Below are 71,364 nucleotides of genomic sequence, written 5' to 3'. Positions count from 1 at the left end.
CCTGAGTGGGTGTACAGCGTGTGGAATAAATTACGCAGTCGGGGGGCGGGGGACAATTGCAAGTCCCCTCCTCCTTCCTTCTCCCCTTAAAACGCATTGTTGGGTGTACTTTATTAAAGTAATCAAAATGTATTCAGATCCATTAGCTGATTGCTCTCAAAATGTCATTGACCAACTCCCCAGTTAAAGCTATTACTGCTGACCAAGCCAGGGCCCGGCGCAGCCACCAAGACCCCTCTGGGCACTTGAGCAGAAGCCACCAGGCCTTTGACCTCTGTGGCCCTGCTGCAGTCTCGGCCTGGCCTCCTCTCTGCCGCCTTGTCTCTGGGAGGAGGCCCGGGCAGTGGCCCCCCTGGCGGCAGCAGCGGTCTCCACCACCCCTGGGCCTGGCCGCCAGGCAGGGAGGCGTGCTTCCCGGTGCTTGACTTCAGGGTCGCATGGCCCAGCATTTGCCGGCACGCTGCCCGGCTCATAGGAAGGTCCCCAAAATGTCTTTGCGCTTTGTTCATGCTTCACAGGGCTCAACCCGACTCCCTTGGAAAGACTAGAACACAGCTGCTGTTCAGCAGCAGAAACAAAGCAGTGAGAATGGCCGTGTGGTAAGACCTCGTCAAGCCAGAGATGTGCGAACATCACCGTGTGCGCCCTCAGGACGTACCTGCATTCCACACCCACGGTGACCTGCAAGCCGGGAGACACTCGCGCTGCCGGGCAGGACAGCTCTGCCACTCACTGCTCTTGCTGAGCTTGGGCCTAACTTACTATGCCTCAGTTACCTCACCTGGGAAATGGGCATGACAAAAGTCTATCACGACACAGTGGTTTGGAGCAATAGATGGGTTCGTGTGTCAGGCACACAGTAAGTGGTCAACACGATGAAAATGATAATGATGATGGCAACAGGGTAATTAACATTCATGGTGACGATGGGGTGATGGTGATGGGGTGGTGATGACGGTGATGGTGAAGACGATGGCGATGATGGTGGTGACGATAGTTCCTATCATCTGTACTTTGTAGAATCCAGAGACATTAAGAAAGTTCCCTAATTTCTGATAACTGGTAAAATGGTAAGAGTTTGCCTGACTCCAAAGTCTTTTCTAAAAGCCCCACTGCCTTTTCCTGATTTTCACTTCAGTTCCCAAGTCACTTCTCATTCTTATTCCTTCAGCAGCTTGACACGAGTCCTCCCCGCCCACCGCAATCCATTCCTTCTTCCCTTTCCGCATCTTTGACCTGACCTTCCCGCTGGCCCCAGCATAACGAGCTGCTGCGGGGAGGGGGGCACGGGGTGAGCAGCAGGCCCTGCCCACACCCTGCACGCCCCGGCCCAGGCGCTCCAAGGAGTTAATGAAGTACAGAGGCCGGTGCTACAAATTGCGATCCAGAGGTCTCACCCTCCCTTTCCTTTCAATTTCCTTTTTGAGAATTTAGTTCTCCAACATCAATTTCTGTGTGAGATAAATATTTAAGCACTTTGCCTTCCAGGCTTGCAGCATGAGAAGCTCCAAGCTGGCAGGCCCCAGAGCCTGCAGCCACCCGACTCGGCCACCCTGGGCCCCACGTGGGGAGGACTCACCCAGGACGGCCCAGCTGGGTGGCTCCTGGGGTCCTCTATTCCAGTAGCTGCAGGAAAGGCTGCCTCCCTTGGTCCTCACCCCTGCCGTTCGTGCTCCCAGACGGTGCTCCACACACCCCATTCCCTGCCCACCGCTGGCCGCCATCCCTCTGGGTGAGCCCCCTTGCTCTGCCTCCTCCTGGGCTTCCACACCTCCAGTCAACCTCCCTCCAACCCAAGGTCCCTCCATGACGTCAGACCCAAACCTGACCATACCCCTCCCCAGCTTGAAGCCCTGCAGTGGCCCTTCTCTCTGCACGATACAGTCCAAACCCAGGCCCCTGAGTAACATCCCCTCCCAACTCCACACCGCCTTCCCTCGTCAGCCAGTGCTGCTGACACAGTGCCGCTGTCCGCGCCTCTGGGAGGCTCCCTGTCTGGCCTCCACCAGAGCTCCCTGAGGCTGGCCCGGGCACCCGCCACTGCCTCTCCATCACAGCCTCCATCACCTGCCATCTCTCTCTGTCCCCTCACCGACCGCAGGCTCAGTCAGGGACGTCTGCAAGTGGTTGTCAACTGAATGGAGCAGGCCTGCCACAGTGGTCAGTCAGCTACAGGGCTGGGAGAGGCATCGGGAGCCCAGCCCTAGCGAGGCTGGTCTGGAGCCCACTTCCCGCCCCGCCCCGCCCCATGCTTTCCCCCCCCCCGCCCCCGCCCCGCCTGCCCCTCGGCTCCCCAGCGCTGCCCAGAGCGCCCCAGCCCACCCAACCTGGCTCTGCCCCTTCCAACTCTTCTCCACCCCTTCGGAAACGGGTCTGGGCTGCTTTGAATCCCTGGAACACTCTAGGAGCAGAGCCCACAGCCCAGGGCGCTGCCAGTGGAAGATCAGGAAGGGTCTGCGTGCCTGCGTCACCGTGGACCTGTGGTCCCAGCAGGATTCCAGACCGGAACCTCTCCTTCTGCACAACACAGCCAAGAGGCCCCTCTTGTCACAGCGCACGAGCCCAGTGCGGCCTGTATGAGACTCAGACCAGAGAGCTCAGAGAACAGGGACGTATTTGTCCCTAGAACAAAACAGGGGTCTCCTCCAATGTAGGCTAAAGAGGCATCAGCCCCATTCGAGAAGGCGGTCCCAGCCACACGCGCTCATCTGGGTGCGGGGCATCCCACCTCCCCACCCCCCACCGTGCCCAGCTGCGTGGGGTCCCTTTGTGGGCCCACCCATAAGCTGACAGAGGACGCGGCACCTGGGGAGGTGACGATTCTGCAAACCCTCCAGCCCCACCCTGCCAGGCTAGGCCCGCAGAAGCTCAGGCCTTGGAAGCCCCATCATCTCCGTCTCTCAGACACAGCAGACTGGAAACGTGGCTGAGGGACGGGAAGGAAGGAGCGGCTCGAAAGGTCAGTTTCCTACACGCCCCACGGGAACCCCTGAGAGAGGAGCTGAGGCTCTGCCAGCCGTGAGCAGAAGGCAGCCCACCTCCCAGGAGAGCGGTGGGGCTGGACCCCGGCTCCCCGCAGGCCAAGGGTAAGGGAGGAGGCCCCCCGGCACTGGCTTTTCCCTGTTCCTCTGCGGGTGGGAAGTGGAAGAGGCCAGCTGGCCCCACAGGGCATGTGACAGAGATGTCCACTCTCAGCTCCCTGCCAGCCATGAGCTGGGCGGCCCATAAGGTCAGCAGTGGCCCTGCAGGAAATCGACTCTGCACATCCCACTGTGCCTCCGCTGCATCCAGGATCGGGTGTGTCAGGACACTTACAAACCACAGTGCCCAATGCGCCAGGGTGCAGGGAAACACGAGTCCAGAATCCCAAAGAGCACGCCCAGGGGCAGTGGCACTGGGGGCAGGGTGTGCTGGTCCTGCTGCCCATCCACTTTGGAGATCTGTCCAGCACCAGTCCTGTTACTGAGCGAGGTATGTCATCATCCCCACTTTATAGATGAGAACATAGAGGCTCAGGGAGTTTAGGTAACTTGGCCAAGGAACCTGAGCCCAAGCCTGAATCTGCAAGGTGTGTGGCAGGTGGTGGGGAGCCGGGGCTGCCGTTACTGGAGCTCCCGCTGGCCGGACTGCCAGCTGCCAGCTGTGGGTGACCTCACAGGAGCTGCCCGGTGCACACTGCAGCCCAGGGAGAGGGCTCAGCTGGGCAGCCAGCCACCTGGCAGCAACCGCTCTGTGCTGGGGATGCTGGACGAGCCGAGGATATAGCCGTTGACAAAACAAATGAAGCGCCCTTCACCTTCCAGTGGGGGAGATGCAAAATGCAAGTGAACAAGTGAACAGAAGCTGGGCAGCTACAAAACGGTGCAGTAGAGAAAAACAAAAGGGGAAAGGCAACAGCAAGCCTGGGGTGGGGGGTTGAGTCCTCGGATGGGGAGGGCAGAGGAGGCCCTTGCTGCCATCTAAGACCTGCAGGGAGGAGGGAGCAAACCCCGTGGTGTCCCCGGCAGAGGGACACTGGGACAGAGGTGGGGCAGGGTGAGCTGGCCCCCACAGGAAGAGGGTGGGGGTGGAACTGCAGAGGAGGCCAGGCAGAGCCACAAGCTCGTGTTTAAGGACTTTGATTTTCACTCTGAAAGTGGTGGCAGCCAGTGGGGGTTTGAGCGGAGGACGTGCCATGACTCAGGTGTGGCGTCACTCAGCAGGTAGGAGGTCCCGGGTCACCCAGCTGAGAGATGCTGGACGCTTGGACCAGCGGTGGGCAGGGGAGGCGGGAGGGAGCAGAGGCCGGATTTGGACGTATTTGTTGGTGTCGGCGTGAGAGAAGAGGGGGCTAGGAGGACCCGACTTTGGACCTATGCCCCTGGACAGACGACATGGCTTCAGGGTAGGAGATGCCCGCAGTCCACTGCCGACACCCAGGCGATCTCATTTCCTCTCTCTGGAAACCCGCAGGCGCTGTCAGGCCCTAATGCCATCATCTGTGGGTCCATACGGGTGTGCAGGGAGCCAGGGCTAGGGGCTGCTTGTCAGCCTGGAGCCCACCGAAGCTTCCCTGTGGACTCGGCCAAGGCGGCTGCTCTGCAGTGTGCGGCTTTCTGAGCCCCCTGGGGCCTTGGAGTCACTGACACCAGGTTTGCGTGCTGGTGGGGCACTGTGGGGGCTGTTTCACCTCTCCGAGCCTTCCAGGACAAGCAGTGGCCGGGCGAGTGCCGAAGGCACTCAGGGCAGCCATTCCATGCCAGGTGTTCCTGCTTCTGCCAGCCCACATTCCCACCTGTCTCACCTGAGATACGCCTAGGGAAGATGGGTGCCAGCCACAGCTGCCGGGGTGGCATTGAGCACATGCAGATCAATCCCCTGCCTGGCAGGGGCCACTGAGGGCAGGGCCCACCCAGGGGCAGAGTCACCCGGGGACAGGGCCCACCCAGGGGCAGGGTCACCCGGGGACAGGGCCCACCCAGGGGCAGGGTCTTCGGACACTGGCCCAGGTAAGGCTGAGAGTGCTGAGTCCACATCACACTCAGTGTCAGCAAATGCTTATCTCTGCTGAAAACTCCATGAGAGCATTCACGTTCTGCTCTTTTCCATAACCAGCTTAGCGCTTTGCAGCCACGGCTGGGGCGGACGCTCTGGCCATCAGCGCCTGCCGGGGGAGAGGGCGAATGGCCCTGCTGTATCTCGCACATCTCGATAGAGCCATCTGCAGTCCGGGAGAAGCACCGGCCGGAGCCAGCAGCGGCGAGGGCGCCCACGGACACCCCAAAGGCAGGTGGCTGGGGTGGGAGGGAAGGGAGGCAGCCACTGTGACCACAGACGGCATGGTCCCCAAGCCACGCACTGACCGAGGGACGTGGCCAGGCCTGACGACAGCCATCTGGCTCCTGCAGCGTGCGTGTCTCCTTGTCAGGGTTCCCTTGTCTAATGTTGTGTCTTCCCTGCTCTCTTTGTCCTTGTGAGTTTATGCCCCTCTACTCCTTCACTGTCACTTGAACGACATCTTGACAGGAGATGGGACATGCCCGTGTTCAGTTGTCCATGTTTGAAGAGACTCCCCTTCTTGCCTTTTGTAAAGGCCTCCCGGGCCCGGCGGGGCTCCACCGTCGTGCGGTCCGTTCCCACGCCCACACACCCCGGTGTGCGCTGCACCACGTTCGAGGGGGCTCGGGGACACCAGATGCACAGAGAACAGGCTCAGGAGGACAGCGCGGTCAGGCGCAGGTAGCCTAACTCGAGGTAGAGCAGCAAAGGGTGCCGTGCAGCGCAGGGACCGCCCCCTCTTCCAAGTGGGGAAACTGAGGACGGCGGTAACCAAGCCAGGCCTGGGCCCTGCTCTCTGGCATGCTGCTGCCCTCCTGCTATCCCTGAGCTCCCGCCAAGCCCCTGTGTCTCCTCTCACGCCCCTTCTTCCCCGGGGTTCCACAGAGTCCTTCTTGTCTCCATGGCAGATGCCTGTTCCCACTGAGAACCAGAAGCCTGGGCCAGACTGTCTTGTCCGCCAGGAGCCTTTGCTGTGGGACTGATCCCGGGTCCCAGGGTCCACAAGCCCCAGCCACCTCCCTCGCCTGCGGTGGGCACAGGGTCCCGGCCAGCCCACCAGCAGTGTGGGCTCTGCCTTTCTCGCTGGGAATGAGCTGGCTCGGGCCACCCTTTGCTTTAATTCCGGCTTCCTCTGCCCCACCCTTGCCAACGCCCAGCTTGCCCCTCTCCCCTCCCCTGCTTTCTTTTAAACCAGCAGAATGCTCCTTCCCTCTTCCTTTGGAAAGGAAAAAATTATCTGTAGGCGAGGAAGCCAGTTCCTCCAGACAGCTCAGGCAAAGTGCCCGGGCTGCCTGTCAAATGCGATTTTGAAAAGATAATTCTATTTTGAGCAAAAGAATAATGAAAAGACATCCCCGGCTGTCCTGGAAAGAACTCTCTTCTTTTCCTCCCACCAGCCCACATGCCCTGGCCCACTGACGTCTCTGCAGCCAGGATCCAGGCACCCCCATGCCGGGCACATGCACAGGATCCAGTCCCTGGGCCCTGCTGGCAGCCCTGAGGGGCAGGGAGGACACGGCGTGACTGTGCCCTGGTGGGGGCTGGGAGTGGCTGTTGAGCCCCAGCCCCAGCTCACACCCCTGAGAAAGAGGATTCCTTCCATGCACAACCCAGGCAGGAGGACCCTTCCTAAGGCTGACGGCCTGCGAGTGACAGCCTCCAGGACACCTTGCCCCCAAAACTCCTCCTTCCCTGTCGCTACCACTGTCTGCTCACCCTGCCCCAGGACACCACCTGAGCAGGAGGCTCAGATGCAGGGGGGAGGGGCCACTGGGCAGCCGGGGAGGCCCAAGCCCAGCCTGCCCACCAGGCCAGGCAGGGGCAGGTCCAGGCGGAGCAGCAGGGTCCGGCCTGCGGTCCCAGCCCTCCTGCTGCACGACACTCCGCTGCACTTACCACCTTCCAGCACCCAACACGGCTGAGCATGCTGAGTTTGCTCAGCGTCCCATCTCCCTCCAGTGGCTCTCAGCTCCCTGAGGGCAGGGATTTTGTCCGGTTTGTTCAATGCTATATCTCCAGGGCCTGAAACAGTGATGGCAGCTTGGAGAAACAGGCCTTCAGTAAGGAGGCGTCGACGCCGGGTGGCCCGGTGGGAGCCCGGGCTGGTGAAGGCAAGGGCTCAGCTCACTGCATTCCGCCCCAGCTCTTTGCCAGGTGTGCTAGTCAGCTCAGGTGCCATGGCAGAATACTGTGGGCAGGGCCGCTTAGACAGCAGACATTGGCTTCTCACAGCGCTGAAGGCTGCAAGCCCAAGATCAAGGTGTGGCAGAGCCAGCTCCTGGTGAGGCCTCTCTTCCTGGCTGGCAGACAGCGGCCTTCCCAGTGTGCTCCCATGTGGAAGGGAGGGAGGGACAGAGAATCGTACTCATGTCTCTCTTATAATGGCACTAATCTCATTCATGAAGTCTCTACCTCATGACCAAATAACCTTCCCAAAGACTCCACCCGCAAATGCCCTCATGTTGAGGATTAGGGCTTCCAAACATGAATTTTAGGGGGACATACACATGCAATCCAGAAAGTTAGGCTTCACCAGGGGCACGTCCCAAACACGTCCCCTCGAGTGAGCTCTGAAAGGGAGGCATTATTCCACCAGTTTCCAGACCAGAGTACTGAGGGTCCATGTCACTGCACTGACCCCTCCCCCAGGGACACCCAGACCGCACAGGTCGTCAGCGGGTGGACTCCAGCTCCCTGCCTGTCGCCTTCCCCAGGAGCAGCACCCAGAGCCCCCGTCTGCAGCTCCTCTCCCAGAAGGAGGAGGAGTCCATGCTTTCCAGCACGGGCGGGCAGGAAACAGCCCCTGCAAATGTCTCCCCTAGCCCAGTGCCCTCCAAGGACAGTGTGAGACGTCCAAATGACAGGCAGCACAGAAACAAGGCAAATGTCCCTATGACTTGTCCCCTCTTATTATTGGGCTCATTCCGTTGGGCAAGAACCACTCATGGGACTGGATCTTGAAGATCCTGAAGCAGGATCGGGTTGCTTCTGCCACCTTCCTGTAAACGTGTTGCACTGAGCCCGTCCTTCCCTGCCAGTCACAGATGCTCCAAAACAAGCTGAGGCAGGTAGCAACCCTCACCAAACGCTTCACAAAACACAAATGTCATGAACGTCACCTATGTGAAGGCGTGGTCTATTTCAAGAAGTTGGGAGAGAAACACGGGAAAAGGCACATGGGCATGGGGGTACACTGAGATCGCCAGAGAGAGGCTCAGAATGTTTGACGATACTTATTTCCAGTTGAAGAGGTTATTTCCAGAAAAACAAAAATTATACATGCTTCAAAGAGAGTGACAGGGCTCAGAGATGAGTGCCAAGAGTGGCTGGTGGAGAAGTTTGCTTTTTATTTTCTATTCTCTTGGACTCTTGGTTATTTTTCTTTGTACACATTTCACCATATTCATGTATTATTTTCATATTGAAAACAATATGTTATCAAGCATCCTGCACCTTTTTCTAGTCGTTTCAGCTCTGGATTTCAGTGGCAGCAAGAGCTATGCATCCAGCTGGTCAAGCCACCTAGTACACTGCCTGGATAGGCTATTCTGCAATCACTAAAAATTATTTTTATAAAGAATTTGTAATAAATATGGGGGGAAACTTCTGTTACAACATAGGATGAAACTGCAGAATATGAAATTGTATACAGAGTATGGTCACACATCTGTAAAAAAAAAATAAGAAGCAAAAAACTGTACCCAGATGGAAACTGGAAAAAAAGTATACCAAATGTTAACAGTAAGTTGCCTTTGTTAGGATGAACTATGGGAATTTAAAAATTTTTCTTTCTAGTTCTCTGGCTTTCAAATTTGTATTAATAGAGAAATGTGGGGGGGGGTTGTTTTGTTTTAATGCGGGGCGCAGCACCTTGGGGAGAAGGAGGTGTTGGACCGTGAACTCGCAGCAGCAGGACGGAGGACCTGATTGAACTTGGCAACCTTGGTCTTGCACATGGGAACAGACACAACCAGGTGGTTCTGTTTTTCATCTTTGCCGCCAACAGAATGGAGATGACTCGGAAGCACTCCACCCCTGCAGTCCGCCACCACCTGAGTCACCATCGATGAGCCCCAGGTGCTTCTAATAATCCCTTGTCGGTTGTGCATAACACATCCCCGGGGCAGGAGCCTTCGCAGCATGGAACAAGCACGGGAGAGGGAAAGCCAGCCCTGCCCAACCAGCCTGCGACCCCACCCAGTGGCTCTCCCTCCCTCTGGAGCTAGACCAGCTGGTCTCTTGATTCCCTCAAGACCTTTGCTGCCCGAGGGGCTGTGACACTGTGAGTGTGCTGGGGATTGGGCCCTGCCGCTGGGGAAGGGCACTCCCGGAAGCAGGACAGCGCCATATGGCAAGACGCTGTCCATCTACCCAGCACTCACCCCGCAAAGGGATCTCAGTGTATCTCAGAAGAAAAACATCCTGATCTTCCCATTGTCTGTGGCTTATTTCAGCCAAAAGGAATTATACAAAGTGGGGGAAAGCAGGATGCAGGGGGAAGGCTGTCAACACCTACTTACTAAGTGTTCCAGGACTTCACCTGGTGCATTAGTGCTTACAAAACAGGGACTGAGAGGGAAGAAAGCTTGGCTTATGTGGCTGGATTCACAAAAGCCAAGTCTGTCTTATTCAAAATTCAATGCACTTTCATTCTATTCTTTAACTCCCTCAACATGATACACTGCGTGTGAGCGTGTGTGTGCGTACTAGAAGTGAGTAGTTAAATATATTTACAGTGTGTAAATAAAACACTTACAAAAGTGATCATTTTTATTCATGTGTCGTGAAACCACTAGTTAGAATCTGGTAATGACTCATTGACAAGTTATTTGTACTAAAGGTAAAATAAAATTTGAAATCTCAATGGAAGAATTATGTTCTGACTTGCAGGTAACAAGATAAGAGTTTAAAGGGTTTTTGAGGATGAGAGCACATTTCTGATGGGACAAACTGAAAAGAATGTGAGTGTGAGCTTCTCCAGGCAGCTCCTGCAAGCAGTGTGTGTGCTTAAAACCAGGCTTTAAAACAGGCAGAACAGGGACTTCTACTACGTCCGCTCAAGACCAGGTAATAAGGATTGCATTTACCCTTTCATCTGCAACAAAGCAACAATGAAAACTGACAAAATAAATGAAATATAGATTTGCAAGACACTATGCTTAAGGCAACAAAGGATAATGATCCCTGAAAGATGGGGGGTAATGAGGTGAGCCCTAAAATTTCCCCAGTGTTTTCCCTGCCAGAGTTTCCAGGCCAGAGCAGAGGGAGAGTGATCCAGCAGGAGCCTGGCAGACCCCCAAGTTGAGGATGTGAAGCTGAGAGCCCAGGAAGCCCCAGGCCTCTGGAGTACACAGAGCAGAGTGCTGAGCAGGAAAGAGCTGCTCAGAAAGAAAACTTGATAAGCACGGGGATCTGCCTCAAGCCTTCGGGAAACAACTACTCCAAGGAATCAGAGGTAATAGCTCCTGCTACCAAGGTAACAGGCTGGGAATAGTGCCTGTTCTCACCAACCAACCACACTGAAAACCACAAGATTCATGGGCCCTTCGTAATGGTGAATAGTAAGTAGATTGAAAATGAGCAAAGCTTCTAACAAATCCCAAAAGCAAGACCCTAAAGGATCAAACTATTTCCAAGTATTTAATTGTGTCCCAAAAAATATCCAGCACCCAACAACGTAAGACTCACAGTGTCAAGCATCAATCAAAAACCAGCAGCGTACAAAGAAGCGAGACAATGAAACTGACAATGGAAAATGAATCAAACGCACAAGACTGCCCATGGCTGACCCAGATGTGAGAATTAGCAGCTAAGGGACAAATCAGAGTCAGGGCTAGGCTGAGGCACGAGAGGCCCTGAGGGCACAACACTGTAGGAGGCACAGCCTCTCCGGCTTGTGCAAACACAGTTAGGCCAAGATCCATTACGGATGTGCAGCCATGAGCAGGATAAGATGTTTCCATCAGCAACAGCCTGCCTCTGTGACAGTGATCCCGTTAGATTAAGACAGAGCTGAAACTTCCTGTCCCTAGGATGTCGTGATGATCCTGACCCTGTGCAGAACTAGGCTAATGTGTGTGTTTGTGTCTTGGTTTTTTTAAAAAAAGTTTAAAAATTAAAAAATAAAAATTTTTGAAAATAGTAAAAAGCTTATAGAATGAGGATATAAAAAAGAAAATATTTTTGTATAGCCATAGAATGTGTTTGTGTTTTGTTATTATAAAAGAGCCAAAAATTAAGAAAATTAAAAGTTTCTAAAGTAAAGAAGTTACAGTGAACTCAGGTTAATTTATTATTGACGAAAAAAATTATTTTTTGTACATTTAGTGTAGCCTAAATACACAGTGTTTATAAAGCCTACAGTAGTGTACAGTAATGTCTGAGGCCCTCAGATTTACTCACTATTCACTAACTCACCCAGAACAATCCAGTACTGCAAGCTCCATTCATGGTAAGTGCCCTATAGAGGTTTAGCATTTTTATCTTTGATATTGTATTTTTACTACATCCTTCCTGTGTTTAGATATGTTTAGATGCTCACATACCATTATGTTACAATTGCCCACAGTATTCAGTACAGTAACACGCTACACAAGTTTGTGATCTAGGAGCAATAGGCTATACCATATAACCTAGGTATATAATAGGCTATCCCATCTAGGTTTGTGTAAGTACATGCTATAATGGTTGCACAATGATGAAATTGCCTGATGAAGCATTTCTCAGAACACATTCCTATCATTGCCATATGACTGTGTACTATAAACCTTAAAGCAACTATTAATACAAAAATAACAAAACAAAGCCAAAAAGCAGATAACAAAATTACTTTTTAAAATATTTAATTAATCCCAAAGAAGGCAGAGCAAGAAGAAAAAAGAGCAAAGAATGGATGGGACTACCATGAAACAAATTGCAAGATGATACATTTAAACCTAACAATATCAATAATCACATTAAATGTAAATGGACTAAATACCTCCAATTAAATGGCAGATATTGTCAGATTGTATAAAAAAATGAATATCCAACTATATGCTGCTCGCAAGAAATACACTTTAAGTAGAGACATAGGTAAGTTAAAAGTGAAAGGATGGAAAAAAAGATATGCCACGCTAAAGACACTAAGAAAGCTGAAGAGGCTATATTAATAACAGATAAAGTAGGTCTCAGGACAAGGAAAAAACATTACCATGAGCCAGAAGGTTTATTTTTATTTTATAATAATATAGCAGTCATTTCATCTCAGACATAAAAATCTTATCCATTTTTGCCCCCATAGCAAAGCTTCACATTACATCAATGAAAACCTGAAAGAACTACATGGAGCAATAAATAAATCTATAATTATAGTTCAAGGTTTCAATACCCGTTTCTCAATAATTAATGGAAAAAGTAGGCAGAAAATGAGTAAATATAGCTTATTTTGAACTATACTATCAACCAACCTGACCCAAAAGATATTACTAGAACAAAGCAGAATACACATTCTTTTCTAGTATACTCTGAAAATTCACTGAGATAAACCATGTTCTATACCAGAAAACAAATCTGTATAAATTTAAGAAGATTCAAGGAATACAAAGTCTGTCCTCAGACCACAAAGCAATTATGTTAGAAATCAGTAACAGGCCAGGTACAGTGGCTCATGCCTATAATCGCAGCTTTTTGGGAGGCCAAGCAGTGAGGATTGTTCAAGGCCAGGAGTTCAAGAACAGCCTAGACAACACAAAAAATATAAAAAATATCATCCAGGCATGATGGCACATACCTGTAGTCTCAGCTACTCAGGAGGCTGAGGCTGGAGGATCACTTGAGCCCAGGAGCTCAAAGCCACAGTGAGCAATGATCATGCCACTGCACTCTAGCCTGGGTGACAGAGTGAGACCCTGTCTGAAAAAAAAAAAAAAGGAAATCAATAAAAGAAAAATACCCGAAAAAAATTAAATATCTGGAAACTAAGCAACACACTTCTAAATAACACAGGAAACAAAGAATAATTTGAAAATAAATTAGACATTATTTTGAACTGATGAAAATGAAAGCACAGGCACCGTATATCAAAATCTGTGGGATGCCACTAAGGGAGTGCTAAGAGAAAATTTGTAGTACTAAACACCAACATTTGAAAGGAAGAAAGGTCTCAAATTAATAAAATCAGCTTCCACCTTCAAAAATTAGAAAATATGAGAAAATTAAACTCAAAGTAGAATTTAGGAAATAGTAGAAATACAGAAACTGAAACAATAATATAAATAAATCAATGAAACCAAAAATCAGTTCCTTAGAAAGATTAGTAATACTATTAAACCTGTAGCCTGGGAGAGATGACAAATTGCCACAATCATGAATGAAAGAAGTGATGTTACTGTATACATTAAAAGGATAATAAGGGAATGTTATTGTACTGGGTTAAACAGCATTCCAAAAGCAATCGTGTCTATCTGGAACCTGAGAATATGACATTATTTGGATCTTCGCAGATGTAAGCAAGTTAAGATGAGGTCATATTGGATTGGGGTGGACCCTAAATCCAATGACTGGTGTCCTTATCAGAGAGGAAAATTTGGACACAGAGAGATACGCAGGGAAAATATCGTGTTGCAGAGATTGGAGTGAAGCACTAGAAGCCAAGGGATGCCAAGGATTTCCGTCAACCACCAGAAGCTCGGAGAGAGGCACAAGTCTCAGAGCCTCAGAAGAAATCACCCTTGCTCACACCTTGGCTTGGGACTTCCAGCCTCCAAAAATGTAAGACAATAAATTTCTGTTGCTTTAAGCCACGAGTTTATGGTAATTTTCTGTGGAAACCCTAGGAAAGAGATATAATTATAAAAAAATTTATGCCAATAAATTTGAAAACTTTGATGAAATGGACAAATTTACTACAAGAAACAAACTATGAAAGGTCATGCAAAAAGAAAATAAGTAACCTACTTATCTGTATATCTATTCAGAAAGAATTGTATTTAAAACTTTTCCATAGAGAAAACTCCAGGCCCAGACAAATTTGTTAATTCTACCAAACATTTAAGGAAGAAATAATGCCAGTTCTACAAAAGACTTCTGCCAGAAAACAAAAGAGGAAGGAACACTTCCCAACTGATTACGTAAGGCCAGCATTATAATGATACTCCAATCAGAAAAAGGCACTACAAAAAAAATAAAATTATAGATTAATACCCCTTGTGAGCATAGATGTAAAAATTCTTAACAAAATTTTAGTAAGTCAAATCCAACAATATAGAAAAAGAACATTACATCATGGCCAAGTAGGGTTTATCCCAGGAATGCAAGACAGGTATAGCATTCCAAAAGCAACCAATGTAATCTCCAAGTTAACAAACTGAAACAGAAAAACCATTATTTTCTTCTCAATAGATGCAGAAAAAGCACTTGAAAAAATCCAACGTTCACTCTTCACAAAAACGCTCAGCAAAGTATGAATAAAAGGGAGCTGCGTCAACTCAATTTGATAAAGGATATCTACAAAAAAAAAAAAACAAAAAAAACCCCAAAACAAACAACCTAGGAAAACAGCACACTTAAGGTAAGAGACTGAAATACATCCCCATAAGATCAGGAACAAGACAAGGATGTCCCCTTGTCACTTCTACTCTATTCAATGTTGGACTGGGGCATCAGGTCAGTACAAGACAAGAAAAAGAAATTAAAGGCATCCAGATTGGAAAGAAAGAAGCAAAACTACCTCTATTTACAAATGCCAGGACCATCTATGTTAGAATATTCAGTGGAAATTGTTTTAATATGACTCAAACTAATGTGATGGTAGTAAGTTTGCAGGTCACAGAGTGATATACTAAAAAAATGTATTTCTATATACTAGTAATAAAAGATGATAAATTAAAATCTTTTAAATATCATAAAAGTAACATCAGAAAATATGAAACACTTGGGGGTAAATCTGACAAAATATTTGGAAACTACAGAACACTGTTGAGAGAAATTGAAGGAGACATATATTCTATTCATGTGTCAGAAGACTCAATATTGTTAAGATGTCCGTTCTCTCCAGATTCATCTACACATTCAACATCATCCCAATCAAGCAGAACTTTTTGTACATATTGACAAAATGATTCTAAAGTGTATATGTAAATGCAAAGGACCTAGAATATCTAAAACAACTTTGAAAAGAAGGACAAAGTCAGAGGACCAACATTCCCTGATTTCAAGACTTGATATGAAACTAGAGTGATTGCGAGACAGCATGGGATGGCCACAGAGACAGACAGACAAACCCCTGGGACAGAGCCGAGGTAGAGCCGCTCTTGAGCAGCCCCGGACAGCTCCTTGGCCATGGGGCACAGCACAGCCTCTGGCCTAGGTTCAGCTCAAGCACCTCCCTGTCCTCTACCCAAGGCGTCCCCAGAGGCCAAGGGCAGCAATTGAACTCCCCCTCCCTTCTGTATGTAAGAGTCACCTCCCCAGGGTACTTGACCAGGCGGGAGTCCTAAAGTCCTCTCTATTCAGGGGCGGAGAGCCCCGCCCGGGTAGGCGAGGCTCCAGGCAGGCTGGCCTGGCCTGCCACAGGTCCCTCCGCAAGCACGAAGGTGAGCAGCTGGCCGGTCCCACAGAACCCAGTCCCGGTAGAAACGCACAGAGCAGGAGGCCCCGCCCACAGGCATGCAGCTCAAAGCAGGTCCCCAGCCTCACGCAGCCCGTGGTTTGGGGGCATTCAAAGGAGCCAACACGGGCTGACACCGCTGCCAGGTCACGCCTCACGGACGGTGGGCGGCAGCCAGCGCGCCTCACCTGGCCACGGTGGCTCACAAAGGTGGCCCAGGGGAGGGCATCAAGCTGAGTCCTGAAGGACAGGTAGGCGTCAGCTCACACTGCACTGAAGCCCTCCGAGCCGAGTGTCGCTGTGCGGGGTTAAGAACCAGGTGGAGACGAGGCCGAGGCGGTGGGCGTTGAGGGTGGGGCAGGGTGGTCTGACACCACAGTGAACAGCACCCCCGTCCCTGCGCCACAGATGTGGCCACAGAAGCAGAGAACTGCCCTAAGAAAGCAGCACAGTGGCCTGCGGTGCTGCCCGGAAGGCCCTCCGTGGCCGCTGTCACATGCCCCACATCTGACTGCTGCCCCCACCTGGGCAGCCGCGCCCCCGCTGCCGCCCTGTGCCTCGCGCAGTTGCAGCTGAGACCGGGCTGGCGTCAGGGCCTGAGTTAGGGGCACGTGGCCTCAGGTGGGGCCCCTAATCCTGCCAAACCAAGGGCTTTGCGGCTGACCTGGTAACCCTCTGGAAGTCCCCAGCTCCTCAACTCCTTGCTTGGCCTCTGGGGACACCTGGCTGCGTAAGGAGAGGGCCCTGCAGTAAGCCGGCCCTTTGCATTCTGGGTGCCGTGAGCTCCGGGGGACACAGATGTTCCGGGGGTGGGAAAGAGAGTGTCCCCGCCACGATGCCGCCCGTCCTCACTGTCTCGCTGTCCCCGCCAGGATGCCGCCCGTCCTCGCTGTCTTGCTGTCCCCCCTACGATGCCGCCCGTCGTCACTGTCTCGTCCCCGCCACGATGCCGCCCGTCCTCACTGTCTTGCTCTCCCCCCTACGATGCCGCCCGTCGTCACTGTCTCGTCCCCGCCACGATGCCGCCCGTCCTCGCTGTCTTGCTGTCCCCCCTACGATGCCACCAGTCCTCGCTGTCTCGTTGGCTCAGACACAAGACAGGCTCTGGCAGGAGCCTGCGGCCGGGAGCGACAATGAGGGACGCTTAAAAACAGGAGCAAGTGCCCCCGCCTGGGCAGCGCCATCTCCCCGACTCATCCGCGGCGCGTCCCGCAGCACAGGGAGTCCGGCTGTCGCCGTCGCCCAGGGAGTTTCGCGGCAGAAACTCTGAAGGGCTTCCCAAGTCCGTCTATTTCCCTGGACTTGATTAAACAGATTAATGGTGCTATAGTGGCTTTATCTGATCTTCATTAAATTTGGGAATAGCGCTTACCAAGTCAGGCAGAAATAAAATACTGTTTTTCGTATTGCTAAAGTTCTTATAATAACGGTGAAGGGCTGGACTCTGGGACTTCCTCTCAGCTGCTCCCGATATGGGGCTTAAATTTTGGGAGGGCGAGTTATTTACTCGTCTGCCCGGGAGCACTGGGCACTAATAGTATTAAGGATGAGTGAGGAGGCTTCTCTTCCCAAAGACCATGTTGTTTGTGGCTACCACTTTGATATTTTATTATTTGAACATGGTAGGGCCTTTTGTAGACAGCCTGCGTGTAATATTTTACACAAAGTTCCATTCCACCCCTGGGGAGCAGCTCACGGTTGCACCAGGAGACACACGCAGGCATGTTCCTCACACGCAAGGTTACAATAGCAAACATTAGAGACAGCTCAGATGCCCACTACGCAGGGGCGGATACATAAAGTGTGGAAATGTATTCAATGAAGCACTATTCAGCACGTCGATGAAAACTAGATTTCTATGAATCAACATTGATATTTCTCAAAAAATAATGTTTAATCAAAAAAGAGGGCTGCAAAATAGAACCTTTAGTACAATATCATTTATAGATTATACATTCTTAGAAGCACAAAAAGCAGTATTGTAAGTCACTCATGGATACCTGCATGTAATATACAAGCCAAAAAAATGACTGAAGGATACACATCAAACCACTGGGGTTGCTGGAGTGGGCTGGGGTGGGGTGGTATGCTGCATGCATGATTTAATTCTTCAGAAAGTAGAAAAGGCTTGCAAGAAATGTAAGCTATATTCACAGTTTTTAATTCTATATGGCAGATACATGGGTACTTGCTATATTTGAAGTTTTCTACAATTTTAAGATTTCTGTATTTGAATTCATATATCCCATGTAAAAGTTTGGAAGAACCTACATACAATGTTAATGATGCTGTCTTCTGGGTGGTAACGTTATAGCTGATTTTTGTTTCTTCTTCATTCTTTTCTGTGTTTTCCAAATTTTTCCTATTAGAATATCTAACTTTTATAATCAGTAGATAAATAGGCCCACCTCCCTACTTTCCAAAGGCAAATCCATTTCTTGCTTCTGGGCTTTTGCTACAAAGCGTGGAGTATATATATTTCTGGAGCCAGAAAAAGTGGAAATCAAGATGTGGATGGCGTTCGTATTTGATACCAAATTTTCTTTAAAGAAAATAGAAATTCAGAAGGTGCAAACTTTCGAGATTAAAGGATTTCAGCATCACTTCTCTCTCCGTGTTCTACCCTATGCTGTGTGTTCCGCAGCAACACGCAGGCAGGGCCCACTCCTCCACTCCGGGTGCTTCTCGCACGTGGCGCACGTCATCTCTGAACGTGAGAACCGGGCCACACCTTAGAGCTTATCCAGCGCAGCCCCACCATTCTACCAACAGGGAAACTGAGGCTGAGAGCGCTGAGCGGGCTTGCCTGAGGTCAGGCAGCAGGACTGGAGGCTGAGCCTGAGTCTTGCTACATGTCCGCTGCTCCTCGCGCTGTGGACGGACGACAGTGGTGAAGTCACACTGCCTGCCCAAATGCAGAAAATAAGATAAAAATAGCAATCAACCAATAGATTGACCCTTATCTTAAAAAGTAAACTTGAATAGTGTTAGAGATAAAAGCTAACATAGTTATCTTCATTTAGGTCCAGACTTATATTTCTTTCATCAAAATCTAATTACTGATTTGAGCAGGAGTATCCTCTGTGACTGAATGCACTCTGTCCTGGGGTGACGTGTTTGGATTTCGACAAGCACTGACTTACCCCGCATGGCACTTTCAAAGACGGACCCTCCTCAAAGCAAAGGGTCTCACTAAAGCTAAACAGTGGGAGCCCTCACAGTGGCTGTCGCACAAGGGGCCTGGTCCGTGTGCTTGCGATTGCTCTTCCCTGCGGGCACCCTGTCCCCTACAACAGACACTCGATTAGCACGTGGTCAGTGCATGAGCCCGTTTTCAAACGACAGCCAGGGGAACGGGTCCCCGTCGGTGGCTCCGAGGCAGTCCACTCTTCACTGCACCTCACACCCCTGCCCTGTCCCACTCCCAGAGTCACCAGCAGGAGCTAATTCCCTGGTCATCAGAGCGAGGCCTGAGCTGCCAGGTACAGTGGTGAGTAGCGAGTCAGTCTCAGCCTCCCAGCCACCCCTGCCCACTGCACCCTGCCTGTCTGAAGGTCGAACACAGGCCCTGACTCCAGGGTCCGTGCCCTCCTGATTGGCACCCTCCCCAAGGCCACGCTGCAGTCAGCCTCACCCTCCCAGGTCCTCACCCACTGGCCCCCAACGGAAGGCCACTCGGCCTCCTGGCCAGGGTCACCAAAGTCCTTCAAGCTCTGCTCCCTGCTTACCTCTCCACCCTCATCTTCTTGCACCCCTCCCAAACAGGCACACTCGCATGCGCACACACATGAACATGCACATGCACACAGGTACACACACAGGTGCACACACTCACACTCACAGGCACACGCTCGTATGCATGTTCTCACACATACTGAGCTTGCAAGCCTCTGAGTGCGTCACACTCTCCAGGCCCCTGCCGTGGCACACGGGCTGCGCCCTCTGACCTCCCCCTCCGAGCTCCACTCGCCTCTTTCTGTTCAGTAACTTGCCTCCGCTCCCAGCGCGGACACAGCAGCACCAGCAGGAGTCACACACTCAGAGGTGGGGGCTGGGGCGGCCCTGCTGGGCCCCCTCCAACCCTCCCAGCCCCCGCACAGGGCCTGGCACAAAGCAGACACTACTTCACAAATTAATGAGCGAGTAAGACTCGTGACTGTTTATTTTAAAAAACAGAACCCCAAAACACACTCGGAGCCCAGAGAAGTGGCTTCCCTCCCATCTCCCCAGCTGCCAGCGCTGACCTGCCCAAATCCCTGCAAGCACCTCCCCAGCGGCTCTGGGGTGACGGTGCCCATGGCTTTATCCAGACTTTCTGCAGAGGCACCATCCTTATCTAACCTCGTGGCGAGTTGATGAAATCAGCTCCCTCGATGCCCGAGGAGATGCCAGGTACCTTACAGCTGCGGACATCTTGCATCCAAAATTACACGGTGATGTTGTTGTTGCAGATGTTGTTGTGGATGTTTCTGCTATTATTTTTCCTTCAAAAATCTGCACCCAGGGCAGACAACTGAAGCATTTTAAAGCTGGTGCCCATGTCCCTAAGGCAAGCTGGGAGGTGGGGATTTGCTGTCCCCAGACTGACTCCCTCCAAGGTGTCTCCAGGGGCATGGGCCCTAGGCAGCAGACCGGCCATCAGCACACCTCTCCCCAGCCACTCCCTCTTGGCTGGGGAACTCCCCTTCCCAGGCCAAGCCCTGAGGGCTGGGCAGTGGGGAGAGGCTGGGCCCCAGAGGAGGGGCGTGGCCTTCTGGCCCTCCCCCATCCATTCCACAGGCAAGCATGAAGGTCCCTCTGAGCCAGGTCCCAAGGTGGCACGAGCACACAGGAGTGAACAGGACACTGTTCCTGCCCTGGGGGCAGGCAGGGAAAGAGGACATTTCACCATTTTTGCTCATTCTACACAAGATGACCCAGGCAACTGCTGTTAATATTTCCATAAGTGCCTGAGAGATTTTTAAAGGCATAAAAGCTACAGCTGGAGTCTGCTCTGTCCCTCCCAGTCCCTTCCCCTCCCCAGTCTCAACAGACAAACCTATCCTGAAGTTGGTACGTGTTTTCCCACCCTGAGAGTAATACTTTACTCTGTGGACATGCATCAAAAGAGGGCTTAGCAATGCTTTGTTTATTTTTACTATTTACACAAAGTCACTCCAAATTTATAATTCTGAAACATGCTTTCTTCACTCACCATTGTAGCTTTAAGCTCTCTTGGAGTAGATTCATATAAATCTAGTTCATTTATTTTAACTGCTGTTGGCACGTGTGCACAGGAATATACCATAGTTTATTTATCCAATCCTGGTCTTTCACTGCTATAAGCAGTGCTCCAGCAAGTCACCTGTTCACATCCTCTGCATGCGGAGAAGATCCCCTAGGGAGAACCTGGGCACTAGACTCTCTGTGGTACCAGTGTGTGCTTATTCAGCTTCATCAGGGCTCACCCCACCAACCTCCAAAGGCGGAGCTGCAGCCCCCTTCCCAGCGGTGAGGACCCACATTACCCCACACTCCTGTCATTACCACACCCTGTCTAGTGGCACCGTGGCTGTATGAACCAGCAGTCAGGACAGCTGAGCATATGTACCTGTGCCTGTCAGCCACAGGCCACATGGAGCACATTTTCCACTTGAGGGTGCCGAAACCATCTCACCTAGGTCAGCTGCAGACAAGAGCAGAGTTTTCAGTGGAAACTTTAAACAAGTGGGATCAAGATCCTGAAGTGTTTCATTAAAGAATTGTAACAGGAGATGAGACGTGGCTTCACCAGTACAATCCTGAGGATAAAGCACAACCAAAGCCATGGCTACCAAGAGGTGGGCGTGGTCCAGCCACAGCCAAAATGGACCAGTCAAGAGCAAAGGTCATGGCAACAATTTGTTGGGATGCTCAAGGCATTTTGCTTGTTGAATTTCTGGAGGACTAAGGAATGATAACATCTGCTTATTATGAGAATGTTTTGAGAAAGTTAGTCAGAGCTTTAGCTTAGCCCAGCAGAGCTTCACCAGAGAGGCTGTCTCCACCACAACAATGCGCCTGCCCATTCTTCTCATCTAACAAGGGCAATTTTGTGAGAGTTTTAATGATACATCATTAGGCATCCACCTTACAGTCCTGACTTGGCTCTTTCTGACCTCTTTTTGTTTCCTAATCTTAAAAAACAATCTATAAAAGACACTCTTTTTTTTTCAGTTAATAATATAAAAAAGACTGCATGGCTAAATTCCCAGGACCCTCAATTCTGTAGGGATGGAAGAAATGGTTGGTATCATTGCTTGCAAAAGTGTCTTGACCTTGATGGAGACTATGTTGAGAAATAAAGTTTACATTTTTTATTTTTATCTTTTAATTCCATTTTCCATGAACTTTTTGAAGTCCCCTCATATAAGATCACAAAAATAAATAGATAAAATTTAAAAACACACTAGGCAAAAAGAGAGAGAGAGAGAGAGAGAGAGAAATAATGCACTTTTGGGTGCAGAGGAGGAAGCGACAGAAAACAGCAGAAAGTTCTCCAAGAGTGCTTCATGTTAAAGACAATCTTAGAACAGAAAGACAATTGAGAAAGAACTCAGAAATAGATGATTCTGCTAAGGTGTTTGCAGCGGGGTGGGGAGGTATACTGACATCTGCAACTTTAGAATGCATCAGAAATAAGAGGGATGGAGGGAAGGAAAGAAAGAGAGATGGTGAGACAGTGAGAAAGTACGTGTAATAAAATACCAGAAGTAGAATTTAGGTGGTGGGAAGATAATTCTATTATCTTTTCTGCATGTGAAAATTTTTATAATAAAATATTGAGGATAAAATATAATACCTATCCTTCAAAATTATAAGGATTAGACGAGATAACAAATGTATAAGGGCATTGTACACTACAGAGGATTTACAGATTTTAAAGATGATTTAAATAGTAGAACAGCATAACAAGGGGAGATTAAAGAGACAAGGAAACAAATAGAGAGTCTTTACAGAACTAAGAAATAAATTAGAAATAGTAAAGACAGGGATGCTAACCAAACTTCTGGCACAGAGGGAATACTGAATGTAATCAAAATGAATGCAACATGAAAAGATTAACTAAAGTAATCAAAAAGAAATCAATGGACAATAACAGCAAATAGTAAGTATCCAACTTATGGATAATTGGTATACCTAAAGCAGGGGAACTACCAAATGAAAATTAAAATATATTAAAAGTAAATCAGAAGAAAATATTTCTGAAAAAAGGAAGAATTATATTGAAATATTGAATGGGCACACCATATTTCAAAAGAAATGATTCAGGAAAACCAGCACCAAATCTTATACTAGTCAGCTTTATCAATGATAAAGATGAAATTTTTTAAGACCCAGACCAAAAACAAAAGCACGTTCCTTACAAAGAAAGAAACCAGACTAACTTCAGATTTTCCCAGCACCACTAGACTCTGGAAAACCACCCAGGTATGTGTTCAAAATTCATGGGAAACAAAATCCTACCCCTCAAATTTGTAGTAAGCCAAGTTCAGTAATGGGCAATCGTAAACATGCAAATACTCAAAATGCTGGCTATTAGCAAAAAGACAAAAGTAACAAGTGCTGGTGAGGATTTGGAGAAACAGGAACCCTTATACACTGTCAGTGGGAATGGAAACTGGTACAGCCATTATGGAAAACAGTGTGGAGAGTCCTCAAAGAACTAAAAGTAGACTTACCGTTTGATCCAGCAATTCCTCTTCTGGGCATTTATCCAAAGGAAATAATAAAGTCAGTATCTCAAAGAGTTATGTGTATCCTCCATGCTCATTGTAGCATTATTCACAATATCCAAGATATGGAATCAACCTAAACGTTTGTCAGTAGATACATGGATAAAGAAAAGTGATAAAGAAATTACTCTCATTTGTGATAACATGGAAGAAACTACAGAACATTAGGCTAAGAGGAGTAATCCAGACTCTGAAAGACGAAGAAGGCACAGTGATCTCACTTACATGTGGAGTCAAACAGCCAAACTCACCGAAGCAGAGAGTAGAGTGATCGTCGCCAGGGGCTCAGGGAGGCGGAGGGGACTGGAAGATGTGGGTTGGAGGCTACAAACTTGCAGCTACCAGACAAGTAAGTTCTGGAGATCTAATGCACAACAATGTAACTATAGGTAACAATATTGTATACTTGAAATTTCCTAAGAGGGTAGATCTTAAGTGTTATCACACACACACACACACACACACACACAGCGGTAACCATGTGAAGTGATGGATGTTAATTAGCTTAATTGTGGAAATGTTTCACAATGTATATATACCTATATATCAAATCAAGTTGTATACTTTAAATATATGCAACTAATAAACATCCACTATACCTCAATAAAGTTAGGGGGAAAATAACCCAGTAACGTAACATAAAAAAGATAGAAGTAAAACCAAACTTTTCTAATATATCCATAAGTATACCTGGATAAACTCACATTTTAAAGATTACATTACTCTGAAACTACATCATGAAGAACCTACGCCCCAGCCAAGGCAGAGGAAGCAAAGCCAGGCCGGTGGCAGGGACACCAGTTGGGGAGCCGAGGGGCCACTGCAGGGGAAGGAGAGCCCTACCTAACGACACAGAGAACACTGCGCAATAGATTCTAACTGGCTGGAAAGTTTATGTGCCAAATACGAGGCACCAGGCTGTAAAAGGAAAAACTCCATTCAATGCAAAGATAAATAGAAATGGAACAGTAGCAAGAGATCTGGCTCCCCTCTCCCTGCCTGTGACTGATCAATCACATAAACAAGGACAAGACATTCAGGGTGAGCGTCCAGGTAACAAAATCAATGAGTATATCTCAAACTATGCCTTGGCAACCAGAATGTCACCTCCTTTTCAACACTCATGGGACATTTACAAACACTAGCCCTTATGGGGACCCCAGACCTCGATGGCTAATGTACTTGCCGAGCAGTGGGCAGGGCTGAGACAAGCAGGGAGGGAAGCTGGGGCACCCAGAGACCAGCATCAGCCAGAAGCCATCCGCACCCTAGGACGGAAGCGGCAAGGAGAGGACCCTCGGCCTGCAGGGCCTGCAGCGAGGCGGGCTGGGAGAAGCCCGGCCTTTCTCTCCTGCCCTCTGCGCCCCCCCTTCCTGCCCCACCCACAGGAAGCCGGTCAGCTGCAGCAAGGTCTCAGGTGACACAGCCACAAAGGTCAGCCTTCCGGGGCCCAGAACAAGGCAGAAAAGGGTGAAAATTAGATTGAAGAGGGGAAAAGGGAGAATTGGCAGCACATTAATCCAATCAAATCTGAAAAAAAAATTATAAAACATACTAAAAGCATATCTTGCTCAAAGCCATGCAAATGCATAAAAAACCTGGAAGAAATGTATGGCTTTCTAGGAAAATGTAAGTTATAAAAGCTGAATATAAGAAAAACTATGTAGACTATAGAAAAACATTAGATTAATTACCTTAAGAAAATATTTGGTGCAATCACTTCCATTATTTTTACTGAACTTCCTTATTTTTCCAGTAAGATTTCACTAGATTCTCCTAGTTCTTTCAGGTATACAATTCAGGCACCAAAAAATAGTGATGATTTTGCTTCCTCCTTCCCAATTTTTATATCTTATTCCTTTTTATTTTCTAGCTCTATGTTTATCCTTCCTACACAGTGTCAACTAACAATGGTGAAGTGGTCCTTGTCCCACTGCCTCCCTCAAGGCACGCTCAGCACGCCCTCGCCCCTCGTCAGCGGGAAGCTGCTTTCTTGTTTGACTTTGTCTCTCCAGGTGCGTTAAGGAAATACTCAGCTGTTCCTGTTTTAGATGTGACTGTACGCTTTTATCAAGTACCCTCTTTGCCTTAATGGAGATAATCACAGATTCTTCTTTTCTCTAGTGACTCCTTTTATTTCTTTTTTAGAGACGGGATCTTGCTCTGTTGCCCAGGCTGGAGTACAGTGGCAAGATTCATCATAGCTCACTGCAGCCTCGAATTCCTGGGCTCAAGAGTTCCTCCCAGGCCGGGCGCGGTGGCTCACGCCTGTAATCCTAGCACTCTGGGAGGCCGAGGCGGGTGGATCGCTCGAGGTCAGGAGTTCGAGACCAGCCTGAGCAAGAGCGAGACCCCATCTCTACTAAAAAAAAAATAGAAAGAAATTATATGGACAACTAAAATATATATATACAAAAAATTAGCCGGGCATGGTGTCGCATGCCTGTAGTCCCAGCTACTCGGGAGGCTGAGGCAGTAGGATCGCTTAAGCCCAGGAATTTGAGGTTGCTGTGAGCTAGACTGACGCCACGGCACTCACTCTAGCCCGGGCAACAGAGTGAGACTCTGTCTCAAAAAAAAAAAAAAAAAAGAGTTCCTCCCACCTCGGCCTCCCAGGTAGCAATGACTACAGATACAGACACGAGCCACTGCACACAGCTCTAGTGACCTTTTAATATGAGAAACAATTTCCCAATTATTTTTTTAATGTTAATTATTTCCTAATAGTAAAACATCTTTGCATTTTTTGGAACAAACCCCTCCGGGTTATATTGCATTATTTTAAAAATTTATTTATAGATTTGATTAGCTAACATGGCATTTTTGCATCAATTGATATAAGTTTTTATTTTTGTGTACTTTTTGTCAGGTCTTGGTGCGAATTTCATGCTCACTCCATAAAATAATTTTGAAGTTTTCCTTTTCTCTCTAAATTCTAGGGAAGCTTAAACATGCATTTAAACTCTATACTTTGATGATACAGAATTCAACCTGGGCCTGACAGTTTGATACACAAATGGGAAGAATGAAGCAATATTACTATTATTTATGTATCTGGAAGAACCAGGAGAATCAACTGAAAAACTATCTGAAAAATAAGAGAATTCAGTAAAGTGTCTGAATATGGAATTGATATTCAAAAGCAATATCCATGTAGATAACTACTAGGTAGAAAATACAGTAGAAAGAAAACGATAGCCGTTCCCGCCTCCACGTGACCCACCTTTCCCGCGTCCACGAAACCCAGGATGAGCGAAGGCGCACACAGGTGCACGTTCCTATGCACTTAGCAGAGCTCGGCTACTTACACTCTGAACACCATAGCGTGCCCCGAGAATACGACTGAGTTATGAGATAAACACTGCATAAATAATTACGTAAAGATTTGTTTATTTTTAAATCTATTTAAACATTATTTACTTTTAAATTTCTTAACAATACAGATACATAAAATCTAACCAGCTCAGCAGTGTTTCCACATGATAATGCAGATGCCAAAAATGTCCCTGCTGGGAGTACAAGTACCTGTTCCACAACTTCTTGTCACTTCTTCTTTCATTATTAGCATTATCGTCAATCTACATTTTACGGGCAGAAATATTTTTAAACTACTTGTGCATTTTGATTAAACATAGTTAGCATCACCTGTAAGTTCATTTAACCAGGCACACAGATCCTGCCTACAGCCACATCCGGACCACGGAGCCCCAGGTGCCTTCAGGACGTCACCCTCCGGAGACGCCCAGTGAGGGTGCCCATGTCCATTCGTCGGGAAATTACCGGTACATGTGTTCCCAATCCACGTGCACACCCTGGTTCTTGCGGCTCAGTGTCCTGCAACAGCTACCGAATAGGTTGCTTCAGGCACGGTTTGGTGAGGAAAACGGAAGCCACTAGAGATCTCCGCGTGTTCATGGAAATGGCTTTAACTCAGGGAATTCGAGACTTTCACCTGTCGGAGGGCTGGGGAGCCAGGGTCAAGGAAGTCACTAGAAATTATCTCAGCAGCCACAGCACCAGAGCAGGAGACTCTCAAAAGCTGCCACGGACTGCCACCATCGAGTACCGGTTCCGTTTTCCTCCCCCTTCCAAACCTCCTCCATGTGCCCTCGTTGGCTGCCCCACGTGGGCCCTGTGGAAGGGGGTTTGAGGAAGTAGCTCTGGGCTCCTTGCCCGCAGCAAGGCAGAGAATGTAGATGCAGTGACGCGAGTGACCTCAGACAACCCGGCACCGTCCACGCCTCCACCAGCTCAGCACCCCTACGGCTGCACCGACCTCCTGCCTCGCACGGGACCCGCCCCACACCATGGGAGTAAGCTCGATCTCTCTTTAGAAAGGGAAGACACAAAGACCCATCAGCCAGGTGTCCATCCCTGCAGGACGTTCGTCCCATTTCCAGGTGAGTCACAATCCCCGTTTGAGGTCCTGGGACTTGCATTTTGTGTTAGCACTTTGTGTTAGAGAGATGAAAGTGAACGGGCTAGATACACGCAACATATTTCTATAGCGTCTCTGCCTACCAGAGCAGAGGAGGACTCACAGTGGGCTCTCACAGCCATCGTGGGTCTCGGCCACTTTCCTTTCCCACTATTCATGCCACGTCTCCTTTGCCCTCGGCCAGCACCTCGGCTGATGACGGTTCCGTACCTGGCTGAGTGACCCAAACTTTCATTCCTGAAGGAGCTAAGTAAGCCCTTGGCTATACTGGATAGCTGTATTCTTCCATTTATTTTGACCACGTACCAGCACAAAGAGGCACCCATCCAGACACGCCTTGCTCAGGGACCACACCCCAGTGAGCGTGGAAACCTGCTTTGCTCGCGGGGGCAGCACCATGGCAACCCCGAAGTTACCAAGTAAAGTGCCATTCCCAAATTAAATTCTATGAAATGACAGTCATCATGCTTCTTCTTTAGGAATCAAGACTTTCAGAAAACAAGCGGGGTCCAAACTGGGAATAAGAAGCAGACATTGGCAAGAGGGTCAGCAGTGACCGGAGACAAAGGAACCACCCGCACACCCACCTGTGGGAGAAACCGCCTCACCTGTTGGTCGTGCTCAAGGACTGCGTGGCATCCTGAAGAGAGGACCTGGCTCTGCCACATGCAGACCCTCAGCTAGTGCCATCCTGAGTCTCAGTGGCCTTCTCAGGTCCTCTCAGGCCAGCTGCTCTCAGCGAGCGGGGGCAGTGAGACCGACAGGTGCCATGGCAATGAGCCCACTTCCTTTTCTTGTCGGACGCACTGCTGGGTGAGAAAGCATTGCACATGCCCATGCACGGGGGGCCTGGCAGACACAGCAGGCAGGGAAGGCAAACTGTGTTCAGAAAAATACCTGTTCCAGGGCAAATAGTCACTGCACTTTCCGTGACGCAAGGAGCCAGGCGGCTGAGTGGTCTTGCAAGGAATGGTGCCCTGTCAGGGCCCAGCATCTTTCTCTGCTGGAGCAGGCTGGGCCCTCACAGTGGGAGCAGTTGCACGGGCTTCAGGAGAGGAATTTCGTGTTGTCACCCCTGTGAGACTCAGCTCCCGTGTCCCTTGCTCCAGGAAGGCTTCCCAGCCTGGCCTAAGTCCCACTCTGAGTGAGACTCCATGCTCCTGTGCAGTGCTCCGAGGCTCCCAGGCTGGCGAGCTCATGCATTTCTTTTTGTCTTTTTTATTTCAGCATATTAAGGGGACACAAATGTTTAGGTTACGTGTATTGCCTTTGCCCCACCCAAGTCAGAGCTTCAAGCATGTCCATCCCCCAGACAGTGCACACCACACCCATTAGGTGTGAATATACCACCCCCACCACCCCCTCACACCTGCCGGACACCTGATGAATGTTACCACTATATGTGCACGTAAGTGTTGGTCAGTTAGTACCAATTTGATGGTGCTTTCCTTGTTGTTAGCTCATTTACTCAAGTGAGCTCCTGACCCAGGCCCACCCACGCAGGAGCACTCTCATTGCCAAGCCGTGAGCTCCTTGCTGCATGGGGCCAGAGCCTCTGTGCTGACACAGGCTTTCAGCTGGAGCAGCTCCTGTGGGCCCCTGGCGTGGGGGACAGCCTGAATCAGAGGGGCATCCGTGGCAGAGTTCACCTGTGCTCTGTACCCCTCCTCTCCTCTCAAGATCCCAGCAATGGCAGAGGCAAAATCTTTCTCTAGGCCGGGCGCAGTGGCTCACGCCTGTAATCCTAGCACTCTGGGAGGCCAAGGCAGGTGAATCGCTCGAGGTCAGGCGTTCGAGACCAGCCTGAGCAAGAGCGAGACCCCATCTCTACTAAAAATAGAAAGAAATTATCTGGCCAACTAAAATATATATGTAGAAAAAATTAGCCGGGCACGGTGGCGCATGCCTGTAGTCCCAGCTACTCGGGAGGCTGAGGCAGGAGGATCGCTTGAGCCCAGGAGTTTGAGGTTGCTGTGAGCTAGGCTGACACCACGGCACTCACTCTAGCCAGGGCAACAAAGTGAGACTCTGTCTCAAAAAAAAAAAAAAAAAAAATCTGTCTCTAATTCCTGCCTCTGGGTCTGTGCTCATTTTTAGAATGTTCTAGAATGTTTTTCCTTCCCCTCCCTCTCTTCCTCCCACATGCAGAGCCAAGGGCCCATTGGGACTCCATCTGCCCAGGTTTTCTCTGCAGGTGAGCAGACATTTCAGGAAGAGCCCCAGGCTGGCAGCCTGGTGGCTACAGGAAGGGCAGGGCCCACGGGGAAAGCTGGGCTTCTTTTCAGCCCTCTTGGTGCTGCTGGATTTGGAAATGTTGACATTAAGTCACCCCCACACCAGGCCCGCTGTCCCCCAGGCCCCACCAGAGACAGCTGTTACCCATAGACATTCAGGGTGGGGCACCTGCAGCCTTCAGTGTAGCCTTTTGACTGAATCCAAATTTTACAGAGCAAATGCTTTCATTAAAAGTGGTGCAACTGAGAAAGATGAAGCTTTTCTTGCCTCCTTTGGTGTTTAAAAAAGAACAATCTTGACATCAGAAGGCCGCTGTTCCCCCCACCACCACCCAGCAGGGTTCGTGCAAGAGTGTGCCTGAGACCACACCTGCCTGCCGGTTTCACAAGGAGACAGCACGTGGTACACAGCGCTCTGCCCTTGCTCTCCTCGTCCTGGTACCTTGGACACCGCTCCTACCACCACGTTCAGAGCTGACTCTTCCCCTGGCTGATAGGATTCCATTGAATGGGAATGCTCTGATCTAATTTGATTCAATTAACAGTTCCTCTCTTGATAGATAATTAGGCTTTTTTAGTGTTGGGCTACTATACTCTGCAGAGAGCATCCTGATAAATGAGTTTTTCCCAGCGGCATACCTGTGGGGTACGTTCCCGGCCAACGCCCCAGCGGCATACCTGTGGGGTGCGTTCCCAGCCAACGCACAGCTGGCGGATGTGCTCCGCGTGTTGCCCTGCACGCCAGGCAGCTGGTCACCCACAGCTAACGCCGAACGTCCTCCCAGCAGCCGGGTGCAAGCACTTTCCTTCACGTCCTAAACATGCTGTGTGTCGCCAGTTTTTCCTTTCCTAATCTGATAGGTTAAAACTCAGACATACTTGCTGTAATTAGTCTACTTTGTAGATTGGTGAAGGAGATAGAATATCTTTTTACATATTTATTGACTGTTTGTATTTCTTTTTCTGTGAACTGGCTGCATGTGTTGGTTTATTTTCCATTGGCATTTTGGACTTTTTTGTATTATTAAGTAAATTGTCCCTTTATTCATCAAAGGTACCACAGTTTCTTCAAATTTTGGTATTTTATTATTTTATGTTTAAAATATTGTCTTGAGCAGGATTTTAAAAATCGTTTTTGAGAGCTGCGTGCAGTGGCAGGAGCCCAGCTGGTCAGGAAGCTGAGGCAGGAGGATCTCTCAAGCCCACAAGTTCGAGGCCAGCCTGGGCAGCATAGTGAGACTCAGTCTCTTAAAAAAAAAAAAAAATGTGTAGTCTGGACGATCAAGACTTTTTACCTTCTAGGTTTTGTGTCTTGCTTAAAAAGTCATTCCTCAGTGCAAACTTAATGTTTGTGTGCTTTGTGTTTCTTTGTATTATCTTAGAGCTAACTGTTGCACTGCATGTTTGTTCCATGTGGAACTTGGTGTGGTTCTGCAAGGAGATGGGTCTGACTTATCTGTAAGGCCACCAGGCGTCCTGCCAGCACCAGCCGAATGTGCCCTTCCCTGACTCGATTGCTACCTGGAACATGCCCTCACTGTCACTCGCATTTGGATTCCTTTCCAGACATTTATTTATTTATGTTCTGTTCTTTTTTCTGTTTGTTATTGCACCAGAGACAAACTTCTCACTACTGTAACTTCATATAGAGATAGAGATACAGTAAGGTTAGTTCTCCCTTATTATAGCCCTTTTAAGAAATATTCTGGCTGCTTTCACATGCTCCCTCCCAGCCCAAAGTGAACTTTAGAATTAGCTGAGAGCTTTAGAATTAGTCTTATTAGAATGTGGGAATGCATTGCAGTCATAGTTTATAGGGAGAGCTGACATCTTTGTAATAAGAGTCTTGCTATCCAACATGGTATGCTTTTTATTTTTCAGTTCTTTGACCTTTGGATGGTAACATTTTCTTACTGTGAATTCATATGCAGATAGCCTTTGTGGCTTTTGGCAACACATCATTATTGGCAGCATACTACAGATTGAAGCCTCAGGACACACGGGATAGTCCTTGTCCTCACGTGGCTTCTGTCCTGGTGTGGAGAAGAGATCATAAATGAAATGCAATACAGTGACAGGCAGTGGTAGCTGCCGTAAAGGGAAATACAAGCAGGGGAAGGGATAGACAGTGATCAGGATTATTTTAGGCAGATGATCAGGGAGGGCCTCTCTGAAGGGTGATCCTTCCAGGTGAAGAGACAACATGTGCAAAGGCCCTGGGGCCTGGCCAGTGTAGCCAGAGTGGGGTGAGAGGGGCCATATCACAGAAAGCCCAGTGGGAAGGGCAGTCAGGGCTGCAGAGCCTGTGGGCCCTGCTAAGGATGTTGAATGTCATTCTAAGAGAAATGGGAAGATTTGAGGTGGCTTTGACAAGAGAACCACATCATCTTATGTCCATTTTTAAAATATCACTTTGCGCCATGGGGAGTGGTCTGCGAGGAGGCAAGCCCGGGCCCCAGCACACACACCTGGCCCTGTCCCTACGCGGGAGACCAAAGCCGGGCTGGGGGAGTCTAGCTCCGCCCACCCTGTCCGCACCTGCGCAACAGCTGGACACACGCAAGGACAGGCCAACCAGGCCGACCGACCACCCTCTGCATCCCCGGCAATGGACTTCACCTGAGTCCCCGACGCTCCCACGGTGACGCCCTCTTCCACACGGCCAGACGGCTGCATCTCACCTGCCGTCCCTGTCCGAAGACTCCTGCCTCACTCTCAGCCACGACCGTCCTGCCTCTCTGAGGGAACAGAGGGGCGGGAGAGAGCTTCCACGGACCGCCGGTCTCCAGCGGCCTCGCCGCAGCCTGCGCGGCCACCTGCCGCCGCCCGCCGTCCCGACCCGCGCGAGTCTGTCTGCACCTCCAGCTCCGCAGGCCCAGACCCGGGCTGCTGACCGTCCGCCTCTTGCCCTGACCCCGCGCCTCCCCGCCCTGTCCTCGCCTGGAAAGGCGGGGCCCTGCTTCCCACTGCTCAGCTCAGAGGCCTCGAGTCATCTCGCAAACCCTCATCGTGGAAATTCTGCCCGCTCCTCCTCCAAAATACGCGCAGAACCAGGCCACTTCTCGCCTCCTTCACGGCTAACGCCGCCTTCGCCAGCGGCCGCACTGACCTCCCCGCCGGCCCTGCAGCCTGTCCCTGCAGTTCCGGCCAGGCTCCCACCTCTCTCCAAGGGAAAGCCTAAGTCCTCAGGAAGGCTCACAGGCCGGGCGCCTCTGTCCCCATCCCTCCACGGTGCCCCCTGGTGCCACACTCTGCCCTCTGGCCTTTGCACCGGCTGTCCGCTCTGCCTGGACTATTCTCTCCATGGGCACCTGCATGCGCACAGCCCACCCTTTCCAAGTCTTTGCTTGAATGCCACCTGCTCCTTGGCCACCCTGTTTAAAGTCACAGTTGGCACCCCAGGGCACCTGAGCTGCTCTAATTCACCTTTGTCACTTCATTACAAAACATGTTATGTTTGAGCTCAGGAGTTCGAGACCAGCCTGAGCAAGAGCGAGACCCCATCTCTACTAAAAATAGAAAGAAATTATATGGACAGCTAAAAATATATATAGAAAAAATTAGCCGGGCATGGTGGTGCATGCCTGTAGTCCCAGCTACTCGGGAGGCTGAGACAGGAGGATCGCTTGAGCTCAGGAGTTTGAGGTTGCTGTGAGCTAGGCTGACGCCACGGCACTCACTCTAGCCTGGGCAACAGAGTGAGACTCTGTCTTAAAAAGAAAAAAAAAAAAGTTGAAAAAAAAAAAAAACATGTTATGTTCACTGTTTCATTCCTCCTGTCCTCCAAGAATGTGTGCTCATGGGGGCAGGGACCCCAATCTGCAGAACAGCGCCTGCTCCAGGCAGGGCCTCCGTAACCACTCGGTGAAAGACGACACAAGGGAATGATCGTCAGCAGCATCACTTGTGTGTTTACATAGAGTCCGCACGGAGGGAAGAAACAGGGTCACAGGAGTTCACAGCCCACACAGGGACAAGGCCTTGGCAATGTGGACCTTACATACTTTTGCAGAGTGACGCCATCGGGCTTCAGTCAGAGCCCAACTTGTCACTTCTAATGACAATGGGTCCCTGATAGGACAGAGGTCAGTGAAGGGTGGGCAGGAGCAGGGAGAAGGTGGGGGTATATTTCACACACAGAGGGCCACCTGCCACCTGTCTCCGTGTCCTCAAAGGTTCCCTCAGCTCTCACCAGCTTCCTAAGAAAGACAGAAAGAGGCGCCATACAGGCAGCCCAAGCCGCAGTCGGGACGTCTGGGGCTGAAGCGCAGTGGCTGATGTAGTCCTGGTGAGGGGAACTAAAGGTCCCATTTGGGCCCTGGACCCCACAGTATCACCCAGTGCCTCCTGCCCCCACCGGTGGCCACCCACGCACTCGCTGCCTCCCACCCAGACGCCCACTGACAGATTGGGGAGAGAAACCCCTGAACCGCCCGGGGCAGCATCCCGGCTGCAATTGCTTGGAGGTTAGAAGGGGGTGCAGAATGAGCTTCACTCTTCTGGGCCTACCTTATTTCGACTGGCAACGGCTTCCTGGGGCAAAGCTTTGCGAAGGTTTCCGAGGGGTCTCCAGGTCCAGCAGAAAAACGTGGGTTGATCCATAGGTCTGGGCACAGGAGTGGGGGTGGGGGAGGTACGGAAAACTTCAACATTTAAAAAGAAAGATTTTTTAAAAAATAACACTTCTAAGTGACTTAGCAGAAACATATTAAACTCTAAAAGCCAATTCTGTGTAAAATTATCTGACATTATGTAGGCGATGGATCTGTACAAATGAGATCTATTACAAATAACAGGCTAAGCAGGCAAACACGACCTGCCTAGCCTGCCTGGGGCTCTGTTCCTCCCATCCCAGCAGACCATGTGCTTCCCTGATGGGGCTGAAGCTCCCCAGGGCCCCTTCACAGGGAGACGGGCTCTGTGTTCCTTCTGCCCCAATTACGTTTGAAAGGTCATTTCATAACTGAGGATTCCTAGCAACCCTTGGAGGTCAAATATTAACTCACAAGGGCAGGAAGATGAGTTAGCACACGTTTTCAGGGAAGCAATTTGGCAATTTGTATCAAGAGCCTCTGCAATAACCCACTGATGCTGCTTTCGCAAATGCTCAGAGATGTGGATAAAGACATGTACACAAAGAGGTTCATCAAGCACTCTTTTCACAGCAAGAAACTGAGAACAACCTAAATGAAGAAAGTGGTAAAGTATTAAGTTTTCATACTGATGGAATATTACACAATGATAAAAAATGTCGTTTACAAAAAGCTATTTTAATGGTGTCAAGAAGTGTTTTGATATAATACTGAATCAAAATAGGAATGCAAAATTTTATTTAAAGTATGAACTCCATTAAGAAAAGCAAGAAAGCAAGTTTAAAAATACTGGAAAGAAAAATGTGGTGATGCTCATGGTGAACAGGGAACTGTGGGTGAGTTTTCTGCATCGTTATGCTTTTGATTTTCCAGATTTACTACAATGAGTGCAGTAACAGATAAAATTGAATTAAAAACTTATTTTAAAAAATGAAGAAGCAGGAAGGGTGTTTCTACCCTTCAGAAGTGGGAGCCCAAACTATAAAGGAAAAGGAAGGCACCTCAATAACAACTCGGCCCCGTAGGGCCACACGGCCAGGTGTAAGGGAGAGGGGGGCTCAGGCCTGAGGGCCCCGGGGCACCTGCCCCAGGTCCCCCAGGGTCTGGAGAGGGAAGCAGTCATGCAGGGACACTCGGCCAGGAGCAGCAGAGCAGCTCCTCCCAGGCTCCGCGACACCCTGGCATACAGAGGCCACCCAGTGTGGGCTAGGAGTGGCTCTGGGTTAGCAGGCCAGGCTTGAAGGCTGCTCTGCCCCCTCCAGCCCTGGCGTCTTGGACCAGTTACTCAAGCCTCTCTCTGTGCCCCGATTCCGCCATCTGCAAAACGGGAATGGTAATACTTCCTCACTCTTGGGTTACAGAGAGCTTGCACATAGTGAGTGCTCAGTCAACATCAGCATCACTTTTAGTCAGCAAGGTCCAGGTCACTGGCCGCAGGAGTGGAGGTGACGCTGTCCGGCATCACTCATGTCACTTTTTCTGCAAGGTCAGTCTGCCAGGGCATTCATCTGTGCTGGCTATAGATCCCTGTGCTGAGCTGGTGGCCTTAGAGTCACCTGGGAACCTTTTAAAGCCATAAGTGTCCCCAGCCCTATCCCGGAGGCCCTGGTTCAGGCCTGAGCGGACCTGGGGGTCTGGGCTGTAACAGCAGTCCCTTGCGAGCCTAACTGCTGCCTTCACTGTCTGCATCCGTCGGAGCTGCTGTAACAAAACACAGGACGGCAAGGCTTGTAACCAGCAGAGACGCAGCTCCCGGGGTTCTGGGAGCTGGGACGTGCCTGCCAAGGCACTGGCAGGCTCTGTGTCTGGCCGGGGCTCTCCTTCTGGTTCAGAGACGGCTCCTTCTGGCCGGGGTGGTGGAAGGGGAGGGTCTCTCTGGGGCCTCTGTTATGAGGGCACTAATCCCATTCGAGAGGGCTCCACCCTCACGACCTAATGGCCTCCCAAAGGCCCTGCCTCCAAATCCCATCACCCTGGGGGTTAGCACTTCAACATACGGATCTGCAGGGGACACGAACTCTCAGGTCACAGCAGGCCACTGGCTGCCAGAGTACACACACTTCCTGGAACAGAAGCCCTTCTTAGGGTGAGCATTAAGAACTGTGTTCCAAGTGTCTTTACAGCTCTTTTAGAATTTGTCTAGCACATTTTCTAGATTTCACCTGAAGACCTCAAAAAAAAAAAAAAAAAAGAACTGTGTTCCAGTGAGTGAGCAGCTGCCGTTTCTGTCGGAGGCGCCCCTCCGCCTCCCTACCCTGTACAGTTCGAGTCACAGCCAACGTCCTTCCTTCCCACGTGCAGAGAGGCAAGCCATCTGCTGGCCGCAGGCCCTGGGAGCCATGCGCTCCACTGCTCAACACCAGGGGAGACACCCACGCACGCAGCTGCAGGACGCCCCCGTGCCGTGCGAGCGCCCCCATCCACGATCGCCGTCAGACCTGCAGACGGCGTCTACAGACTGGGCTCCCGTGCACTCCGGCCCCAGGACACGCCCCCCACCGCAGGTGACACCCTCCTTTAGTCAGCGTCCCCATGGCATTCCCACATGCTCACAGAGCAGCTTCCACTGATCCCGCAACGCAGCACACGTGCCGGGCACAGCAGCTTCCTCAGTTGTCACTGTCTACACAGCTCAGTTAAACCCAGCGCTTGCCACTCTGTCAAAAAGGTTAGAGTTCTATCTCAAGACTTGAAAAGTCGTTTGACCCAGGAGGTTTCAAATCATTTAAACGCTCTGTACTCAGATCATGCCCCAGTGACGTAGCATCACGCACTGCGCCTGCGCAGAGTGCCCGACTCAAGCGAGCACCGCACGGCACCTGTCCTCCCAGGGCCAGGCTGGGCGGAGGTGGACCGCCCTGAGCAACGCTCCTGCCATCTACAGGGGTGGGCAGAAGCAGGTGTGAGAGCTCTGGGGGCACAAAGGCGAGAGGGCTTCTCTTCACCTGCAAGGCCCGAGAGGCCGCTGGAGGAAGTGCTGCCTGGACTGAGTCCCAGACTGAGTAGTAGCAAGGGACGCGGGGAGGTACGGGACGGGAGGAAAACACAGGCAGTCAGGAATGGAGGCGGCCCTGCGCAGAAAGGCGTGGAGGCAAGAGGGGAAGGAAAAGCAGGTGTTTGGGGGGCTATGCTGCAACACCTTGGTCCTCCTCCATCCCCCAGCTGCGGGAATGCAGCCCCTTGGGGACCAAGACCACTGCCCTTCCACACGTGGCCACATCGGACAAGGGACGGGCACAGTGGCGTGGAGGCTGGCCCCACACTCCAACTCCAGGGTGCCCTGACAGCCCCCACCAGCCCCCCCTCCCGCGGGCTTCAGAGCCCTCTGCGGGGCTTTGCGGGGCCCTGTCCCCCTCCCTGCCCAGGTGGTGATCCCAGTGCCTCCTGAGCTGATCTGCCTCTCATAGTCAGCCTCCTGGGGACCCAACCTGCAGCAAACTGCAAGTCGCTTGGCAGCACCTGGAAGACATTTTTAAACAGCAGTGAACAAAAGAGCATGCTCAGTCTTCAGGATTCTGGAAGAAATGTAGGGATTAATGAGCAGTGACTGATCTTAGGCTAAGAAATGAAGCTTCTGACACTGTTTGCTACGTCATTTCCTGATGCCCCTTATGTCTCCCCCCGCCCCCCCAGGGAAGACACTCATTGTTTGATTTCAAGCCACAGAGAAGGTATGAAGCCAGCCTCTTATTGAGGGAAAACTCGGAGATCTGCCCCAGACAGCTGGGGCCCAGAGAGATGAGGTCACCTGTCCCAGGTCACACGCATGGAAGAGCCACATTTCCCAGCAGCCTGTCTGAACTCCAACTTGCTCTCTTCCCACTCTGCTGTCTCCGTGCTGGATGCATTTTGAAAATGCCAAGGTCCTTGTGTCAGGCAGAACCATGTACCCCTCTCCCCAAGATGGCCAGAACCTGTGGGTGTCACCTCACCATTACTCCTGCGGCAGGAGACGTTGCAGATGTGCTCCTGCGATGGAGCATCACCTGGGTCGCCCAGGGACGCTAGATGTAACCACAGGATGCCTGTAAGGAGGCTGGAGAGTCCAGTGAGGGGGGCGCTGTGAGGATGAAAGCAGAGCCTGGGACGATGAGGGCAGGAGCCAGGGACCTTCTTCTAGAAGAAGCTTGAAGAGGCGGATTATCCCGCCTGGTCACCCAGAATGGAGACGCCGTATTCCTGTGGACAAGGTCTGAACACCCCACCTCATTGTGGGAGCCCACAGCGAGCACCGCTGAACGTGGTCTCTAGCAGGGGTGGGTGCGTGTGCTCCACACTGACGGAGCCTCCCCGGAAGGACAGGTCACCGCCACAGGGAGCAGACGTGGCTTAGGGAGAACGTGGCGGGTGGTGGACGGGTGGACACAAAAACGGGACACCAACGAGACCGGGACACGTGGACAACATGAATCGGGCAGGCCAGAGTGAAGCTGTCCTTGGGCACAGGTGACAGCCCCGTGCTGCTCTGTGCAGCAGGCGGAGGTGGCCGTGCAGACCCCGCTGGAGGGGAGGGACATCCAGGTCAGTGAGATGGGGCAGGAGCCCCCCACGCTTCCTGGGTGGCTGCCCCAGGAGGCGTCTGTCTGGATTTAAGCCTAAAAGCTAAAACATCGATGCCCAAGTACAGTGGAGTGAGGGCTGACTGGCCGCTAGGAGGTTTGGGGTTATCTTGGTTTCTGTTTTTCACCAATATGTTTTTGGCACCAGTACATACACGCCTTTGGTGAGCTTTGCGTATTTACTGTGCGCCCGCATGTGGTCCGGGGGATAGTAGCTGGGGATACTCGAGTGATACTCCTGGCCTGGGGTGACCCTGGGGTGGCAGGTGGTTGCAGTCCAGGCTGGCTTTGTCCCGGGGGCTGTGTTCTTTCCGCCTCACTACTGCTGGAACCAGAGGGCGGGCCGCGGTAAGAATGGTAGATTTTGCAAGATTTCTGCCCTTCTCCCAGTAAAAGCCTTTCTAACAATGGGCTGAGTCTTCTTGGGAGGGAGGAGGCCGGGCCCTGACCTAGACCCTGACATCTAGGGGCACAGGACTCCCACCGCCCCTGAGGGAGGTGCTTTTACTGTCTAAGTGCGTGAGTTACGAAAGCTGAGGAGACCACGGAGCAGCCACCCTGGCCCCCGGGTGTGTCTGTCTGAGCCAGGCATGGGGAGGCTTCTTGCCAGCTCCCCCCACCCAGGGGTTTGTTTGCAGGGTCCCCTCCAAGGCCTCCTGGAAGAGGTTATGTCACAAGCATGGGAGAAGGAGTTGCTGGCAGCCTATGCCGGATGCCCAGGGAGCATGAAGCCTGAGCGCTCACTGATGCTGGGCCACACGCTCCACCCCAGTGCCACAGAACGGGAGCCCTCCTGGAAAAAGACACAGGCAGATGCCGGGGTGGGCAGCAGGAGCCAGACTCTGAACGGGGTAGTGGGGGCTGGAGAGCCATCCATGCCAGGCTCCCAAAGGGGACTAGGGGAGGCCTGGGGTGTCCCCTGTCCTGAGAGCAAACACAGCCAAGTCTGCATTTGACACCTCTGGAAACTGAGGCTGGGAGAGAGGAAGGTCCACAGCCAGCCAGCATAGAGTGGGGCGCGGAACGTGTGCCACTGGCCCTGGGAACAAGGCGACGAAAGCCGGGTGCTGGGAAGGAAACCACACGTGATGGTCTCAGGCGGCCCAAGGACAGTGTGCAGGCAGGATTAGTAGTCCTCAGGATACCGCTCAGTTTAGGAGAGGGAAGGAGGGCTTTCCTTCCTGAATCCTAGAGACAATGGTAACCCAGATGTTAAAGGCAAAATAACTTCCTCTGAGAAGAAATGGTATTTTTAAGAGACACAAAAAGGAACAAGGACAGGCAGGCTGCTCCGCACAGCATGGGCGTGACGGAGGGTGGAGCAGGCCGGGGAGCAGCCAGCGCCCTGCGGGACAAACACTCCAGGAAGGATGCGGCTCCCGGCTTCCGTGCTCACCCCGGCACTGGCAAAGGGCTCCTGTGTGTCCACGCTGGGCCAGCTGCGAGTTGGACGTCCCCAGGCCCAGCAGCCCCACTGCCCACAGGTGGGCCAGCTGCAGGCTCTGGCAGGGAGAGAGTCTGCCACAAGCGTCCCCAGCCCCTGTGCTCAAGGCCACTTGTTTCTGTGCAGTTCCTGGGTCCCAAATGGGGTGCCAAGTCAGTGGGCCTGGGGTGGGTCTGCAGGGTCTGCATTCTAAACAATGCAGGTGCCTGGGATCAGGGACCTCCCATCTGTACCCAGTGCCTCTGCAGGGATGTCACACCCTAGCCTAAGTAGCCCCAGGACAGGGGAATCCCCCCTCAGTCCACATCTGCAGGTGCCCAGCGCTGGTAGGCGCAGCTGCTCTCTCACCTGTGCGGTCTCGGTGGAAGGAGGGGAGCTCATGCCTGCCCTTCTAAGTGCGAGCCCGCGGAGAGGGCCTGGGACTCCTTGCAGGCCCAGCCTTCACAGCTGCCTTCAGAAGGCACCACAGTTGGCAGCGGGCATGAGCCCAGCCGCCCCCTCAGCTCCATCCTGCAGCGGCGCAGCCGTCAGACGCTGCCACTGTATGCCTCAACTGTCTGGCTGCTGCTGCAACGTGAGCAAAGAACAGCTTCTCTGATTGAGAACCAGCCCCAAGAGAACACTCTGGGACATGCTCAAAAGCACAGCAGAGGAGCCTACACCCCTCACGGTGGCAGTGCCTCCAGAGGCCCAGACACAAGGGCACCCACCCACCGCCCTGCAGAACTGGTGTCAAAGAGGTGCCAAAGACCCCAGGATGTGGAGCCGGGCGCAGCCTGCATCATTCTCCTAAGACAGAGGCCCAGGTCTGCCTCTAGGGCGCTTCAGGTCAGCTCCACGTGACCCACACTCACCAGCAAGGTGGGGAAGCCCAGGCCAGACAGTGGCCACTACCGCCCAGCCCTCCGGAGGTGGAGCTCCAACGTGCTGCCCATGGGTGCCCATGATGGGGCCACCAGCGCAGGACCCAAACGTCCTGTGCCCTGCCCCCCAGTAGCTGTGACCTTGGAGCTCCCAGGCCAGGGGCTTCCTGGGTGTGGAGCTACCTCCCTGTGAAGGCAAGGAAACAAACCCACCCAGGGAAGAAGCAGGCAGCAAAAAGCCCCCTTTGCACAAGCTGGAATGGAGCTCAGCTCTGCCCCCACTGCCAGTGGTTACTGAATAAATCTGTTTTCCCAATTTAGCGATGATCCAGCTTTGCTGATCTTTGACACTACCTCGTACTGTCAAAGGATCCTTCCATGCCCGAAAGAAGGGCGGGGTGAGGAGCTCCAGGGGCACACGTGAGCGGGCGACACTGCACCTCTCCTGGGCGTTGCCTGTGTGCTGGGCATGTCTGTGTACATGGATGTGAAAGTGTCCGTGTCCCCCATCCACTAAGAGGAAGATCTGGGAATATAGACCTTGTCCCTCTGACTCCAAAATGCCAAGGATTTCAGCCAGGACCAAGTGGCAACGTGTGAGAAGCTGCTAATGTCAGGCGTGGTCATCGCAGGAACTGAAACACGTGCACAGAACCCGGCTGGGCTCTGTGGCTGAGGCCGCGAGGACGGAGCTCTGTGGCTTTTGAACAGTGGTACGGAGGCTGTCCCAGGAGGGAGGGAGGAGGAGGACGAGGAGGAGGGAGGAAGGGGAGCCGGAGGGGAGTGGCTGTCTCCTGCCCTCTTCCTTCCTCAGCTTCTCCACGGCCATTCCCAAAAGGAAGCCAGGATGACAGCAGCCTGGAAAGGGATGTCCACTCTTACTTCAGAAGAGCCTCCTCTCTGAGCCACAGCCTCCCCGCCGAGCTCTGTCTGCAGGGAGTTCTGTGAATTTATGAGGCGCTGAAGAAATGCTGACGGTGCAGCTCTGGCCGCCCAGCAGGCAGCCCAGCACCCTCATTAGCCCCGCTTCCTGCAGGGGGCAGGGAGGGCAGGGGGGCGCTGCGGGGCGCAGGCACCCGACAGGCGCCGAGCATGGGGGCTGCCCCCAGAGCCCAGGCCACGGGCGATCAGGGGGACCGCAGGCTGCGGCACCCACCACTGTGGGCTCCAGCCGCTGAGCAAGGTCACGCCCACCCTGAGGACCCCGGGAAGCGCGAGACTGGCGAGGGCCATCCGCAGCGCAGCCCCCGCTCCCAGGCAGCTCATTTGCTCCTTTTACCCCAAGAGCAGGACAGGAAATTCCACGTGGAAGAAAAGACCCTTTTCTTCTCAGGAGCCTGGCTCTTCTGAAGTCCCTCCTGATTCACCGAGTAGTCACATTTTCTCAATCACACAACTTCCACATGTTTTAATGTCTTTTCTAAAATGCGTAATAATCGCTACCAGTTATTTAGGGCTCAGTGTGCAGCAGGCCCAGGGTGAGGCAGGCGGCTGCGGGGTCGCTGCCGCCCCTCGTGGGACGAGCCTCTGAAGCACCAGGAACACACAGGAGCCCAAGTTCAGAGACAGCAGCTTGCCTGACTCCACACAGCTGGCACACTGGGCGGAGGCCAGGGGACACCTGAGCCCGTGTTTGGTGACTTACCAGAGTGTTTTCACATTCGTTCCCTCCCGTGATTCCAGCATGGCGTGAGCAGGGCAGGAATTACCCCGTTTAACAGATGTGGACACCGGGGCCCTCTCTGGGTCTCAGCGTCCCCCCCGGAGCCGCGGGGCCAGGCAGAGAGAAAGCCAGTTAGAGCCTAAATATCCCATGTCCTGGTCCATATGTCATTTCTCCCTGCCAGGTAACCTTTCCTTTGACGACAATTTAAAAAGTTTAAAAATTAACTGGGTAACATGGTGTGACTGGATCAAGCCTGGTGTGGAGAGGAAGCACGGGGGAGGGGTAAGGAGACAGAGAGGCCAAACCGGCCAGGGGACAGTGGGGAGGCAGCGGGCAGTGGTCCCGGGGGCTGGTCCACTCGCGCCTCTGCCAGGATGAGGACAGGGGAGGGGAGAGCCACAATACTGAACTCAGTGGCCCTAATCTCCACACACCCAGAGGCAGGCATCATGCCGGAGTCTCTCCCAGAAAGAACCTAGGGGCCCTTAGGACGGCCCCAAGCCAGGCAGCTTTGGGGACAAGACTGATCTGTCCCAGACATCCATGACTTGGGCCTTTAATCCCCCAGTCGCTGGCCACACACTACAGTGCCTTAGGGTCATCCTGCAAGTGCGTGTGTGTCTGCACTCCCACCCCAGGGCTGCGGCGTGAGGGGCGGGGCAGGAGGTCCCTCCAGCACGGCTGCCCTGGCACAAGCCGGGCAGCACCCACTCAACATGCCTCTGCCTTCTGCTAGGAAAATGATCGCCACGGCTAGGCTTTGCCCTCAGAGTTTGATCCTAAATAGTATTTCCAACAAAAGTCTTGTAAATTGATTTGTAGGAAAGGTGAGTGATGGAGAAAAATGAAGAGCTGCAGACATTGAATTCAATATCGAATAATCTAATATGCCCAATTTCATTTTCTTTTCCTACCTTTGATGTTTGCAAGCAAATCTTCGGCACTGTGGTTGCACATATATCTCAGTGCAAAACGGTGGAGCAGCAATAAATATGCGCATTATCCAGACACATGGCTGCCAGTTTCAGGGGGAAACGGCAAAGAGTGGTCTGTGCTCCTCCAGTGATTCATAGGCAGGAAATTCACTTACTCTCCCTGACCCTTGGCTGTTGTCAGCTCTCATAATTCTAGAAAAGAGGAGAGCAGGTCAAGGGACACACAGATGGTAAGAGGAGGAGGCACCGAGGAGTGCCCGGCCTGGAGGCTAAGAGAATATCTTTTATTAAGCAATAATGACGTCTTGGCCTCCAGAACCCCTAAGCTGCCCAGAGCCTCAGCCTGATCTGCTTCCAACTCTGAAATATCCAACCAATCCTAAACACATGGGTGCCCGTCCCCAGCCTGAAAGTGCACGAGCAGAGCACCTCGCCCTGCAGCCCTCCCTCATCTTTCCCCGCCTGTCCCCCAGGCAACGTCACCACCCCTGGAGGCTGCTGGAACACACCACCAACCATCAGCCTCTGTCGCTCTCTTCTCATCCAAACCTCTCAGAGCTTCCAAAGACATGGTCCTAACACGTGAACCTTGCCATGGCCAGAATTCCTCTGTGGCTTTCCTCCTACGCCCTTTGCTTGACTCTAAAACCTCCCACTACAACACACTCTCTGACTCTCTTTCCTTTGTTTTTCCCACTCACACACATGCTCACCCCTGAATAGACTATGAGCTTGTTAAAAGAAGTTTGTGTCTAGTTCATGTGTTAGCTCTCCATCCCTAGTGCAGTGTCTGGGGTGCTGGACAGGAGGATGGTTGGATGGACAGGTGGGTAGGTGGATAGATGGATAATGGGTGGATGAATGAGTGGATAAAAGGATGGCTGGGTGAATGGATGAATGGTTGGGAGAATGGATGGGTGAATGGATGGATGGGTGAATGCATGGGTGGTTGGGAGAATGGATAGGTGATTGGATGGATGGGTGGATGAATGGGTGGATGCATGGATGGATGGATGGATGGGAGAATGGGTGGATGGATGGATGGGTGAATGGATGGGTGAATAGATGGCTGGGTGAAGGAATGGTTGGGTGGATGGACAGATGAGTAGTTGGATGAATGGGTTTCACCTCTGGTGAAACTTACACTTCACAGCATCCTGTCTATGTCTGAGTCCCATGACAAATCTGCTCATCCTCCATGTGGGTGCATCAGGCCCACAATTGTGCCTTCAAGGCCCCACCTTCCTGGCCCAGTCACCATTCCAGTAGCTGCTCAGAACCTCTCACTCAACAGAGCAGCCCTCTCCCCCAGCTCTTTTTTCATCTGCCTCCCATGATTTAGGTCCTTGATTAAAATGAACAGCCACAGCCACAAACAGAGCCCTATAGCCATGGTACAGAAAACCTGTCTAAATCAAACAGAGCTTGCCACCCAAGCTATGGGCACAGGAGCCCAGATGATTTCTGTCCATCTATGTCAATCACCCCCTTGCAGTGCCGTGCTTCCATTCTGTCCACAGGGACATGATTAGAAATACTGCCACGAGTTTCGCAGGACACGCAGTACGCGTGTTTGGGAGCACCGGGTCTTGCGGCTCGGAATATCTGCCCCGCGTGACCGACATCATGAAGACGTGGCTTCTTTGTGATGAGCCCATCCAGGCCTCCATGGGCCCAGAGGGTGTCCAGGACTTCCCTGGCTTCACAGCCACAACAGCAGCTACACTGGAGTCTGTCACTGCATGGACACAGGGGCCACCCCAGGGGCTAAGTGGCCTCTGAAGGACAAGGATGCAGAGGACTTCTGACTTAAGATGGCTAATTGAGCATGCACCCCTAATTTCACTTCCTCCCAACCCTCACCCCTGCAAAATAAAACACAGTAAGGAAATCTTCTAAAAGGCATAAATCCACAAGGACAAAGAAAACAGGAGGAGATGCAACACCAAAAAATTATAAAAGGTGGAAAGTAAACTGGAAGAAGGAAATCCTAGGCCAGCGGTGGAAGAAGCAAAGAATCAACCCACCTCACTCTGAAGTCTCAAATGCTCAGACGTGGCCACACCAGGAACTTGTATTATAGAATTAGGAGTGACCACGGGGCTGAAACAGGGGCACTGGCTAGAAGCTGCTTGAGAAGCAGTGGGACCCCTAGATCCGTTCCCTCACTCTGCCCAGCTCCTTTGCCTTAGAGTGGAAAATTTCTGACTACAGCTTACACACCTGAGTTCCCTGATGGACAAACTGAAGCCCTCTCCACAGGACTTTGCCTGAAACCTCACCTCTTCCCTCTCCTGTTGCCCCAACGCCCTCATCCTTTTCCTTGGAGTCACTGCACACAAACCTTCACTTAAGCTAAGCATCTGTCCCTTGGGAACCTGGCCCAAGACAGTGTGCATATCCAAAAAGTGAGTTTCTAAAGAAAAAAAGAAACCAGAAAAAACAGAATGGAGAAAATCAAATAAATAAGAAAATCCCCTGAACCAAAGAGTTCCAGATTGAGGGGTCTATTGCATAACCAGCAAAATGTATGAAAATAGACCCACCCCAGTTCACCTCACTGTGACAGTTTAGAACACAGAACTAAAATCAGATTCTATAAATTTTTGGAAAGGAAAAAAATAGGTCACATATTTTGGGTTAAGGCTTAAAAATGCCTTTGACCTTCTTGGAAGCACACAGGAAGCTAGAAAACACGGGAGCAATACCTTCTTAAAGCATAATTATTTCCCACCAGAGTTCTATACTCAGGCACATATTTATCAACTGTGGAAGTAGAAAAAAAAGATAATTTCAGATAAGTAAAGTCTAAAAACATTTATCTCACGCTTTCTTTCTCAGAAGATACTGAGAATGTGTATCTTCGTTGGAGGATGTGCACAAATGCGAGAGAGTAAACCAAGAAATAGGCAGACGTGGGATCCGGGGTACAGGAGATCCCACCTCGGAGAAATAGGAAGGGAATCTCCAGGGCAAAGGTCAAGGAAGATCCCAAGATGACAACTCTGCCAGCCAGAGAGGGCAACCAGTCCGGACTGGAGCAGGGTGGCTCCAGAGACAGACATGGTGAGGGCTGCCACCATCTGCCCTCTGGCATTCTACCTGCTGTGAAACTACCAGAGGAGGTGTCCAACCAAGGAAATAAATCAAGGAAGAGGGACCTGGGGTCCAGGATTCAGGGGCTGCATCCCAGAAAAAGTTCAAGATGAAAGTAAGGAGACTCCCCAAGAGATAGTCATACAGCAGACCTGGAGAATAACTGGCCTAAAGAGAAGGAGGCTGGAGACACCCAAGATATAAATTAGAACTATTAGAACCTGATATAACTGACCTTGTGGAAAATGTAATGGAAAGACTATGAAAAGATATGGAAAGAATAAGTACAGAGAAAGCTAAGCCAGTGAAAAATAAAGATAAGTCACTTATTAATTTCAGTGAAAAAAAAAAAAAGAAAAGAATCATAGTATACTATGTGGCTCTGCTTGAAATAATATTTGCATCAGCATATGTGGGAGCTACACTAACTCCATCCTGAATGTGAATCCACCACATTGACTTCTGATTAACCCCAATTTTGGAAATGCCTCTAATGTTTCCAGTTTATCTACTCTTCCTTGTGTAAGAGCAGGTACTTACAGTAAATCCTGCTCTCAAGCAAATTCCTACATGTCCTCTGAAGCACACATACCCTTTCCCTGTGGTATATAAGCCCTGGCTCTAGGGGTAAGAGTGCACAGATTTACCTGTCTGGCAGCCACCCAAGACCATGCTTCTGTCCGTAAATTCCCCACTAAGTCACCCTATACTGACAGACTGGGTGTGTCAGCCTCATTCTTTGGTTTCCTGGCTCCTTCTGCATTTGGGGGTCACTTTGCATATACGGCCCCTTCATGAAACAGCATATTACAATAAACCCAGAAAACTCATTGAGAAAACATGGCAATAACTCTAGTAGCCCCCCTCATCCAATGGGGATGTTTCAAGATCCCTAGTGGATGCCTGAAACAGCAGACAGTATTGAACCCTGTATATAACATGTTTTTTTCCTATAAATATGTACAAACCTATGATAAAGTTTAATTTATAAATTAGTCATTGTAAGAGATTAACAATGTCAACTTAAAGGAAGAAACTGAGGCAAAATTAATATAAGTAGAAAGTTCATTTGGGCCAAATTTGAGGACCGCAATCCAGGAGACAGGGATTCAAGTTGTCCTGAACATATGCTCTGAATATCAACAGTTCCAAGTGAGCTTTTCCAGGAAACAAGAAGGGCAGTTTGTCAGTTGAACACAAGCTATTGATTGGCCACACATTCTTCTTTGTATCACAAATTCCAAAAACATGAAGATAATGAATGAGGGTCACACTATGCAATTTGTGGTAACATTTCAGATAATTTGTCAGCTAGTCAGGAAACTGCAGGAAAGGAAAGAAAAAAGCCAAAATGACTTTAAACTATTAAACCCAGACATGTAGGGGAATGACAGAAACCTCATGCTCAGGTCTCCCGGGGCCTGATGAATTTGCCCACCTCACATTCTTCAGACTGCTCTGAGTCCCTTTTCTTTCTCATTTACCCCTTTTGATTGACATCTTTATCTTCTGAAAGCATTGATGGTGAACAGTTGAGACACGAATTTGTCCCCCATCACTGGGAAGGCTCATTCCCAGGTAGCCTCATCCCACGTTGGCGGGAAAGAGAGGTACCAAGGCTTAGGAACTTAGCAAGGTCTCACAGGTGAATTGACGGGCACCGCCAAGGGACAGAGCAGTGGATCTATCAGGCCTCCCTGACAATGGAGCTGCCGACTGCTGCGTCATTTCTAAGCATCTAGCTACCATGATTTTAGTTTTTGTGTTGACATTAGACATCTAGAAATGTAAGGCATAATCAGTTTAAGAATCAAAAATATGACATGAATAAGGACAATTATTAACAAAACAATTTGAAATCCAGACCTACAAACTCTTCCTATTTCTGAAGGTAACCAATCAAATAAATCATGCAAGGAGCCTGTGTTGCTAACATCTTGTAGTTATTTACCCTTTTGAGTGATTCTTTCTAACGGTTTCCACTTCTCATTCTGATCTGAAGAACAAGGGATTGGCTGCAGGTCAGCTTCAGTTGGGGATGTCAAGTAATGGAAGATGTCCACTCAGGCAGGGCTGCCTTTTTTAAATGAGAAATGGGAATCCAAGAGTCAATGACTTTGAGTTTAGCTGCACAAGGATTGATTAACAATACCTGATATGGTCCCTTCCAATGGGTTTGGAGAGGGTCCTTTATTTGATAGCTTTTCCAATAAAAAAAAAATCTCCAGGTTGGAAGCCTGGAGATTCTATCTTTGATGTCTTTATCTCCTGGGAGGTCATTGTCATAAGAATCTTTAATTAATTTAGAAATTTTAATGGGAAACTTTATAAGGTCTTGCAATAATGAAGAATCTCACCTTTAAGGAGAGCTAGTTCGTAGCCTCCTTTATCCAGGTGCATGGGCCTTTCTGTTTTTATTTCAGAGATAAAGCTGATGTTTTCCAAATAGGGTAGCACATAAGTTAAACAGCACCAGTGGAAGGGCCTTAGGACAGAGAAGGTTAAAAGTTTCTGTGAGCTTTGTCAATTGATTTTTATTATCCCACCTGTGGGTTCCACCAGTCCGGGAGACTGAGGACAGTATGCACAATGGAAATGCTGAAAAATAGGCCACATGTTACAAACAACTGAATTATTTGACCAGGGAAATAGGTTCCTCAGTCACTGTGAAGCTCCAAATGAACTCCCCAAGAAGAAATAGGACAAGGCTTAAAATGTTCATGGTTAAAGATAATTTTGACAAAGAAATTTGGTCACTTTTTTCAGTTTACTCAAAAGGGGTGAACAAAATCTTTTGCAATCTTTTATTAATATTCCACAAAAATCTTGTTCAAAAGAAAAAAACAAATTCTACCCGTGTATCAGTGTATTACTAATATTAAACCTAATTTTAATGAAACCTTATAAATAGATCTATCTAATCTCAATCATCTTTGACCACACAAAATAAGATTTCCATAAACATTTTACAGCCTCTTACCATTTTTTCTATTCTTTTTCTTCCCCCAATTTTTTATATTCATTCTGTTTTATCTGTCATTCTTTTTTATTCCTTTAACTTAAGACAACCTTAAAATAACCTCCAAACTAGACAAAATTACCTTTTACTTAACACCACATTCTCATGTCTTTCTTATAATTTTTCTTACCAAAAACACATCCTACTTTTTTTATACACTGTGTATATAGAATTGTTTCTCTTTTATCTAATAGTTCTAATTACATATATTAACTACAAACTTAACTCTTGGTAACCCTAATTTCTAGTGGAAAACCTAAAAAGTAAGCAATTTTCATTTTTATGTATCAGGTGCGGAGCCCAAGACAGAGGGCAGAGATGTGAAGACGACGTCTGGAGGATCTGACCCCTCTCAGCATGGCCAGGAGGCAGAGCCGGGTGAGGAAGGACATACTGGGTGTGGCTCTGCCCTACAGCTGTAGCCTGGGCCCTGTGGGCACACATATGTCTTCAGGCCTCACCATGGCCACCTGTCTTGTCCCCAGAATCTAAAGGCTCAAGCCAAAGTTCACAGTAAGACATTTGCAAGGTGTCAAGCACCAGCATCTGCCCTCACAGCTTTAGCTCACAGACAAATCAAGCAAGCATCAAAAATATCACATAAGCAACAGTTTTATAACCTTAAAACTTCTGGCAGGGGCAGTATACATTTGGCTGACCAGTAGACTCGGGCAAAAATGTCTAAAATTCTGAAGACATTTATATTTTATTTTACCAACAATTTTAAAACTAAGCTTTATTTACCAAAGATTACTAAAGTCATATAAATTTGAAAGGCATTTGGGCTAGTTATTTAATTTATGCATATTCATTTATTTATAAGTCAGTTTGGTACCATGTAGACAATATACAAACACAGACATGTACACATAAAATAGAGACAGATACAAATAAAGATTTTACAGCTCTGATTTTAAAATTTTAGCCATGAGACAGGTAATTTAAAAAAATAATGGGATTAAACTGTGCCACCATACGTGGAACAAGTTAAAGTTTATCTGTCCCACATGGCCAAAGGCTTTACCAAATTTTAGAGAAAACAGGATAGCAAATTTACATCTCAAAGCACAGAAAAAATTTAAGCATTTTCAAGAAGGAGTTTGGGTGTGTTAATTAGAGAAAGATTAAAAATGGTTGCCATGGTAACACAAAATCTTAGGAATTCAACACAGGATTGTATAAGGAGACCAATTTCATTTAGATAGGTAGCTTCTAATGTAGGCTCTCTTTTTCAGCCCGGCCACTGAGCTCAGGGCTCTGCCCAGTAACCAGTAGGGTCAAAAAAGCAGCTGCAGTTTCCACGGCCTATGATACTTAAATATGTGAGAAGCAGGCACAGCTGGAAAGTAGAGCATCTAGATCTTTAAAAATCAAGGATCCCACTTTTGTACTGAGTCCTGGGTCCCCAAAAAGAAGAAAATGCCACAGGACTGTTATGCACAATGTTTCCACCGTGCACCTCACCTCAAAGATGTTCCCCCAAGGCGGGCGGGCAGTCCAACGCCAGTCAGCCCACCCTGTGGTCAGCCCACCCCACCGAAGTCTAATCCCTCAGGGCAAGTGCTCCCACAGCCTCCAAGCATCCACACCATTCCTTTCTTATCTTTTTACTTTTGAGTCACAGAAGCTGTGACATGCTTTTTTTTTTTGTCTAAACACACAAAGAAATTAGTACCACCTACAGTGATAACCATTCATTGCAACAGCTGTCAGGCACCTCCAAAACTGCGGCTCTCACCAGTAACTTGCCACAAAGGTCAATTTCCCTCTCACAGGACACAGTAATCTCTGGTAGCCCCAAAAGCCAAAGAGATCAGGAAACTCAATTCAAAAGAGAACAGAGCTTTTGACCTAAGAGGAGCTTGCCCGCTCCTCGGGACTGTACAATGAAGGCAGAAGATCCCAAAAAGGGGGCCTGTGATGCCGTTTCTGTTGCTGTTGTTTCTCAAGGGCTCTCAGAGCAGCCCTGCAAGGGCTGCTAGAAGTCTCTGTGAGATATTTTCATGTCGTATTGAAGACAGCAAAATGAAGGAGGACCATAAGTAGAAGGTAACAGAAGAACAAATCTTAGAAAAGCAAATCTGGGGAGACTTTAAGTTTTCTAAAAAGCACATGAAGTTTTACATTTTTCTCAGTGAAAATCATGCCAACAAGAAAAAAAGTAAACAGAGGGACCAAACATATTTAAAAAGAGGTTTCAATAAACTGCAAAAAAAAAAAATCCCAGAAACAGGATCCAAATGAGAATAAGCAAAAGGGTCTTTTTTTTTTTTTGAGACAGAGTCTCGCTCTGTTGCCCAGGCTAGAGTGCCGTGGCGTCAGCCTAGCTCACAGCAACCTCAAACTCCTGGGCTTAAGTGATCCTACTGCCTCAGCCTCCCAGTAGCTGGGACTGCAGGCATGCGCCACCATACCCGGCTAATTTTTTCTATATATTTTAGTTGGCCAGATAATTTCTTTCTATTTTTAGTAGAGATGGGGTCTCGCTCTTGCTCAGGCTGGTCTCGAACTCCTGCCCTCGAGCAATCCACCCGCCTCGGCCTCCCAGAGTGCTAGGATTACAGGCGTTAGCCACCGCGCCCGGCCTAAAAGGGTCTTTTTATTTTCAAAAAAAAAATTATAGCCTGAAAATCAGCTTTTAATTTTTAATTAAGCTGACTTCTAACCATAGAGCTCTTTAAAAAAAAAAAAAACCTTCCAAATCTCTTAATATCAGATTTCAGCCAGGACAAACAGAAAGTAGGCCTCCCATTTGATTGTCTGGTTCTAAAACCTGCTTTTTCCAAGTATACATGCAAATATGTTAATTTAGGAATTTAAAAAGACTCCCATTTTTGGTCATTGTGATTTGGGGTCATCTCGAGTGACACGGGTCCCTTTACCTAGGTCTTTGCAAGATAGAGCTCCATCGGTATACAGAAACCCAGCTGGTATTTCCAAGGGGATTTGCCCCTTAAAGAAAATCTCAGTTTTGATGAGCAGTTGCCCCAAATTTGAGAAATTTCTTTTCAAAAGCGACCAAGGCCTGAACAGTGTATTGGGTCAAAGTATACTGCTTTGTGAGCATCACTACTCAGAGAGTCACCAGTGAGTTGTGAGTTGCTCTTTTACCTGTCTCCGAATCTCTGGGCACTTTGCAGCGGCAGAGTGCTCCAGGTGCCAAATGACCAACCCTCATGTGCACCTTCCAGCTGAGTGGAAAGTCCCCGCAGGGGCCCTTTGGGTGGAGAGGCACTATGAGACCACTATATGACATGGACAGATGTCCCAACACCTCTGCAAAGTCTCGAGCCTCCTAGGGCCTCCAGGTGGGTCTTAACTTTGGGGTGAAAGAATTCACCCTTATGCACCTTCTGTTTTGAAAATAGGAATTGGACACAAATGAAAATACAAGTCCAAATTACAAGCCATAGGAAGCAGCTGCAATTTTAAAAGCATGGTATGTAATTTTAGCCCAGCCCCCTCAACAAAAAATGTGAAACTACTGGTGCTAGACTGCCAATACTGTAACCCAAACCTCATGCCATGAGGTAGAGGCAGAGAAGGCGGAAGTTCTCTTCAGAGATTTTGACCCAAATCTCCTGTCCAGAGACAGAGATGGAAGTCTTTGCTCCTAAAGGAAAAGAGAGGGTTTGATAAACAGCCCAAATAAATTCTAGATCTCAACTGAGAGAAAGGGAAGTCTGGATTCAGGAGAACTCACCCTTTGCACCCAGGAAACCTCTGGAGCCTAAGGAGCACAAGAGGGTTGTGATGGTACCAGGTCTGAGAGGAGTGCCTGGAGGTCAGGTGCATCACTCTGAAATGTTGACTAAAGGCAAAAACGGAGGCAAAACTAATATAAGCAGAGAGTCTATTTGGGCCAAGTTTGCAGAATGCAACCCAAGAGATATGGATTCAAGTTGCCCTGAATATGTGCTCTGAATAGTAGCAGCTACGAGTGGGTTTTTCAAGGAAAAAACAAGCGACTGTTCCTAAGTTGACAGGAGCTATTGATTGCCCGTACATTGTTCTTCGCATCACAAATTCCAGGAACATGGAGATAATGAATGAGGGTCACACTGTGCAATTTGTGGTAACATTTTAGGTAATTTGTCAGCTAGGCTGGAGACTAGTGGGAAGAAAAGAAAACAAAATACCTTCAAACAACCCCAGGCATGGCTCCAGGGGGTGGGGGGTGAATGAACTCTCACATCACGTGTCTCTGGGCCTGACAAATTTGCATACCTCACATTATTCGGGCTGTTCTGGGTCATTTTTCCTTCTCAATAACAATAAATAATAAAATATAATAACTATAACAATAAACTGTAATACAAGTTATGTGACTATGGTCTCTCTCTCTCTCTCTCTGTGTCTCTCTCAAAACCTCTCATTGTACGATGCTCACGCTACCGAAAGCTCGGCACTTGTCCTCAAGGCCACGTCAGAAGAACAAAACAAGTGGTTTGAGGAGAAGGAAAGAGAAGTATATTACAAAGGAGGAAAAATGGCAGACTCTCATCTCAAAATCCCAATTTCCTGTCCATAAGCAGAAACACAGAGCTTTTAAAGGGAGGGCCCTTAGTTCTAGGCCATTGTCAGTTAACTATTCTAATCTGCCATCTCTGCCAAAGGCAACTCCTGTGACCTCCACCCACCTAGGAGGCCCCCACCAGGCTTGGGATGGCTGAGCTATCTCCTGTAAGACAAAGAACAAAATACATTCCCCTGCCCCTCCGGACCACCTGCCTGCCTGAGGCAGGGATGCAGGCCAGGCTGCATTTTCCAAAAAGAGTGGGGGAAGTTTTAAAGAGACAGAAAATATTTTTGCCATTTTTTTCCTGGCCATTCCCTGTTACACTCACCCGCCTTCTTGTGAAAATGTGAGATGATAAAATGCCTACATGATGAAATGGAGTGAATAACACAGGCATTGCAACATCAATGGAAAATTTCAGACATAAAAAATTTATAAGTTTTAAATTGTGCATCATTCTAAGTAGTGCCCAGGACCTGAATCCCCCCTTTGGCCAGCATATGCACTAGCTGTCTACATTACCTGCCCATTAGTTGCTTAGTAGTTATCTCGGCTATCAAATCAACTGACGTGTTATCACAGGGCTACGCTCAAGTAACCCTTAGTTTGCTTAGTAATGGCCCCAAAGCACAAGAATAGTGATGTAATGTTTTCACACTGCGGTTGATGGTGGGTAACCAAAAGCTCGGGGGCAATTCCATGGATAACGGGGGACTACCATGCTGGGGACGTGGGGGAGGGTGTGGTTAAGAGAGAATGGAAGTATAAAAAAAAGAAATCCTCACTTTCTATCAGAGTAAGTGTACAGAAAAAGCCTAAATTGATAAAAATATAACAATACATGACTATTACCAAGAAAGAGAGAGATGTATAAATATTAGCAAAAAAAAAAAAAAAAAGGCAAGCTAAAAGGGTATAAATGTAATCGTCTTTGGGACAATTTGGGACAATTTGGTGACATTTTAACATATCTATTGTAGAGGCCAAAGAAAAACTTTCTCTTTGCCCTCTAAAGTTTCACTGAAAATCACTGACAAAGGCAGATTAATAGGAGAAAAGGCATACAAATACATTAAGGGGCATGGAGTCACACAAAATACAAGCACGGAAAGTAATGGCCAGGTGGTTGATGCTGTAAACTAGCTTAAGTTTACAGAAAGAGTAGAGGCTCAGAGTACAGCCAAAACCAGGTTAAGGTGGTAGATCAGGCCATGGCGGCCAGACAGGTCATGGGAGCGGGAGCAGAGGAGGCGCGGCCAGCAAAGGTGGTCTCCTTAGGAAGGTGAGACTTCACAGGTAGCAGCCTTCAGATAGGTGGTGAATGTTTCTTTCACATTTTTAAAGGGTCAGACTCTCAGCTATATCTTCCCTAAATCTGGACAAGGGAGGTCCTCAGAGAAAGCCTGGCTGCATCAGCACAGATGCTCTGCAGATGCAAACAAATGTCCCCCACAAAAGACAGCTTTGCAGGACTACTTCTGCCTGCAGGCCCTCTGAATAGCCATCTCAAATATGTCAGAGAAGTATATTTGGGGATTAAATATTTTGATCTCCTTCACTACTGTGATCTAAAAATAAAATCCTAAGCCCCCACTGACTGAATAGTCCCCTCCCGGCCAAGGGACCCCAGAGAAGCCTCAAAACTGAGTCCCCAGTTTTGATGGGATGGGAGGGTGGACACACGTCATTGTGCCCCTCCTTTGTGAACAGCCATTGGGCTTTATTTCCTAAGGGCCAGACCAGCGTTCTTTCCTGATCAAAGACCACCAGCCACAAAGTGGTTTTAACCCTCTACAGCTGCGGTCCCCACCCCCCAGGCCATAGCGCAGGACTGGTGGTGGCCTGTTAGGAAACGGGTGCGCATCACCCACGGAGCTCTCCATGCCACCGCCCCCACTCACAACACCCCCACCCACATCACCACCCGCCTCGGTCCATGGAAAAACTGTCTTCCATGAAACTGGTCCCTGGTGCCAAAAAGGTCGGGGACCACTGCTCTACAGGACATGTGCAGAGAGGATGTTTATGTCCTTATTTTATTGTTTTGACAGAGAGCAGCCATTTCTAAACATGGACCCCATAAAAGCACAAAAAGCCCATTGCGCAGGCGCATAGGTCTCTTTTCATAAATCTTCATGACTCCTCCTGCGGCCTGTTCAATATGTGTATTTAGCTGCCCCACTTAGTATAAAAGCCTGTTCCCTTTGTCTCTCCCTTGAAGCACATGTTCCAGGCTTGTAGCCAGGGGCCCTGTTTCCCAGCCTGCAGGAAGGGCTGAAAACTTCATGAGAAGTGAAGCTCTCCTTTTCTCCTTGTAGACCTCATTATTTTTTTTTTTTTCAGTTAACACTATACTCTCATGAGGCCACCACCACAATCAAGGTAATGAACCTATCCATTGCCTCCAAAATTTCCTCATGCCTCTGTGAACTAAAATAAAATCTTAAGGCTCTCCTCAACCAGCTGACTGAATGGACCCCCTGTTGGCCAAGGTCTTGCCCTAAAACTGAGTTGCTGGCCATGAGAAGGGAGGTCAGACAGTCTCATCATGTCCCCTCCCTTTTTGGAGATATCCTTTGTAACTCATTAACAGGCTTAAGGCTACGCAAGGCAAACCTGCAGGTCCTCGATTTACACAACAAATATATGGCCAGTAGCTTGTCTATGATTAACAGACTTCCTTATCTTAACTTAAAAGATGCCAAGCTCTTAGACAAAGCTTCATTTCTCTAACCAATTACAAGTCAGAGAGTCTTTAAATCCACCTATAACCTGTAAGTCTCCCCAACCACCCTTTGAGATGTCCCTCCTTTTCAGGCCAAACCAATGTATGCCTTCCATGTACTGATTTACAACTTGATGCGTAACCCCTGTCTCCCTGAAATGCATAAAACCAAACTGTGACCCAGCCACAGTGAGTCCACTTCCTCAAGGTTTCTTGGGCATGGCTCCAGGCCATGGTCCTCAAATTTTGCTCAGAATAAGTTTTTATGGTTTCAGATCTTATGTAAGTCTTTAATCCATTTTGAATTGATTTTTGTATATGGTGTGAGATAAGGGTCTAGTTTCTTTTGCTTGTGGGCATCCAGTTTTTCCAACACTAAACAGTTGAAAGAGACTATCCCTTCCCCATTGTGTGTTCTTTGCAGCCTTATTGAAGATAAGTTTACTGTAAATGCATGGATTTATTTCTGTTCTCTATTCTGTTCCACTGATCTATATGTCTGTTTTTATGTCAGTACTATACTGTTTTGATTACCATAGCTCTGTAATAGACTGTTAAATTAGGAAGTGTGATGCCTCCAACTTTGTTCTTTTTGCTCAAGATTGCTTTGGCTATTCTGGGTCTTTGGTTCCATGTGAATTCTAGGATAATTTTTTCTATTTCTTTGAATAATGCCATGGGAATTTTAGGAGGGATTGCATTGAACCTGTAGATCATTTTGAGTAGTTTTGGGTAGTAGAGCATTTTGGGTGGATCATTTTGGGTAGCAATATTGTTTTGGGTAGTTTCAACAGTATTAATTCTTCCAATCCATGAACATGGGACAATTTTTAATTTATTTGTGTCTTTTTCAATTTCTTTCACCTATATTTTATTGTTTTCAGTGTAAGCATAATCATTTTAGGATTTATTCATATTGCTGTGTGTATCAATAGTTCACTCTTTCATAGTTTTAGTATTCCATTGTATCTGCCAGTTTGTCTGTGAATTCACCTGTTAATGGATATTTAGGTGTTTCCAGACTTTGGCTATTTATTACACATAAAGGTGCTATGAACAGTCACCAACAAATCTTTATGGACATACACTTTTTTTCTCTTAGGCAAATACCTAGAAGTGGAATGAATGGGTTATATGGTAGGTAAATGTGCTGCTATTGTTGGGTGGAGTATTCTATAAATTCCAATTATGTGAAGTTCTTTGATAGTGTTTTTCAAGTTTTCTTTATCCTTACTGATCTGTTTACTTGTTTTATCAATTATTGAGAGAAGGGTGTTGAAAGCACTGACTCTAATTGTGGACTTGCCTATTTCTCCTTGTAGTTCTATCAGGCTTTGCTCCATATATTTTGAAACTCTGTTATTAGGTGTGTAGATGTTTAAGAGTATTAAATCTTTTAGATAAATCGACCCCTTTACCACTGTAAAATGACCCACTTTGTCACACATATTTTTTTTGTTCCAAAGTCTACTTTGCCTGGTATTAACATCATCACTCCAGTTTTCTTTTGATTACTTATATCTCTTTTCATCCTTCTACTTTTAATTTATTTGTATCTTTATGTTCAATGTGAATTTCTTATTTAGAGGATATAGCTGCGTCTTGGTTTTGTATCCAGTCTGACAATCTTTGACTGCTTAGATCACTTACATTTAATGAGATTGTTGACATGGTAGGATTTTAATCTACCATTTTGCTATTTGTTTTCCATTTGTCCCATCTGTTCTTTTTCCCTTTTTCCCCCTTTCTTTCTGCCTTCTTTTGTATTGAGCGTTGCTATAGTTTGGATATTTGACCCTGTAAATCTCATGTTGAAATTTGATCTCCAATCTTGGAGTTAGGACTTAACGGTAAGTGTTTGTGTCACGAGGGCGGATCTCTTGTAAATGGCTTTATGCCATCCTCATGGCAATCAGTGTGTTCTCTTTTCACTCTCTTAGTTCCCACGAGAGCTGGTTATTAAAAAAGACCCTGGCACCTCCCTCCTCTCTCTTTTTCCTCCTATTCTCTTTGCCATGTGATCTCTACACACTCATTCTCCTCCTTCTGCCATGAGTGAAAGCAATGTGAAGGTTTGGCGGGTGCAGACGCTGGAGCCAGGCTCTTTCATGGCCTGCAGAACCACGAGTGAAACAAACCTCTCTTCTTCCTAAATCGCCCAGCCTTAAGTATTCATTTAGAATAACACAAAGCGGGGTAAGACAAGTATTTTAACAATTCAACTTTACCTCTTTTTGTGGGATTATTGGCCATAATTCCGTGTGTGTGTGTGTGTGTGTGTGTGTGTGTGTGTTGTCGTTCCTTTAGAGTTTATAGTAAGCTGTCTACCTTTAAGTATTTTTATTGCCCTGCACACATAGTCTAAAATCATTAAAACAGCATATTTTCATTTCTCTGCTCTCCCAACCTTTTTGCTATTTCTGTCATATAGTTCACTTCTACATGTGTTATAAACCCACAATACGCTGCCACTATTTTTTCATTAAGCAGCCAATTATCCTTTTTAAATATATTAAAGAATTTTATATTTACTCAAATCTTTACTATTTCTTGTGTATGCTTTTCATTCTTTTTTTGTAGATTGACATTTTTATTTGAAATCATTTTCCTTTTGCCTAGGGCACTTTCTTTAACATGTCTCGTAGTGTAGATCTTCTGGTGATGCGTTCTCTCATCCTTTGATACTCTGAAAAAGTCTCTGTTTTGCCTTAATTTTGGTAGACATTTTCACTGAGACCAGAATTCTAGGCTGATGCATTTCTTCTTTTCTTTCAGTACTTTAAAGCTGTCTCTCCATGTGTTCTGCCTTGCAATATTCCCAATGAAAAGTCTACTTTCATTTTATGTTTGTTTCTCTGTACATAATATGTCTTTTTGGTTCAGATGCTTTATGATTCTCTCTTTATCACTGGTTTTAAGCAAATTGATTATGATGTACCTTGGTGTAGCTTTCTTCGTGTTTTTGGTGTTCGGGGTTCATTGAGCTTCTAGATTCTGTGGCTTTATAGTTTTTATCTAATTTGGAAAATTTTCATCCAATATTTATTTCTTCAGATATTTTTTCTGTCCTTTCCCCTTTTCTCTGCTTTGCGGACTCCAAATATCATATTTTAGGCCATGTGAAGCTTTCCTATAGCTCCTTGTTCACAATTTTTCAGTCTTTTTTTTTTTTCCTCTGTGTTTTATTTTGGGTAGTTTCTGTTGCTACTTCTTTAATTTCACTATTCTTTTTGACAGTATTTAATCTTCCAGTAATTCCTTCCTGTGTGTTTTTCTTCTCAGTCATTTTAGTGTTCACCTCTAAAACCTTGATTTATGCTTTTTGTTAATATATATTCTGTTTCTACTTAACATGCTCAATCTTTCCTCCACCTATTAAACATGTGGAATAAAATTGTAACTGCTTTAATGTTCTTGTCTAGCAATTTGAATAACTATATCATTTTTGAGTCTGTTTTTATTAACTGATTTTTCTCTCATCACACATCAGATTTTCCTTCTTCATTGAATGCTTGATCATTGCTGACTACATGATGGGTTTTGTAAATTTTACCTTACTGGGTATTGGACATTTTGTATTTATTTAAATATTGTTGAACTTTGTTCTGAGATATAGTTTAGCTACTTAGAAATATTAAATGGTTTGATCTCTTCAAGCTTTACTTTTAGGCTTTGTTAGACAGGACCAGCCATAATTCTGGGGCTAATTTTCTTCTCAGCTTCTGAGGAAATATTTTAATACTCTACCTAGTTTCCCATGAAGTGCAAGGTTTCCCCTGGCCGGTGGGGACAGACTACCCTTGTTTTATATACTTAGCTCAGTTTTTAGTTTTTTCAGAGAGGGTAATGGGTAGTAAGAGTTCATTGTACTATTCCTTCTATTTTTGTATACTTTTATAATTTTCCATAATAAAAAGTTAAAAGAATAAAAAGTACCAGCAGTCATTCTACAGAAGGCTACATCCTGACCTGTGCAATGGCCCCTAAAGCAAGGGAGAACTTTAGGAAAAGCACAAGAGGCCAAGCCCAGGAAGGGCTCTCCTCTCTCATTGCAGTTCCAAGAATTCCAGGAGCCCGTAATTAAAAGATGAAAATATTTTTTTCTACAAGGAGACTTTCTCAAACTGGATTGTTCTGTTGTGCGATTTAAAACAAAATGAATGCAGAGAGAGGTATGGGTCTGAGCTGAAGTCTTTGGCGGGGGCGGGGGTCATCCAGTGGTGCCTGCGAGGGGCCAGCTAGCTCACAGGGCTGGGCATGGGGAGCAGAGCAGACCACGCTGTGAAAGCCCCCTACACACACATGAACAGGCCTTCCAGTGCCCCCTGCCCGACAAGAAACAAATCCCATCATACTCTCCCCTGCCACATACTCTTCCAAAGACCCCCAGGGCCCTTGAGTTAAGCTCCCAGGTTCTCTGCTTCATGCCCGAGTTCTTCCACTGTTAGTCCTGCAGAGCCCAGCTTTTATTCCACCCCTCCTGCCTCGCCCAGAGCATCAGCAAAACCTTCACCGCCTCCACAAGTCCTGGTCTGCCTCCTACCTTACCCACAGCACTACACCATCCCTGAGCCTGGCCCAGATCCAGAGCCTACACCACCTTCAGACAGAGAGTCTGATTTGGAGGAAGGGTGGAAGGCTGCCTGCTGCAGTGGGCGGTGGGTGCTGAGGCCCCTTCCTCCGCTCTCGCTCCACCCTCAGCCTGCATAAACCCCAGCCACTCGCACTCAGGAGGGCTGCCCGGGCAACCTCAGCTCCGCCATGCCCCTTCCCTGCATGGAAGGAACACACACGCTTGGACCAGCACTGCTGTGTCAGGACACGGCAGAGCACGGGCATTAAGAGAGTGGGTTCTGCCACTCTGGCCGTGGAGCCTAGGGTGGTTTACTTAATCTCTCTGTGCCTCAATTTCCTCACCCGTAAAATGGGAAGAAGACTATCAGGAAGGTTAAATGAAGTAATCATGCAGAGACTTAGAATTGTGACTGCAGGTGAGAGGCACTCCTGCAGGTGGACTGCTGTCAGCGTTACCTGAACGCTTTCTCGTGTGGACTCATGAGAAGTCAGAGTCCCTGGAGAGCAGGGGTCGGGTCTGGCAAGAATGTGCACGCAGAGTGCTCAATAAAAGCAGCGGGTGCTCAGATGAGAAGGGCCAAGGACCGGTGAACACCACACGCCCCCCTGTGTCGGGCATGGAGCTTTCAGCCTCACCCGTGTGACTCCTGCGTCCTCGCAGCCACCCGTGTGGACACTACAGCCCACGAGGCACAACAGCAAACAGGCTTGAAGGAACGGCCCCCATTCAGACAGCCAGCGAGGGCCAGAGTGGGGTGTGAGCCTGCACCTCCCATTCCCCACGTTGGGCGGCTCTCCGGACGCGTGGTGGCCCGAGCACAGAGTCCTGGGGACCTGAAGACCCTCTGTAATGGGAGGCCCCTGGGGACAAGGGAGGCTGGAGCCCTTCACATCTCAGCACGGGGTTGGCAGGAGCACTTGCGCCCCTGGCCAGAACAGCCTCATCGCAAAACGCCACCATTGCACTTGATTTTTTAAAAATTCCTACTAATTCCAACAGCGAACACTTGATAATTATGCTTGATAAAAGTTTAAAAGTTCAAGTTAACCAATTATTGTGCAATTTATTTCACCAGAAAACAGGAGAGGAGGAATTAACCATGAGGAATTGCATAAATAAACTTTCTAAAATAATATATAGTTTTATTATCTGCAAATGTGCAGGACACAAATGCGATCTAACCCCACACCCGACACATCCTGCCCCCTTTTCTAGCGATGATCAGCATTTCCTGTACAACAGCAGCCACCCCACAGCCCCGCCGTCTGCTCCCACCCTCGGCAGCTCTGTGGCCAACGCACTCCTCGTGAGAGCCGCTGGGGGTTGAATGCTCAGGACCACGAACATGGTGGCCTCCAAAGTGACTCGGCACAGCCCTGGCCACCACAAAGTACAGGACCCGGCAGCCATATGGTGACCCTCCAGATGCCTGCAGTGCAGGGCCTGCGTCACCCCTGCCTGCGCCCCAGCCGGCCTGGCCTGCGGCATGCTCAGCACCCCCATTTTGCAGATGAGCGGCGGAGGCTCACAGGAAACTGTGACTGCCCTTGTTTGGCACCCTCCTCGCCACCTAGCCCTTACCACTCTGCGAGGCTCACACGTGCTGGGCACTGAGGGTGCTCTGGGAAGGCTGTCCAGGTCAGCATCACCATCACCACCTGGCCGATGAGGATGCCACACACGGAGCAGTTCCTGTCCTGGCTCTCCTGGAAGTGGAGGAAGGAGAACTCTGAACCCGGCGCCTCACTCCCAAGCCCACTCTTCCCCCCCACTGTCCCGCTGGGACCCAGGGCTGCAGGGCTCCTCAGCACCTCCCGGCACAGGGCCTGTCTCCAGGCACGTGGGGACCCTCAGCCCGGACATGGAGAACAACGTTCTCCCAAGCCTGCCAGCCACCCGCGAGACCCCGGACTCCGTGCAGCCGAGACGCCTTGCAGGCGACGGCCGCGTGAAGCAGGATCCGCGGCTGTCCCCTCTCTGGGCCTGCGCCTGCTTCCTCATCTGCGAAATGAATGCGCTCTGCCGCCTTTCCGGGCCTCTCGCTGTCTCAGGCCCGGTAGCTTCAGAAGCAGGAAGTTCACCTGGGAGACCAGGGATCCCTGAGCAGGGAGGTGGAGCAGGACGGACGGGGAAGGGAGGCAGGGCGGTGGCAGTGAGGAGAGCCGGGGCCTGGGCGCACTGTCCCCAGCTCACAGCCACTGGTGTGGCTCCTCCTTCCAGCCCCACTTCAGTGATGTCACATGGTAGCCGAAACTGGCTGTGGTGGGAATGTCGACACCATGAAATCAGCAAACACCACAAATTAGGCCCTTCTCCTCCCCCCAGAGCCGGTTGCTAAACCCTGACCCGCACAGGCTGGTTAAGCCCACAGAAACCTGCTGCAACCCTCACCCCAGAATCACCCGGCCCCAGGGCAGGGAGGGGGTGGTGGCGGGCAGCTTTGGGGAGCACAAGTTCCTGGTATTCTTGGGGCCCCCGCCCGAGGGCCAGAGCTGCCAGCGTTGCTCCAGAGAAAGCCTCAGTCCTGGCACTGAAAGCCGTCAGAGCCGTGGGCGCAGTCGAGGTCTGGGGACATGGCAGGACAGAAGCGCCTCTGCCCCTTCTCTGGATGCTCCATGAAACCAAGAGAGAAGCAGGTGCAGCAGGGCCAGGCCGGGCGGCCCAGGACAGAAGGCGTCAGCGGGGCTGGCTGGGCAGGCCTGGAGGAGTGTTGTCACTGTACTCATTACCCCTCTCACGGGCAGGACAGCAGACCAATGGGTTAGCAGAGAGGGTCGGGTGGCAAGATTTAAAAACATAATAACTCATTTAAACACTTGATCCTAGACAGCTTCCATCTCTATTTGGCCCACGAAAAAGAAAAGGATTTGATGATTTTTCTGCTTTATTTCATAGATACCTTATGCGTCATAGAGTTGGCTGTGTTTTCATCTCCCAGGAGTTAAATCATGCATGAATGTGCCCCCGACACCCCACCCGGGGTCTGCGCCTAACTGGGGAAGGGAGGATGGTGCCAGGGCCGAGTAGAAGCCACCAGCGAGGGTGCTGGGGGCGGGGGCGGGGCACCAGCACGGGAGGAGCCGAGTCTGTGGAGTCAGAAGTCACCAGAAGGCCTGGGAGGAGGCACGGGGACGGTCAGGGACCAGGAGGCCAGCGTCCAGCAGAGTTTGGGCAGGCGCAGGAATCGGCCTCTCCTGGATGAGCCTCCGAGCTCAGAGTCAGGGCCTGGCGGCGGGAGGGCCCTCTCCATGCAGAGGTGTGGGGGGGGGAGACAGGCAGAGGGAAACCTCCTGGCACACGGTGACGGCTGGAGGTCTGACTAGCGCAGACTGCGGGTGGCTGCTCTGCCAGAGGAACGCTGTTCTGTCAACTCCTGCGCGTGTGCCGGCGTGTTTCCCTGGCTGAGCCGGCAGCCTGGAGGGCTCGGCGCGGGCCCTGCTCCCAGGGAGGGGTTTTCAGAGCAGAAGACAGAAGGTGGTGGCGTGAGCCAAGGCTCTGCCTCGGAGTTCACTCACACAAGCAGCCCAACAACTTGCCAAGCGCCACCCTGCTGCAGCAAGGTCAGGGATGGAGACAACGTGGCAGAGCAGTGAGGTCCCTGCCCTCAGGAGCCAGCGTCTGGGTGGCAGGAAACCACCTGTGAAGTAAAACACAGACAATCACGCACACCCAGCACCATGTGTACTTCCGTGAGTGCTTTCTGAGGGGGAGGGTGACGGCAAGACTGGAGCAGAGCAGCCAAGCAGGAAGGCAGTGCAAAGGCCCTGGGGCCAGTTAGGGAGCTTTAAGGAGCAGCCCAGGAGCCATAGACTTGGAGCAGGGGAACAAGTGGAAGAGCAGCAGGGGAAGTCAGAGAAGCAGCAAGAGCCACACGGGGGACATCATGGGGAGACAGAGAGCTGGGGAGGGCTGAGCAGCAAGGGCTGCTCCAGGGCCAGGCAGCTGAGGAGCGGGAGTGGGAGCAGACAGCCCTGCAGCAGCCTCCCACAGGCTCCCAGAGAGATGGCTGAGCCCAGGGCAGAGACATCACTGCAGGAGAAAAGGGCTCTGACCAACAAGAGACAGGGGCCCCATGTGAGCCATGGAACGGAAGGGACCACCGTACCTGCTCCTCCCCCACAGAGAGCAGAGGGCCCTGGCGAGACAGAGGAGGGCCCAGGAGGGCAGCACAGAGTCAGGCACCGCTGGGGATCTTCCGCCCCTCAGCCTCCATCCCCAGTTGGCTGCAAGAACAGGGATGATAAAACCCCTAGACAAGCTCAGGGCACCCCCAGAGCTGTGAGAACATGTGGCTCATTTCCTGGGGCCCCCTGCACATGACAGAGAGGGCCTGAGTCTGCCTCGTCAGTGCCCCTTACCTGGAGGAGCAACGGCAGCCCAGGTGAGCCCAGGTGGCCCCGGGGTTCATATGGGGAGGACACAGACCATGTGCCAGGGGTCAGATGACCACAGACCAAGCAGGAGCCAGAGGTCTCGTCAGACGCCAGTGGGGATAGATGGCAATCACCACGTCCCAGCCCCAGTCAGACGTGCTTAGCAGGAGGGCTGCTGCAAGCTCTCTTGGGGCACCAGCCCTGCTTCAGTGTCCCAGAGCCGGACCAAGCCGAGGACAGTTGGGAGCAAGGAGCTTAAACTGGAAACACATGCACTAGAGGAGATCGCCATCATCACACCCCAAATTTCAGAACACTGGGGATGAGCAGAAAATCCTATAAGCTTTCAGAAGGGACATAAAAACAAGTTAACGGGCGTTAGATACAATGATCCGAGGATCACAATGCCAGGCAGTCTTGTTAGTAATTCTGAAATCCAGGAGAAAATAGAGCAATACCTTCAGAATTCCAAAGGAAAATGGCTTTGATTGGAGAATTCTATACCAGCTGTATTAGTCTGCCAGGGATGGGCTGCCATATCACAATGTCACAGACTAGGGACTTAAACAGAAATTTGTTTTCTCACACTTCTGGAGGATGGACATCAGAGATCAAGGTGTCACAGGTCTGGTTTCTCCTGAAGCCTGGCTCCTTGGCCTGTAGACAGCCTTCTCCCTGTGTCGTCGTGTGGTCATCCCTCTGTCTGTGTGTGTCTGTGTCCCAATCTCCTCTTCTTATAAGGACACCAGTCAGAGAGGATTAGGGACCACCCCAACAGCCTCATCTTACTGTAAGCACCTCTTCCAAGGCCTGAGCTCCAAATACAGTCACATTCTATACTGAGGTCAGACCTTCAACATAGGAATAGGAGTGGCCCCAACTCAGCCCACAATACCACCAAACTATCAGGAGTAGGAGTGTACCATGTTGTCAGAAATGCCATCTCTCAGATTGCCCCCATGGGTCCTTCCTTCCATCTTCTCAGGGGATGGGCTTCTGCAAAATGAGGGAATTGTCCCCTTGGGCTGCAGGAAGCAGGGGTCCAACGGGACAGAGAGCCAAAGGGGGAACCCCAATGGTGATGAAGGGAGACCCCATGGTGGCTGAACAGTAGGGCCAGAACAGCCAGGGCAGCTGGGGAGAGCGGGGCTCCCAGGGAGACTTTGCAGGAAAATGAAACAGATGGAACCTAATGTATTGGAACACAGTGAGAGGAAATTTACACCAACAAGGAAGAGGCACCGACAGTAGAGAGGAGTTTGGGGATAAATTAGAGACAAGCACAGAAAAAATAAGCAAATGTAAAACAAAGACCAATGATTCACTCCAAGTAAAACAACAAAGGTTGTGCAAGAAAGGAAAAGAAAACTAAGCAAATGAAAAATATACAGCAATCATTAACTCTAGGAAAAACAATAAAGTTATGCAAGAAAGGGATTGTCTGTGAAAGGCCTTAGCATATTCACAATGTAAACACTGCATGTTAATCTTGCCAGGAATGATGTGACCATCCTCAACTGCAAAACACAAAGCAAAGCTCACTGGAGCTAGCCAGAGCGCAGGAGGAGCAGAGCGGTGCAGGGATTGGCCCCCAGGGAGGCAGGCAGGGGTGACGTCACGGCATCCCTTGAAGGCTATTGGGTGAGAGACTGCAGTCGATCAGCCAACATCCCTTGGCTGCATCCAGTGAGGTCGTTCCCTGAGTGGCTGAGTTTCAGCCAGGGGCCCACACTGATTGGTTGGCTGGAGAACATGTTTCCTGAGGCCACTGAAAGAGGTTTAAACCAGTTCTGCTGCTTCTTGCTACCATGGCTACAGAACAATGGGTTTTTTTTCCTAGGAGTGTGGGAACTTTTGTACTCTCAATCCACCCAGAATTAGGAGGATTGAAGGCATGGGGAGCCCCCGTGGTCCCACCTGCCCAGGGGCCAGGACCCCACCTCCTGGGAGGGGAGTGAGGGATAGCCCGGAAAACCGGAAACAAAAAGCCACACAAGCGTTTTGCTCAGAGTTGGACACAGCGTGAAAAGAACGGCTGAGACGTCTCCTCTGGGCTGGAAGCTGTGCCATGGGGCGCGGGGACTGCCGCTTTGCCAAGCAAACCTTGCAGGGCTGTGCCACGCTTTCGACCTCACAGATGCATAACTTCGATAAAATATTTCTTTAATTGAGGAGTAATTTTTAGACGTTTTCACTTGGAAGTTTTCAAAATACACATTGAATGTTTTCGTAAAACTTAGGAGTTCTGTCCCCAGCACACGGAAGCAGGAAGCCGGTGCTCCGTCTCTGCATTGGTGAGTTAGTTAATGGAGGCTGCGCCGTTGCCCCCAGCCACAAAATACCCCCTTTCCTGACCTCCCCCATGTGTGACGTGTGCAGAGGTGGAGAAGCCTTGGGTGCTGCCTCCAGACCCAGCCCCGGAGGCCCCACACAGCGGTGCCCCCCGGCCAGAACCTGCCACGGGAACTTCCCGCGGCCCAGTGGGGAGTCCCTAAATCAGAGAAGCAAGTTGAGCCAAAACCACGCAGAAAACTGAAGTACAGAAGGCGAGAAGGCAGTTGAGGCAAATAAAGAACTCTTACAAATCGATACATTTTTTTAAAAAGAACAACTGGAGAAAAATGGCCAAAATACACAAATAGGCATGTCAGGGAAGAGGAAACACAAAGGTACCTAAGGAGAGATGTCGCTCCTCATTAGTGATCAGAAATGCGAATCAAGGCCCCAGTGAAGTCCCGTCTTACACCCATTTGGCAAGTACTGAAGGGTGGGACGCAGGCCGGGAGGCGCAGACACAGCCCATCACGCCGCGGGTGGGAGCGCGGTGGGTGCAGCGGCCTCGCGAAACCATCCCGCATCAGAGTAGACCAGCCCCCTACGCAAAGGCCCTGCAACGCCATCTCGCGAAACCGTCCCGCATCAGAGTAGACCAGCCCCCTACGCAAAGGCCCTGCAACGCCACCCCCAGGCGCACGCCCTAGAGAAACTCCGGCGCGTATACCAGGATGCACAGACGACAGTGTTCATGGCAGCGTCCGCAATGCAAAAATGTGGAATATCCCAGACGCCCCACAGGGGAGAATGTGGCCCATTCACACCGTGGAATCCACACAGCGGTCGGCACAATCGCCCCGAAGGCCCGGGCAGCGACCTGGGTGGTCTGGGCAAGATCTTATGCAGGGGAAAAGTTGTGCTCCACAAGATCGCAACAGCATCACACCCTATTTATAGCTGAGACTCCTACACATGGAATGATAGATGTGGGATTCGAAGTACACTAAATAATTACTTAATCCAGGATTAATTACATAACAGCTATTCTCCCAAGAATCTAGCAGAAGTTCCTGTGCAGAGGGTCCAGGCCCCTGGAGGAGGAGCTGCTCTCCCTGGAGGCTGCGAACGGCCTTCTGCTCCATCAGAAGCCGTTTATTCTCCCCGTGCAGCCCCCAGCAGCACTCCAGGGCCAGGGGGCACAAAGGGCCTGACCGTGGCCTCATTGACACAGTCCCTGGAGCCCTCACCCTGATCTCGTTCCTGGCAGGGAGGATCAGAAATGGTGGTGGGAGGACAGAGCCCTCTGTCGGGCCAGGAGGGATGAGGATGTGCATGACCACAGCCATGGTGGTGCAGGGCCGGCGTGGATGATCGTGCAGAGGTGCAGGGCCAGACTGTGCTGGGGGCAGGACTTCAGGGCTAAACCTGGGACAGGCAACTGAAATGCCCGTCACCCCACATCCCTCTGAGGACCCGGCCCAGGGGGCTTCCCCACAGCACTTGGCCTGGACCCCATGTCACTCTAGGTTCCTCAGGCCTGGACAGGCCATGCTGGTGTCAGCCAAGAGGGATTCAGAGCCATCTGAGGTCCCCTCTGAGACCCCCCCCATGCTATGAGAATTTTCACTTCTAAAGGAATATGACCTCCAGCAGGACAATCCAGCCTCCCCCTCTTTCAGCCTGGCTCTGAGCATGGTGCAAGGAGACCTTCAGCTGACAAGGTCTTGCAGAAGCACAGCACTGGGTCCGTCCTGTGCGCTTGGTGCTTTGCATGAATGTGCTTGGACGACGGGCCTTTGGACTGGCCTAGACAAACTGCCGGGGAATGAAGGCCCCTCTCTCCCAGAGCAGAGTGACCTCATCCTGGGGAGGCGAGGACCAGGACAAGAGGCCCCTCCTTCCCAGCCTTAGGCCACCAGGGCTGGGCTGCATTCAAGTCCTTGGCGTGAATCTAATGGTGTGCTCGGCCAGCGATCCTGTCACTTGGGGGCCTCAGAGCCCCAGAGCTGTCAGTGGCCTTGGGGGTGTCAGGCACTGTGGCTGTCAGGATGGAGGAGGTGGCAGTGACGGGTGCCCAGGGCCTCTTCTGTTCCTTCTGTCTCCCAAAGCCAGGACACCAGTCCTCTTGGGCATTGTTACTGCTGGTGCCATTGTTATGTGGATGGTGCTGTTCCCGGCATTGACTGAGTTCAGGCCCCAGGACAAGGGCTTCCCATACACTGTCCTTGACCTTCACATGCACCTGCCAGACCAGCATGGTCCTCCTCAGGTCGTAGCTGAGAAACTGAGGCTCAGGGGAGAGAGCGTACCTGTCCTCGCTGGCAGAAGGACCTGGCATGTCTGACCCCAAAGCCCTTCCCAGGACGCATGAGATGACGTGTGGAAAGTGCCCACTCTCTTCCAAGGGCTTTTCCAGGCCACTGGCAACTCAGCATGGCCTAGGCAGGAAGGTCCGGGCCCCTCCCAGGAGGGTGAGGGCCCCGTGAGGAGGGCTCACAGAAGGAGGCCAGGGATGGAGGAGGCACTGAGGCACTCGCTGTGATCCCACGTGGCTGTCGAAATGCGCCTGGAAAATCAGCAAAGTGGGTACAGCCCCCCTGGACTACGCCGCCGAATGGCAGGGCAGTCCCTCAGGCCTTCCCTGTTCCCACCCCAAAGCCTTCTGTCTAGAT

The 71,364-nt window shown here is 49.8% G+C and overlaps 2 long non-coding RNA genes and 1 other non-coding gene across 4 annotated transcripts; 1 reads left to right on the top strand and 2 right to left on the bottom strand.

Moving 5' to 3' along the window:
- Positions 1-26,880: 26,880 nt before the first annotated feature.
- On the bottom strand, positions 26,881-29,433 carry LOC138387066 (uncharacterized). 2 transcript variants are annotated; one of them, XR_011233910.1, is made up of 3 exons: positions 28,426-29,433; positions 28,124-28,331; positions 26,881-27,511 (listed from the first exon to the last, which is right to left on the bottom strand). It is a non-coding gene; the product is annotated as an uncharacterized lncRNA (long non-coding RNA). The 2 variants fall into 2 exon arrangements; XR_011233911.1 differs by having other exon boundaries at positions 26,881-28,331; positions 28,426-28,626; positions 28,715-29,433.
- Positions 29,434-33,802: 4,369 nt separating this feature from the next.
- LOC138387061 (uncharacterized) lies at positions 33,803-43,295 on the bottom strand. The gene is made up of 3 exons (XR_011233909.1): positions 43,155-43,295; positions 34,561-34,657; positions 33,803-34,250 (listed from the first exon to the last, which is right to left on the bottom strand). It is a non-coding gene; the product is annotated as an uncharacterized lncRNA (long non-coding RNA).
- LOC138388012 (U7 small nuclear RNA) lies at positions 36,753-36,815 on the top strand. The gene has a single exon (XR_011234034.1). It is a non-coding gene; the product is annotated as a U7 small nuclear RNA (small nuclear RNA).
- Positions 43,296-71,364: the final 28,069 nt, after the last annotated feature.

This window comes from Eulemur rufifrons, chromosome 1 (genome assembly GCF_041146395.1).
Source record: "Eulemur rufifrons isolate Redbay chromosome 1, OSU_ERuf_1, whole genome shotgun sequence".
Lineage (NCBI taxonomy): Eukaryota > Metazoa > Chordata > Mammalia > Primates > Lemuridae > Eulemur > Eulemur rufifrons.
The sequence above is the reverse complement of the archived record's forward strand: the minus strand, read 5'-3'. Positions and strand labels throughout refer to the sequence as shown.